The sequence below is a fragment of the Polyodon spathula genome, chromosome 11, assembly GCF_017654505.1.
Source record: "Polyodon spathula isolate WHYD16114869_AA chromosome 11, ASM1765450v1, whole genome shotgun sequence".
Lineage (NCBI taxonomy): Eukaryota > Metazoa > Chordata > Actinopteri > Acipenseriformes > Polyodontidae > Polyodon > Polyodon spathula.
In genome coordinates this window covers 26,455,940-26,521,667 of record NC_054544.1, presented here as the reverse complement: position 1 = coordinate 26,521,667, position 65,728 = coordinate 26,455,940, and the positions used below count along the sequence as shown (strand labels likewise).

Here is a 65,728-nt window from a genome sequence, read left to right as displayed (position 1 = left end):
TAGTCAGTGCCTTGACAAATTGTGTTAGGAAGCAGTCATTTGTCATTTCCACCATTTCTATTTCGTCCTTCGTGCTACCCACCGGGTTTTCCCATTTTATATGGGGGAAGTTGAAATTCCCCATTAGTACGAGGCTTCTCCTTTGCTACACACATTTCTAATGTCATTGTATAACAGATTATTTTGCTCACCGTCTGAATCTGGCGGTCTATAGCATGCTCCTATTATTATGCCCTTTGAATTTTTTGTCTGTTATTCTGACCCATATTGATTCAGTTTTATTTTCTTTGTCCAGGTTTAACACCTGAGCTTCAAGACTGTTTCTTATGTATAGCGCTACCCCTCCTCCTCTTCTGTCCTGCCTGTCTTTCCTATACAGTGTATACCCACAAATATTATATTCGTCCCCATCACTCTCAGACAACCAAGTTTCTGTAACACCTATCACATCATAGTTACCTGTTAGTGCAGTAGCTTCAAGTTCTAGAATTTTGTTTCTGATACTTCTAGCATTTAGATAAATACATTTAATGGTTGTCTTACCTGAGTTGTTGTTCTTGTTTTGATGCGGTCTCCCTTCTGTTTTTTTTGTTGATTTCTCCCCCCTTCCTTTCTAGTTTAAATGCTTCCGAACCTGCTCGAGGATCTTTTCTCCGAGTAGACTAGTTCCCTTGTTATTTAAATGCAGTCCATCCCGTCTATACAGATAGTCCTTGTTGTAGAATGTGGTCCAGTGATCAAGATAGGTGAAGCCTTCCCGTGTGCACCACGTCTTCAACCATTGGTTTTGATTTATTATTTCCAGCTGTCCATATGGTCCTTTGCAAGGTGCGGGTAGTATACCAGAAAATACCACAGTTTTGGTTTTCTCTTTTAATTTCCTTCCTAGCTCTCTGAATTTGTTTTGCAGGGATTTTGGTCTGTCTCTTCCAATGTTGTTTGTACCGATGTGGACGACTACTACCGGGTCGTCTCCTGTTCGTTCTAGGAGCCTGTCCACGTTTTCAGTGATGTGCTTGGAATATCTTCCGGGCTCCGATCCGATGCGTGTATAAGGCACACTGTTGTAGTAAGGGGGTCCAAACTGCGAATTGAACTTGCTGTGTTTCTCAATATGGAGTCCCCAACAAACATCATGACCTCCCTTCTTTTTGTTGCCTGGTCACCACTGTCAATAGGGTCCTGGATGTTGTTCCTTTCGTTCTCGTTGTTGTTGGTTCTGCTCATCACAATTCGGAAGTGATTCAAATCTGTTGGTTGTTTTGATTTCTGGTGGTTGTGTTTGACGAAGTTTCTTTTTTTCCCTGCTTCTGCCTACCTGAACCCTGCTGTTCTGACCTTCTATCTCCCTGGTGGCTTTCAGTCTGTTAGGGGTGATGCAGACTTCCATGAATTGTGGGTGTGCCAGTTCCTCAAGATCTTGTTGCTGTCTCACTTCTTCCAGCTCCATTTCTAGCATGCTTACTAGTTTATGCAAATCCTGGATCGCGCGGCACTTTACGCACACTTGGTTTAGCTCCGCTGGGTTTTCTCGGATTTCCCACATCAAGCAGGTGTCACAGATTACTGGCTTGAAGACCATGTGCGGTACAGAAGATGTCAGTACAACACTAGGCTGTGTACTCGAATATTATTTGTATATATGGCAAGGCCAAAACTTTTGTGTCACCAGTAGAATATTAGGCTGCAGACATATAATAAGAACATAAGAAAGTTTACAAACGAGAGGAGGCCATTCGGCCCATCTTGCTCGTTTGGTTGTTAGTAGCTAATTGATCCCAAAATAGGACGTTATGCCTTTATTATCATGATATATATATATTAAGTATATATATCTATATCTTAGATTATCATATGTGTGTGTGTGTGTGTGTGTTGAACACAATTTTCAAATAAAATAAATTGTAGTCGTTAGAATGGTATACCATACATTATGCGCACTCATTGAAACTAGAGGATGCCATTCGGCCCATCTTTCTCGTTTGTTTGTTAGTAGTTATACTAGGGAAAAATAGTCTATATATATATATATATATATTTCAAAGTTGTTTTTGTGAAATGAGCAATCCGAGTTTGGCAAAGAAACATACAATATGTTGCTGACAGCAAGTAGCCTACTGAAGTGTTCAAAAATATATCGCCTGTATGTCAGGGGCTTTAAGAATATTCTTCAGTATTCTAATAACAAACTATTTAAAACACAAAATAAAAATGATTCAAAAATTCAAAGGAAGTTTGTAAACATTTTAACTATCAGAATGTCTTCATGTAAACTAATTTGGTTTTAACTTATAATAACCCCCGGCGACAGATTTGGATAAAAATCGGCACAAATTTAGTAAAAGCGATTTCATAAAAAAAAAAACTGAAATCTGAGCGGTCAGCTCCTAACAGATCCTGATGTAATGCCAAACAAAATTTCATCGTGGGATCTTTTTCTATTCCTGAGTGTGACAAAGTGGTTGATTGTGTGCAGGTATAGGTGGTTAAAGAACAGGCAGACAATTGTAATCCAGGTGAAATGGTTTGTTTTACTTGTTTTTAAATCCAGTGCCTGACAACAGAACAAACAGTACATAATAATGGAGGTGAGTAATACAGCGGCGTGTATTACTTAATTTATAATCCCTGTGTTGTCCCGCAAATAATAATCCTGTTATTATTATACACCCACACATACAAAAGTCCGTTAGTGCGTGAATTAGTGCTCGTGGTGCAAATAGTTTTATTTGTGAATGTGCAGTGTTGTCTGGTTTTGTGCTGGCCCCTGGAGACAGCTCCGGAACTGTGTTAACTGTCTGGTAACGTACAAGACAAGACGAGAACATTACAAACAACCAAAAACACAACACTCGCGATTTCTGGCAACAGTACACTTTCAATGCCCTTCTGACTTTTAATAACTACAATCCAAATGCGAAGGAACAGATTACGATTCTCCGCCCCCTTTATACGCTGTCACTCATGACCCCTTGGTAAACGAATGCAGTAGCCTTTACAATCTGCGGCTGCTACATTGTTTTTTTTTTTTTCCAGGTCAATAAATTCTTGCAACAGAGTCTCGCCTTTTTCCAGATTGACCGACTTCCCGCCTCGGGGAAAAAAACTGTCAAGCCAGCCTGTCCAAAAAAACTGCCCTCGCTTAGTCCCCTCACAGGTCGGGGGGGATTTACAACCATGTTTCGTTGTAATTCTGTCACAGTTAAAGAAACATCGTTAAAAGTAATGCAGGAAGCAAAGAGAGTATCAGTTAGAATAATTTTAAAAAATAAATAACACAAACCGTGTCGTGGACGTTTGCCTTCAGAAATAAGAGAAATAACAAAAGTGGAGTATTTTTTTGAAAAACAGACGAAGGTATTTAAATGACAGGAAATCTAAAACATTTCTTAAAATATTTCCCTCAAATATGCCACGTAATAATATACCCAAGAGTTAAATACCCAATGATAGATATTTAAAAGTAATTGAAAATATAAACCTTGATATGGTAGCAGAAGATCAGTGCCACAATGATGAGTATAGAAATAACATATTAAAGATAGAGAAAGGTGGGAATTGCTTGTTTGAGTAGTTTTGTATGAAACACAAGACAACCATAGATTAGTAAGGGGGAATATTACTGAACACATGAGCATAAATGAAAATAGATACAAATGTTACCTTAATGAGGATTAGAAATAACTGGCAAAGTGGTTGACTGTGTAAAGGTGCAGAGGTGATGCAGTGCAGGAATAAAACAGACAGAAATTGTAATCCGGTATGGAAAAGTGATTTCTTTATTTTATAATCCAGGTCTGGTGACCAAAACAATGATCTCTGGCAATACACAGCAATGCTTAATGCACAAAGGTAAATAATAATGGGTTTGCAGTCCCAAACAATAAACACAGGTATCTCTCCCACCATATACAAACACGGTCACCAGTCCTGGGTGCGTGCTGTAGTGCTCATGGTGGGTAATACAGTTTAATATGTGACAACAGTGTAGTGCTGTTCCGGGTTTTATGCTGGACCTTAGCGACAGCTCCGGAACCTGTTAGCCGTCTATGAACACACTGTAACTGTAAGTAACAGTTAGACAGGATAAACAAATACTCACGATATTCTCACAATTACTGCATGGGTCCTTTCGGGTTATATTTGGTAACCAAAGCGAAGTAACAGATTACAATTCTTTTTCCCCTTATATGCATTTTGCAAGCATGTATATGGGCAAACAGGAGGACATTTTATTGAGTAAACTAGACAAGAAACCATTAGAATACATAAGATGTGGATGACATACGTATTTGGAATATGGACACATGGAAAACAATCTCTTGTATAGTTTGATAAATTAGTAGAACATTAGTAGAACTAACATTTCGGTGGATTTAAGGTGGACAAACTCTGAAATTGAATTCTTAGACACCTCGGTTAAACTTGATCAAGGATCTATTAAAACAGATCTTTAATCGAAACCTATTGATGTGCATTAGTACTTGCTTATATCATCTTAACCATACTGCCCTATTGGCGTTAATAACAATATTTGTGGATCACAAACTTATTGCCACATTTTCAATTAAAGTCTGTAAGTTAAGGTTAGTCTTAATTGAGATACTTTCACTAACTGTTCATCAATTAGAAACCACTACTTATCAATTTATCAGTAATATAAAACCATCACCTGTAAAACAGCACATCAACTGAAGCAAAGCACTTTGTACAGCAATGTGAGAAAAACACTCGTTACAGTAACTACTACAGCAGGGGAATCGATAAAGTGCGTTGTAGAAAAAAAAAATGTATATGATGCGAAAATCCACAATAATCAAGAAGTATTTGAAGACTAATTCAACTGAAATGATAGAAAGAAGTGGACGTCCCTGGAACATTAGGACTATAGCATGTAGGAGAATTGTTCGAGCAGCTCTTAAAAAATCCACCATCAGCCAAGGATTTAAAGAAACATCTGGCATAGCAGTGCATGAAGTAACTGAACAAAGTCATCTAAACACAAAAGGCTTGTACACACATAGACCTTGATGTTAACCACATTTGACAACAATTCAATAAGAAACGTCTTGAATGATCTGTTTAGTTAAGGGTGTCAATGCTATTGTCAGAAATTAAACCAGCCACATAATAAAAAATACAGTTATACTGTTACATGTATTTAATCCCTTTTTAAATAATTTTAAAATACTATATATTATATAGTACATATACTACAACTTGTGGTAAATACGTTTTTTTTTTCTATGCACAATGTTTATTTGTACCGTTATTAAACTATATTTAATGTATTTTATATAAATAAATATAACAATAATACGATTAAATGGCAATACAAACGCAAATGTAACTTTCCGTAAATTCACTATCCAACTGAGCATTAAAAATGAAATAAATAAATACTAGGAAATAACACTGTCACCCGCAGCGTAAAGGAATATCCGCTAGAAAGTGTCCTGAGGGCATCAGATGATTCGAAGGTATTTGCCATTTACTCCCACCTTTCACTTCCAGAGCTCGGCAGCTCTACGAAACAAAGCCACCCCAACCTTACGCAAACCTTGCCATCAAACCTAACCATTAAGAATCATCTGATGCCCTCCGGTCACTTCTAGGGGATATTCCTGTGTGCTCTGCTGTCACTCTTCAAAAAGGAAATCTGTAATGTTGAGAGGTCAAATGTGAAATAAAGTGTAAAAACATCCTGTTTGTTATTTTATTTTTTAAATTACTAATATTGGTGCATTTATTACTCTTGTAGTATTGTACGTTTGCCACTCCCGACTGTTTTAAGATCAGGTTTAATGGGCTATTTTTTTGTTTTTGTCTCCGCGCGCGGAAGTATTGGGTGAAAGTTCAGAGGTTACTCTTCCGGCGCTCGTCTCGACGCTTATCCTTTCTGTTTAGAAAACAGAGCTTCTGTAATATACAATTCAATTAAACCGAGTTAAAACAGCGACAGAAGAGCCTCCAGGAGACCACATCCAAGTGCTACAGAGAATGTTGGCTACAGGGGCGGTGAGGCTGTGGTTTATATTCATTTGCAACGTTGTGGGCCTTCGAGGAATTTAAATCGAACTGTTGTTTCTCCAAAGCTGAGTCCAACTTGTGAAACTCAACTGCGATTTGTGCAGTGTTTTCATTTTTAACATTGTGTTCTACAGAACCACCCTTTCTAATTTAAGTCAGACTTGGATTTTAGCGAAATTGTGAATCTTAAACAGGCAGTTTTGAAATGTAGTTGTACATTTAGCCAGGGATTAAGTAATAAAAAATAAAAAAAAAGTTTACGGTACACGTTCCTTACAGTAGCTTCTATTTGGGAGTAACAAACAACCCGCAGTCTAATTGAAGGGAAAATATTGGCTGTTTTCCAAATAACCTGTATTTATTTTCAGCGGCTAAAAGTTTGAACTTATTAGAACCGTGGTCCAGATATGATCATAAATAATAAGGACAAATCGATTCAGCAATGATAACAGTGGTATTAAGACCCCTCACGTCATAACTATAACACGTGCACACTGCAACATTATAAAGACTAAGCGGTTGGTTTGCATTTCACAGCACTGGGGAATGACCCTAGATAGCTTCAACCACATATTGGTTACCACAATGAGTAGTGTAAGCAATCCAGGTTGATTCCGCGATGCAGTAAAATGCTCAAAAAAACAATCATAATAATCCAGCTGTCACTTGTAGTTTGATCAGATCTTCCCCTAAGTAGACAAATATGTTGGTTAGTAGTGTCTTCATCAGTGTACTTTTAATTTATCGTTGTTTTTGTTTTACATTATGGACAAAAATTTGATCTAAAATAAAACAAGGGTATCAGTAGATTTGCCATGTCCTGTCAAATTCCTTAATGTTTCTTTTAATCATTCTTAAGTAATGTTAACACAGCCAATAATGTCATTAATAATGATTTTTGATGAAGTGCCCAGGGGACTAACGTGTGGAAGAAGGTAGTGAGTGAACTTGCACCTAAGATGGTAGTCTGAAATTGAACATCACTGTGGGATGCTCTATCATGAATTTGACCTGTTGTGTATAATAATAATAGAGTAGTTATTAATAGTATAGCATAGTTCCATAGTAAATTTTCCTGTTGTGTAGTTTCATAGAAATCGCACTGTGCCTGACTAATGCATTGTCATTTATTTCAGTATGTAAAACATACTACATTCCATTAGGAACCTGTTTGTTAGAATTCCAGATAACTTATGCAATCTGATTTATTTGGAATCAAATGGCAGGCATCTGGAAACAATTTCAATTGCAATGGGAAATGTCTTTAAATGCCCCTTTTAAATTGTGTGCATTTGTATGTATTTTGTTCTGCCACTATCCCTTATTCCACTCTATTACTTTGACTGTGATATTCTTGAAGTTTAACCTCCTTTCAAACTGAAATTTATAGGAAAGCTTTTACAGTCAAAATAAAGTTCTTATAGCAAGCTCTGCAGTGGTCACCTATTTAATAACAGAACTAAATCCTTTTTTTTTTTTTTTTTTTTTTTTACTTAAGCACCATGCTATAATCCTTGTGTTTTCACAGGCTGTAACCACTGCACTGGCGCAGGTGGACCGGGAGAAGATCTACCAGTGGATAAATGAATTGTCAAGCCCAGAGACCCGTGAGAATGCTCTACTGGAGCTCAGCAAGAAGCGGGAATCTGTTCCGGACCTGGCGCCCATGCTGTGGCATTCCTGTGGCACCATTGCTGCTCTTCTACAGGTAGCAACTACATCATAAGAAACTCATTTAGTTCCCCTTTTAGCAGTGTCATATTGTGGTTGGAACAAATGCGTAAAGGCCATATTCACTTAACATTTTAGCTTAGCAGGGCTCTACAGTGCATGTGTGACCAAAAAAGTTGTTGGTAGGACCATCAATTTTGTTTTTAGGTGAACAAAATTATTGCCATTATTTCTATTGCTGTTAGGCTCTAAAAACTACAAATCCCACACACCACTACTTTTACCGGTAAATGCCTGCAACAACATATGTTTTGATTGTTGTTCAGTACTCATGGTTTGCAAGACAGTAAGGTATTAAGAACCAAAAAATATTATGTAAAACAAAGTAAAAATGTAGTGGTTTGTCTTTAGTTTCTCATCCCATATTCAGTTGGGATCAACAAGTTTCTATTTTATGCACAGTAAAAATTATGATTCCTAGGACATGTCATCAGATAAGTGCATTAAATTAATAATAACAATGCAGTAATAATACAAGCACTCTTCATTTATTCATAACAACAGAACTAAAACATAACAAACAAAAAGAAAGTCTACACCTCCTTGAACTTTTTTTCACATTTTGTTGTGTCAGTGCCTCAGAGTTTTGTACATTTAAATGAGGATTTTTTTCCACTTATCTGCACACCATACTCCACACTGTTAAGGGGTAAAACGTTTTTATTGAGAGAAATTATATATTAAAAATACAAAACTGAACGATCATACTTGGATAAGTCTCCACCTCCCCTGAGTTAATACTTGGTGGAAACACCTTTGGCAGCAATTACAGCTGTGAGTCTGTTGGGATAGGTCTCTACCAACTTAGTACACTTGATTTGGCAACATTTGACCATTGTTCTTTGCAAAACTGTTCAAGCTCTATCAAGTTCCTTGGAGAGCGTTGATGGACAGCAATCTTCAAGTCATGCCACAAATTTTCGATTGGATTTAGGTCGGGGCTCTGACTGGGCCTCTCAAGCAGGGTTTCCACGCGTCCTGGAAAAACTGGAAAACCTTCATTAAGAGGCATTTTTAAGGCATGGAAAACAGCTGGAAAATGAGACTACATTTTTGATGACACGTTTGTTAAATTAAATGCAGTTAATTGTCGTGCAATCTCTGTAACTGTAACCACAGCACTGTAGCTGTCTGTCCCATGCTTGAACGATTGATGGCAGAAACCAGTACATGCATGACAGTGTGCATGTAGAGTTCAAGGACTGTGTGAGCTGAGCACGCACACACTCGCTTGCTTTGGTCTGATAACTACATCAAGGATATAAACTCTGGTATGATTTGATAGTAAAATTAATTTACTAACATAGGAAATTGTCATTTTAACATGGTCGATTGAATTTGATGTCTTGCTAGCTAGCTAGTGTTAACTAATTAAAGTGTTGTTACTGCTACTGTATGTTAACGCTAGCTAGCTAACTCACCGTTAATGTTACCGTGATTTGAATAAAATAAGAATGCTCGAGTTATTACCACAACAAACTTATCTGCTTACCTAAATGATTAATCGATTGATTACATTTATAAGGCTGCAGGATTTTATGATCCAAATCTCTTACAGTTGCAAGCTACAACTTGCACCCCTCGTCCTCAGTCTCAGAATTAGCCAACGTTACCCTGGTCCTACTTTGTTCAGTGCATACTCATTTATTCTTTTTTCAGAGCGTACTCATTTATTTTTTGAAAAACTGTATTAGGCCTATATCATCAATATATGTCCAGCTTGTGCAATTTTTGGTATGTGTTTTTTTCCTACATCTATTGCTACTAGACACATCAGGCAAACCTAAAAATGTTATTATATAGGATCTATGATTATGACTAGTACTATGTTGTTGATGTCTATTGTAATGGGGATTCTGCTGTATTTTGATAATTGCTTGCGATTATGCATCAGCTGACCTTGCTACCAACTCTCCCGCTCATGCAGCTACTCGCCTACCTATCAGGCCACACAAACTCTCACATAGTAGGATGGTTGATAAGTGAGAGGGTGGGTAATCCCAACCATGTATCAAAACACAACTGACTCCCATTACGTTACGTTGGACATCAACAACATAATACTATACATATGATTATATATTTATATTTAGTTTTACCTGATGCGTCTGGTAGCAATAGAAGTAGGAAAAAAAACATAGCCTATCCATGTTATAACACAGATTTTTCAAAAACTCCATTCATAATTATTCATTGAAAAAAGTGCACTTTTTATTTTTTCTTACTTAAGAAAAAATTATTTTGAAGATATGGGCATTCACGATTCACACAAACTGTCCTTATAGGGAATAACGTGGTCAGACCCAATTTTTGGCCAACTATAGCAAATGTTGTTATGGATGTTTGCTTTTTATTGCCATCAGTAACTCCATCCACAATAATTCTGAATGTTTTCATTTCAAACAGTGAAGCATGGAACGTGTGTTTTTGTGGTACGCAATTTTGTTTGGCATAATTATTTACATGCCACGGTTTCTCGTCCTGTTCATCAAAATACTTCCAAACCTGGCTTCCTTTGTTCAGAGATGCCATTTAACTATAGAACAAACTCAAAAAAATGCTTGGCTGCTTTTTTTTTTTTTTTTTTTTTTTTTTTTTTTTTTTTTTTATTGATGCCATTTTAAATATAGGACCAACTCAGAAAAAAATGTTGGTCATTAACGTTATTTAACCCCGCTGTGGAATTGATATCATACCATGTCTACTACAGGCATTATCACACACAGTGCACCAATGAAGCGCCAGATCGACCGAGAATAAAACACGCCCCAGTGTTAGTCTTTCTGGTGCACCAGTTAGAAAAGCTACTTGAGGCAATTGCCAAACCCCTTCCTTTTTATAATATCCACCCTTACTGTGGCACTAGTACAGTCTCATACGTGACAGACTACTGATGATCAATGACTAAAATTAATGCATAAAAAAATATGCTTTTGGCAATATACACGTACATGCATACATACAGTGCTGAGGAAAAGTTTGTGAACCCCTAGGATTTTCACATATTTCAAACCTAAAATGTTATTAGATCTTAATCTAAATCCTAATAGACAAACATAGCCTGATTAAACAAATGACACAAGAACATGATACTTTTTCAACATTTATTTATCCACGAATGATTCAACATTCAATATCCATGTGTGAAAAAGTATGTGAACCTTTAGATTCAGTAACTGGTGCCCCCCCGTTGAGCAGCAATGACTTCAACTAAGCATTTCCTGTAACTGTTGGTCAGTCTGTAGCATCGGTTTTGAGGAATTTTGGCCCGTTCCTCCTTACAGAACTGCTTCAGCTCTGTGACATTTGAGGACTTCCTTGCATGGACAGCTCGCCTCAGGTCCTGCCACAACATTTCGATGGGATTTAGGTCAGGACTTTGACTAGGCCATTCTAAAGCGTGGAATTTCTTCTTCTGCAGCCATTCTTTTGTAGATCTGCTTGTATGTTTAGGATCATTGTCTTGCTGCATGACCCACTTTCAGTTCAGCTTCAGCTCTTGAACAGATGGCCTGACGTTCTCCTCTAGAATCTTCTGATACAATGCAGAATTCATGGTTGTGTCTATTATGGCAAGCCGTCCAGGTCCTGAGGCAGCAAAGCAGCCCCAAACCATCACACTCCCACCATCATGCTTGACAGTTGGGCTGAGGTGCTTCTGTTCGAACGCAGTGTTTGGTTTTCGCCAAACATAACGTTTCTCATTGAGGCCAAAAAGTTCTACCTTTTACTTGTCTGTCCAGAGAACGTTGTTCCAGAAGTCTTGTGGTTCATCTATGTGCTCTTTGGCAAACTTCAGATGGGCAGCAATGTTCTTTTTAGAGAGGAGTGGCTATCCTTCCATGAACACCATTCTTGTTCAGTCTTTTTCTGATAGTTGAGTCATGAACACTCACATTAGCCAAGGCAAGAGTGGCCTGCAGATCCTTGGATGTTATTCAGGGGTTCTTTGTGACTTCCTTGATGATTTTCCGGTTTGTTCTTGGGGAGATTTTGGTAGGACAATTTCTCCTGGATAGAGTTACTATGGTCTTGAACTTTCTCCATTGACAGTGGCTTGCCAGTGGATTGGTGGAGCCCAAAATCCTTAGAAATGGTTTTGTAACCCTTTCTAGACTGTTGAGCATTAATAACTGTTTTTCTGAGGTCCTCAGAGATTTCTTTTGATCGTGGCATGATGTGTTTCCACATGGTGAAGACCAAACTCACAAAGTTTCTGATCTTTATATAGGGTGGGGGCTCCCAAACTCACCCCCTGAAGATCTACCTAATTATTTAAACACCTGATTCTAATTATCCCTTTAACTGAACTGTAAAACCAGGGGTTCTTTCACATACCTTGAATCTTAATTACACATTGTTTGTCAAATTCATACATCATTATGATTCAAAAGACATGGAATTGGTTAATATAAACCCTATTGGATATTTAAGAAAAGACTGGTTTTGATTCAAGAAGGCTGTCCTGGTAAAACTATGGAATTTCCACAAACTTTTTCTTGGCACTGATGGTACATACATACATACATACCATAGCCTACCAGCTGAGGTATGTATGTATGTATACTTCTCACCCTTACAACATAGACCCAGACACAGCAGTACCTTATAAGCACTTCCATGCACTTTTAGCCTCCTCCTGGACTACATTTATTCTCCTGCTCCCCCTACTCTGCCACAATTTATATATGTAGTGTCTTTACTTTTCTTTCTGTACAGTTGAAGAAGGGCTTTTGCCTGAAATGTCCTGAAATTATTTATTTATTTATTTTTTTAAATAATTTAAACGCTGTGTACATCAATTTATTTACTCCCACCTGATAGTATAAAGGGGAATGATGCAGAAGTGTCAGATGTCCTGTATTTTTCCTTGTTTCATACAGCTTGGAAGTGTGAGCATAGTAGTAGATGTGTTTATTATTAACATTGTTTTGTTTTATTTGCTTTCTAAATCGAAATTCCTGCTGAAAGTATATCAGCTTGCATTCTGTGCTGGTCCATCTAAGCATTTGGGGTGCAGAAGAGATAATGGGCATTTGTTTGCTGAGCAAATCCTCATATCTGTTGGAGGATCTTTTTTTGCCAGCGGCTTTCTCCATTGCACAGCGCATTATTAACCCAGGGAGTGGCTGTTCTGACTCTTCTGTGGTTTAGGCCACTGGAGCCAGGCGTGGAGACGGGCTGTGTGATCTGGACAAACAGCGTTGGACAATCTGTAACCTTGTTTGGAATTAGTTTATTATTAATTTACTGTTGCAGCACAGCTGCTACAATGGTTTGTAGGAAATGTGGAGCTCCTATATTTTCATCTGGAGTCTTCCCTCAATACGCAAAGTGTTTGTTGACATCTTCCCCCACAACTTCCGTAAGATTTAAGTCAGGGGTGAAACACTCCCCTACAAGACATTCTGGCCAGTCAAGGAAACATAAGGCAAAGAGTGACCCAACAGCGTCTGCACCCCCTCCCCCTCCTCAAATGATGTCCTTGCAGCCTGGTTTCAATATGACAGAAGCATTGACACTCCGATCCCTGGCCAGGAGGGTGAATTTGAGGTAGACTTCTGATGAAAAAGATGCCTCTAAATCCTCTTTAAATTATAAAGATTCAGAGGGCTTAATGAAATATATTACAGTGGCTCTGAATGTCCAGTAGGTGGCAGGAACGTCTACTGGAGTATTCTAGACACCTCTTGCTTCCTTTTAATCCTTTAATCCTGACCAATCTGTGGAGTCAGTTTGGCAAGCCCCTTCAGGGATAGTGCCTACTTTACAAAGGGCTCGTAGGCTTTATAAAAGTACCCACAGGTCATAGGAATGACATTTCTAAAAGTCCTACAGTTTCAATGTCTTTTTAATGATGTCAAACAGGATCCGACATCGGACCAGAAAGGGAAAATCGTAACGTCAGACCTGGTCTGACATAGGACTGCAAAGGGTTGATACATAAAATAGCAACATTGGGACTAAAGGGGATGACTGGTGTATCAGAGATTTTCTGAAGGAAAATGGATTTAAAGTGAAAATCAAGGGGACATTATCTGAAAGGTTTGAGATGCAAAGTCGAACACCTCAAGGAACTGTTATCAGCCCTTTGCTATTTAATATAATTATTGATTTAGCAGATTATATTTAGCTATATTAGTAGCTGTGTGTTTGCTGACGAAGGGGTTAGTTATAAAAGACAAACATTGAAATAGGTGAGAGTTGCAGGTGGCAATGAGGAAAAGTGGTCTAATTAGTGGGGTTGTAAAATATCAATAACAAAGTCAGGTTATCTTGTTTTCATGTAAGAGGAGAGAGAGCAGGTGATTTTAAGTATATTATACCAAGATCAGATATTTAAAGAAGTTGAAGAATTCAGATAGCTGGGAAAGTGGTTTGATTAAAAGTTCAGATGGGAAAAACAGAAGTACCATAATAAAGGAAGGCTTAATATTCTAAGAAATATTTCAGGGACGAGTTGGGGAGCGAATACATCTAGCATCATGATGATGAGGATATACAGAGGATTAATAAGGAGTGTAGTATATTATGGAAGTCAAATACTAGTGGAAAAATGTAAAAGCAAGATGAAAAAATAGATAATATTCAAGAAAAAAGTAATAAGGGCGTGTGTAAGAGCTATGAAATTTGCTCCGATTTAATGCTTGCACTGGAATTAAGGAGGAAATCATTAAGCATTAAATATTGGATTAGGTTAATTCTATTTATGTAGCGTTTCCTCCTAGGAAAAGCATGCAAGGTAGTGGATAAATAATTATATAAAGGAGATTTGGGAGTCAAATGGGGGAACGTTGGGTATTGGATGCAGAAATGGATAACCGAGAGGAATTGAGAACCTGAATTTAGTAAAGAATGTTAATTTGAATGTGTTACCAGAATGGTTGTGGGACAAACCAATTTGCTGTATAGACTTAAGTGAGCAAGTGAAAAAAGGAGGAGAAAAATGGACTTAAAGCTTTTGTAAAGGATAACCGTAAAGAGGCATTGTGTAATAGCTAGGCTGTGTGACTGTCAGTATCAGAAGCAGTATGTAGCAGAAATGGTAGCTATTTTATTTGCAATAATTAAAATAGTGGAATTAAGTCCTAAGAAAGCAGTCATATTTACAGACTTATTAAGTGTGCTTAATGCTTTAAAAGGATAATTTATTAATGGTAAGGAAATCCGTTTTGAGAATTCAAAGATTGTACAATAAATGGGATTGAAGTTAGGTTAATATGGATTCTTGTGCCTTCTGGTATACTAGGCAATGATGGGAGATCTAGCAGCAAAAAAATGGTTAAAGTGAGAAGATTGATGTGGTGATTCCTCTGGGATTTCAGGACATGGGAGTATTTGTAAAACAAGCAATAGTAAAAGAATAGCAAGAGATATGGGATAACAGTGTATTAGGAAGGTTTTATTATAATCAGAAATAGGTTAATATTAGCTGGGTAAATAAGGAATTCGGCAGGAAAGAGGACAGATCTTTGGATAGGCTAAGGATTGGACATGCTACTCTGGTCATTTATTTAGATTAGATAAACAGGTAAGTGTGAGCTTTGCAGGGGTGACGTCAGACCAGAAATAGAGTCCAAACACTGATGAATGGTGGTGAGTTTTATTGTAAATAATAATAATAATTATTAAAAAACGCACGACTGAAAATAAAGGGTGCGTTGGGCAAAGTAAATAGACAAACAAACAAAGTGGACGAACCCAACAAGTATCGTGCGAGTCCTCTCGCACGAGTAGCGTTTGTTTATATTTAAATTACTCTCCTGTCTCTCACCCGTTCTCCACTTCCCGAACACACAACCACTGAGTGTAAATGTGCTGTTTATACGCAGCTGTACCGAGACTTGATTGCTAATCAATCATTCAATTGGAGTCTCGGTACAACTGCACGTGAATTAAGTGTAATTCCCTGTGCTCACATATTACAATTTACCTGCACGTGAAGTGTTGTGCAATCCTCGTGCCTAAATACAAATATACATTTTAAACACTTGTGCTCGTAATCCATATTTATAGCCCATGTATTTTATTCATAAACACCAACATTAACACACTGCAGACAACAAAAGACACTTAATAAACATAAAGGGGCGGGACAGTCCGCCACATATGCCCCCCTTTGTGTGCAGCATACCTGGCCTCAATGGCCACCTCCCCCCTCAGTCCCAAAGTCCTGGTTTATAGTCCCGGCCCAGGAACAGGGGCAGCAACAGACCAAAGGTGGCGACCATGGTGGGAGGTCCTCCTCCCACCACAACAGCTATAGTGGCCAGGCTGGCTCCTCCGGCCAAGGCAATCCTGGCCGCCGCCCGGCTGTCTGTGGGGGTGGTCTCCAGACCTCCCCCAAGATCTCTGGCAGCGAAACTGCTGTGGACAAAGGTGGTCTCCTGACCTCTTTCCCCCCCCTTTTTCATAGCCGGCAGCTCCCTGCGGTCAAGCAAAGCTGACGGTGACCCGTGGCGAAGCAGTTCCAGTGACCCCAGGCGATGCAGACGTGGCATCCTTGGGTGGTGCGAGGCAGGAATTCATCCTCTGCAGGTGGAGGTGGGGGCTGCATGTACTCTCCTGGCGACGGGGTTGGGAGCAGCGTGTAGTCTCCTGGCAACGGGGTTGGGAGCAGCGTGTAGTCTCCCCCTGTTGCAGGGGACTGGTGCGGCTCTCCCTCACTTGCAGGGGGCAAAACCAGCAGGCATTCTTCCACTGCTGGTGAAGGTGGAAACAGCAGGCATTCTTCCTCTGCTGGTGGGGACTTGGGCTGTGGACACTCTGCCTTCCCCTTCTGGAGCTGTGTAGACGCACCGACTCCCCCTTTGTGGGCTGTAGATGCCTGTGCTCCCCCCTTCTAGGCGCTGGGTGCTCAGGCTCCTCCCACTCAGGCTTAGGACATTCGGGCTGCTCATCCTCTGGCTCCTGCTCTGGACAGTCCTCGTTCTCATGCCCATAGGCAGTGCACAGGGTGCACCACCTTGGTGCCTTTGGCTTCCTCCTCACCTTTTCCCCTCTCTGCCTCCTTCTCCTTACCTTCCTCTCCTGGGCCTCCAGGCACTCTGGCTTCAGCCGCTGGCGTGGAGACTGCCCCTCTTCTGTATCTGGGAGAGGGCAGTCAGCCACTCCATGGCCGTAGCGTTTGCACAGGAGGCACCATCCCCCCTGGCTCTCCCAGGCCCATGCAGTCATCTTAAACAGAGCACATGCTCTGGCTGCTGGGGAGGTTGCTGCTTTCTCCGGCCTCTTTTCCCCATTTTTTTTTTTTTTTTTTTTTTTTTTACCCCCCAAAAAAAACACTCCTGGTCTGAAACTAGGAGGCGCTGTGGTCCCGTTTCTGACACCAACAGTGAACAGGATGGCTTTGCACGGGTGATGTCAGACCAGAAATAGAGTCCAAACACTGATGAATGTCTGTGAGTTTTATTGTAAATAATAATAATAATAATAAAAACAAATTTAAACAAAACACACAACTGAAAATAAAGGGTGCGTTGGCCAAAGTAAATAGACAGACAGACAAACAAACAAAGTGGACGAACCCAGCAAGTATCGTGCGGGGGGAAGAGACTAATTATCTGGAATGCGCTCCTAAAAATAATTTAAAAAATTTAAATAAAAGCATGCTTCAGCTCCCTTGCACAGTTAGTGAAGTCTTGATCTGACAGCATGTAACAAATTACAATACAGTAATTGAGCATGTTGTGCTATTTACAATATTAAATACATCACAGCAAGCACATTGTTGTATTAGATAGTTTCATTGGTACAATCTGAGAGCTATATTTAGTAAGTGCTGTCACGGATTGCTCTTGTGGCGACATCAGACCAGGAACTGAATGACACAGAGTGCAGTGAATGTGCTGCTTGCGCCGGTTTATTAAGTGAACAAATAAAACGTTTAAACAAAACACTGAACAAAACAAACGGCATGTTGGCCAAACTAGATAAAACAAACAGTGGACGAATCCCAAACAAGTATCAATTAACAAGTATAACAAGCAATTGTTGTTTTAATTCTTTGTTGTTATTTTTCCTTTCTCTCACTCTCCCGTTCTCCACTGCGAACACACCAGCCTCGTGTGCGTGAAACACTCTTTTATGCAGCTGTGCCGAGACTCAATATTATCATTATTGAGCTTTTTGCTGCATTACGGCCCTTCATTAAAATTGTTTTCTTTCTTACGTTTCCAGTGCATTTTGTTAATGGCACGTGTGCAACACACAAACCTTATGTGAATTTGTATTTTAGTTTTTTTCTCTAATTGTTCTAAATGCAACTGTTAATTTTAGAAACATTTTTACACATCAGTACACACATTTGGTCACCATCACAACCGCTGCATAAAATTGGTGATTTCATATTCTGCTGTGTTAATACAGCACCTCTCTGCACTTACAAGCATTTGTATTCCATAAAATTGTCACTGTCCTTCTCGCACTTCAGTTTGTTATATGCGTTTTTTTTTTTTTATGCAGACGCATAAAAAGCATGTCGCATTCAGAAATAGTGACACATGCTTTTAAAGGTGGACGCCGCATTTTTCTGTTGCATTTGGCGCCAATGGTACCTAACACTGAAAAAACAGTTTCCAGAAAATGTTGTTCACGCATTTGCAACCATTTTAGTCGCAGGCTGGAGCCCTGCATCATAATTCCTCATTTCTGTGTGATTTCAGTGGTACAAATAGATTGATACATTACGATGGTGCAATTGAATGTGTATTGTGGTTGAGGAATCATATACTCATACAGAGCAACTGCCGTCGTGTACCACAGATTGAAAACCACTGCTCCTCTAAAAAAATAAATTAAAAAACACAACAAAAATCTCTACACTATTGGTGCACTAGAGCGGACATTTTGAAAAGAGCTTTGAAACGAACTATAAAATAAGTGTAAAAAGTTGTCAGGATGTTAACACTGAAAATTACAGGTACGTTGTTTAAACAGTTGTAGTAACATGCAGGGATGTGTAATGCTATTCTTTTCTCCTCTTCCAAATCCTGCTTCTCAAAACGACATGAGAATCCACACAGCACTCATCTTCCAAATCCTGCTTCTTTCTAAAATGCAATGAACCCCCGTGTTTAAACACCCTGCCTGTTGTTGCTGTAGGCATGCTGGGTGGATTCCCCAGCTTCCTAGGTTCCCACCCTATGTTAATAAAAAGACTAAGTTTAAACATTAAAATAAATTATATGTGCTACAGAGCTCAATGTTTTTCCGTTCCCTTTGTCATGTCTATAATTACAAGGAGGAGAAATATTAAGAATCTTATGCTTGAGCTGACAAAACAGCAGCAGTGGAGAAGCAAGTGTGACAAAACAGGTGGAGGAACCCCACCCTGGTACACACTTGTATCAGAGGAGAGGGTCACTGGAATAGTGGAAACATCTGTCATTTCTTGATCAGGAACCTTGTCAAAGATGCTGCGTGCACATCTTCTATTCATATTTTTATGAGACAATAACCTCTGCCGTTGTAGTTGTCTCTACCTATGTCTTAAATACACAGCAGGAATTAGAGCAGCTATGTTTCTCAAAGTTCAATGACTGTGGGGCACCTGTTGTATTTATAGAGCAAGTAAATAGGTGTCTGTGGAATAGGACAGGTAATACGATCAAGTTATGTGAGCAACATTATGTAGAAACACTATTCCACTCCTGACGTCATTCTAGCCTGATACGACACTGTATTGCTACATGCAGAGAAGAGTAGCTCGTCTTTCATTCCTCCACACGGCAACTTTTATTCCTGACCATCTATTATGTTAAAGAAAGAAAAAAATATATATATTTTTTATATTGTGTTGAATTGTACATTGCTATTGAAAAGATGCACCAAGGGGCAGAGTTGAGACGGCTCAGAGTTATCTGTTGAGCAGAACAGACGGGAGATAAAAAAATTAATTAATTTTATGTGGCGTTTACAAACTGCTAAAGAGACATTATTTGAAGTGACAGAGTCGGGGTGAGCAAGTATGAAGACAGCTTTTATTCTGTTTTGCTGTCTTCCAGTTAATTTAATTGTTCTTCATCCAAATTGGCATGTTTACTTACTACTTCTGGGATTATTTTTGCTGGTAATTGGTCACTCAGTTTTAGTTATTGTACATCTGTGACTATAATCAAGATGGCTACCGATACTTCAAACTATGTTATGCATCGCAATGATTTCAAATATGTGACAAGGCTACAACTGTCCGAATATTACATCCAATATACGGACAGCTGGAACCTTGCTTGACCAATCACATTGCTTGTTTCACATTCCATTGCCAGCCCTGGATTATAAGCCATGCAACATACATATATACATACATGCATATCGAACTGACCTCATGATGGTCATTGCAGCAAGGTAACCTACACACATGCATATCACACTGAACTCATGATGAGCATTGCAGCAATGTAACCTACCTACATACATGCATGCGTATCACACTGACGTTGTGATGGGCATTGCAGCAATGTACATACATACATAGCGGTTCTTCAGGGAATTTTCCACAAGTGTTGATGCAGGCCCTGCATAGCAAAAGGACATCAGTACTGTATCTCTAGCCAAGCCCCACCCCTTGTTCGCTGTATTTTTCACATACCTCTTTATAGATGTGCACACTGATAAATCCTCTTCCGATCACTCGTTTTATCACCAAACTCCACAATAATGCGATCCAAGTCATTATTACTGTAACATCTCAAAAAGCTCTGCAAATGTCTGTGATATTCTTTGAACTCTGGATGCGGAAGCAGCTATCTCCTTTGTTTGTGTCCATGTCCTCTCTGTGGTGCAGGGGCTATCTGTATTGCTCAGATATGCCTTTTTTTCGGCTTCATTCGCCTCCTATCAGTCTAACTCGGCCGTTGAAAGGTTTTCTCTGCTTTTTCCGGAAAAAAAACAAAACAATTAGGGCAGAGTTCGACATTAACCTGGCCCTGGGCCGGTAGAGAGCACAATTTGGGCGGTAGTTATGAAGCACCACAGGCCCGACTGGGCCGGTTACATTTAACTAGTGTGCGTGTGTCTATATAAAAATTAGTGCATATGGCTTCCGTTTCGTGAATCCAGGAAAACGGGCCAGTGTGTCAAAAAGCTGACAATTAATTTACAAACCATTTTTTAAAACATAACTACAAACTAATTCTAACTTTCCAGCCGCACGTCATGTTTGTTGTGCAGTCAGAATCTGAGACTGCGTACTGAAGTGCTGTATATGTACTCGTTCCCACAGCAAATCTTTTACAGATCGGGTTTTCTACAACTAAGCAACCAATAAGCCAAAGGTTTATTAAATTAAAGTCAAACGCGTGTGCACAAGCAGACAGCATAACAGTGTAAGCCGCTAAAGTTTATCCGAGTTCAAACAATATCCAAGACAAGATTTCTTCGCTCTGTACCCTATTTCCTTAGGCACAAGTTTTTTCTTTTGTTTACTGAATTAAAATACAGAACTCACTGAGCAGAAACGTCACAGCGCTTATCTCTTCCAATTAAAGCAACAGTAGCATAATATTGCACAAACCACCAAATAATAATTTTTGCTGTAGTGTATCAGAATAAAATAACACCCATCATATAGCAGCCTAAATATTCCACATCTGTGTAATTCTAACTAATAATATTTATAACGTAGTTTTAATATAAATATTGTAACCTGGCCAAAATAGAAAATACATTACAATAGTATAACATTACTAATTACAACTAGCCATCAAATACTGATGTCAGATGAATCTAAGTGAAGTTACTTTGTTTATTCAATAACCTGTAAATAATTCAAAACAAGGATCCCTGGTTGTACTGTTAATGGTCAGTGCAAATGTTGCCGTTACTCCATTCATTCACAGAAAGTCAACAGTAGATGTTTGTGCTTGTTGTGCACATTAAACATGTAAATAGCAAATGCTAAAAGAAGTACGGTAATCCAAACTTGAGTAACACTGAAATTAGAAAGGTATTTTAACGTTATTAATATAAAGACATACTAAATGTTTAGTATGTCTTTATATTCATAATGTTAAAATACCTTTCTAATTTCAGTGTTACCCAAGTTTGGATTACCGTACTTCTTTTAGCACTTGCTATATACATGTTTAACGGCTGAAGTAACATATATTGAAAGGCTTTAGCCACTTTCTTTTGAGATGTGGGCTGTCTTTGGTTACTATACACACACAGTTAGAAACATACTGAAAATAAAAACCATCATGAAAAAATATATAAATATATTGAGCTGGATAAAATTGCATCTGGGCCAGTAGTTAAAAATCTAAATGTAGAGCCCTGGACTAGAGACCTGTACTTTACAGGGTCTGACATCAGACTAGAAAGGGAAAATTGTGATGTTGGACCTGGTCCAACATAGGACCGCAAAGTGTTAATACAAAAAAAAATGTATAATACAATTCCTGCAGCTACCGCTAAGCAGAAACATTTTCCATGGAAGCCACTGTTTGACCGGATCGACTACATCCCTGTCGCCAGACATTCCATATCCTGGGGGGTTAATAATCCTTTTTTTGCAGATAACCCCCTTTTTTTTTCTCAATCTTACCTAAAACTTTGCATAATGCTAATCATGCGTGGATCTATATGTGTTTGTAAAGTATCATGCAGATTGTGTTTACTAAGTTTCTGTTTAAAACTATGACCAGAGAGCGAATGAATCCTAGTCAACAATTTCCCTCCCAACCTGTGAGGGTGCTGTGTAAAAGGAACAATGTGCCCTGTACTGGATGGTTTGGCAGTTCATTCCAGGGTTAGTCGGAAGCCGGCCATCCAGGAAGGGTGCGGAGTCACAATACCAGAAGTCGTTGCCTTAATGCAGTAGGCGATGTGTCAGTCATGGATTGGAGGATACGTGATTGCACTAGCTATCGCAGGGGGTGTGACTGAGGGTATTTCAGGGGATGTGACGAAGCATTCTGTTCCTTTTGTTATGGTTACTGCAAATAGCTTTCCAAACAACTCAAAACGACTTTATTGTAAAGTACTACTAAGTACTGTGTCTAAATGTGTATAACTATACTCCAATGCAATTTCTCCTAGTTATGTCTAAGCAAAACCTGTGTCCACTCTCCACTTGTGTTCGTTGGAGCGATGAGACTGAGCTGTTGATATCCACAGTAAGGGAAGAGGATATGATGAGGCAGCTTGATACAATGCACAACATGAACATTGATTAACCGACTCTGAAAATAAAATATGGTGTGGAATTTTAGCGACTTATTTCTTGGGAATCAACAATACTACTCAATACTTTATTTAGCGAATGCAGTCATACAAATACAGCACAAGTGAGGATGCTGTATTTGGTATAAAGTGATACAAAATAAACTAATGGAACAAAAATGTGATGGAAAATAAAAGTACACCTTCAAGTTACAAAAATAAAGATAGCAATGGATCTCTATTTGTATGTCAGACAACATTTTTACGTATATCTAGAGAAATACCTGTTAACAGTATCTGAACTGGGGAATATATGAAGGCATGCATGTCATTGTGTACATGTCTAGTACGGTCCCAAAACTAATGAGACATACATCTTATGTTAACAGAAGTGTTATCTTTTACATGGATGAGGATCAACTAACAAACTGGCAAATAAAACAATTTTTCATATGGACAATAACATTTGTGGTATAAAATGTTAGTTAACACAATGCCTGATTTCACCCCAAGTGTTCCCAGGAGGACGCACTGGTATACAGAATCACTTTTAAAATGCAAGGTGCAAGTACATTTTACCACAGGGCCACAATTCTTTCCCTAAAAATATTGTTTGAACAGTTTCTATAGATATGTAATGGTTTCTGTTTCTTTTTCTTTTCAGGAAATTGTAAATATATATCCTTCCATAAACCCACCAACGTTAACGGCACACCAGTCTAACAGAGTTTGCAATGCCCTGGCACTTCTGCAGTGTGTAGCGTCACATCCAGAAACAAGGTAACTTGTACTATTTCAACTGTTAACATTGATATCCTATAAGGAGCTCCTCAAACTCCTCCCTTACTTTGTCATTTCTGTGTTTCAGGTCTGCATTTCTCGCTGCTCATATCCCACTCTTTCTCTACCCCTTTCTGCACACCGTCAGTAAAACACGCCCTTTCGAGTACCTGCGCCTCACCAGTCTTGGAGTCATAGGTAAGGAAATCTATGTTGCACTTATCACAATATGGGGTTGTTTTAATACAAGATGTACTAAGAAACCTAGTGTGTAAACTAGATTGCAACCAGGGTGCTTCTCATTATCTAACAAATGATCCCATATGATATATCTTTAAATTATCAGTGTGAACCATCTGCTGTTCAAATATTTACTGATATTTAAAAAATAATAATAAAATGAGAGGGAGAAAGAGAGAGTCATTTTTTTCAGCATGTTCACATAATTTTGAATTGATGGAAAGCCTGTCCAGATCAGTTTAAAAAAATAAAATAAAAATAAAAAAATGGAGCATTGAAGTAAAAAGGAAAAAGCCGTCAAAATCAACAAATACAAAATTAAAAAGTAAAAACAGTAAAACTTTTGTTATCCAGTCGAACTAGTTACAGGGGGGTGTTTGCAAAATCAGTTTGTTTACATAATCTAATTACTTTCGCACTTTTTGTTTATTTTGGTAAACTTTCAGCTGCTTTTGATAGTTCGTTCGGTGGATATTCAGACATTTTATTTGCTGATCAACATCTGCTCAATATAGGATTCGGTATACAGGTGCACTCCGCTTATAATGGATCCTGTTAGAAGGGAGTTCCTTGTACAGCGTGTTGAGGAAGCATGTCCCTGCAAACAGCATGGATTTTAATGAGGAATTACTCAGGTTAAAACAGACTCATTTATAAAGAATATACTTTAATACGTGCAGTTTTCCTGTTCCACAGGCAGATATTTTGCGCAAAAAAGGTCCATCCGGGACAGTAAATGACAGTCACGGCGGCATTCTATGTTTGTGTTGGTACAGCTGTTGTACAGTTTTTAAATGTATAACCTGTTTAGAGCTTTAGTTTCAGGTTTTATTTTTGATCGTGTGATGTCCCTTTAAACATATTTAGAGACTATTTCACTTTTTTAATCAAACACTAATTACCAAAGGAAGTTGTTTATTTTTACCCTCTTATCTTGTTCTATTTGAATCTGGATTTCAATCTGGCTCTGATCACCAAATTCTTATTCAAATCTTATTAATTTCCACTGCGTTAGTTTATAGTAGTGCGTCGCTAAATTAAACAATCTGGTATTTAGTTAAGGCTTAACTATTAATTAAGGTTTGGGAGAGAGATGGAAAATAAAAACTGAATACTAGAAGCCCTAAACGTATTGTAATTACTAGAGGTCGGCACGGGAAACGCGCGTTTTAAATTACCCGATGCTACCCGGGTCTCTCTTTACTATGTGGGTTTTGATTTATTGATTTTGAGAATTTAAAGAAAATGTAGAAAATATGACAATACAGTTGTAAGCGCGGGTCTCTGGCCGGCCTAATAAAGACAACATTAAAACAAGTTTTACATTAAGCCTTTTTTTTTTTTTTTTTTTTTTTTTTTTGGTTTTACTGAAAACAATAACACAGCGAGTGGCAGGTACACCTCAGTAATAATTGTGGCGACTAGTCTCAGAAATCGGAAACAAAACAACATAACAGGGCTCTACCGTGCGACTAATGTGGTCGCATATGTGACTGAAAATGTGCTTGTGCAAACGTAAATTAATTAATTTAGGCTCACATGTGCCACTAGAAATTCCTAAAGTTTGACTATAAAAAATAACGTTTTTTTTTTAGCTGATAGTCTAAAACAAAAAAAAACAAAAAAAAAAAAAAAAAAAAAACCACTGGTTAAATTCTCATAGCTCAATCGTGGTGTATGCTGGGAATGTAGTTTTATTGGTGTCCACTGCCCACTGTCAATCACACATTAAAAACTACAAATCCCATACCCCACCAATTTCACTGATTTATCAGTGCAATGGGTACTTGTTTCCAGGCAGTTTGAAAACTTGTCAAACCAAGATGAGGAAAATAACAAATTATTTTCATGTGATTGGAGACGTTTCAAAAGAAAATCAGATATGTCGGCGTCTTTACAAGAAATGAGCAATAAAGGTGGTGGTGTTATTTTGATGTTTCGGTACTGAAAGGTTACAGAAGTCTACAGATCTGAAGTGATGAATTGTACGTGTACCCTGTTCTGGATTTTCTATCCTTGCCAACCTTTAGCTAAACTATTAATTCATAAAATGGTACTATTTATTACATGGTATGGCCCATAGGAGCGTGTTCTGTACAATTAATAAACTCCCGTTCTTTGGCAGTTAAGCTTTTTTGTATTGTTTGTATTTAAGGTGCTTCTATTCGCAGTTACATACAGCATTTCAAATTGTCTTTACTACATACTTCCTTTATAAAGTACTGATTTCCACTGCTCCTTGGAGTCTGTTATAAGGGGAGAGCACCTGCATACCCAATGTCTTGCTTTCTATACTTGTTTTAGACTCAGAAAAGACAAATTGCATGTCCCAGTGCTGGATTGCAGTCAGACCTACATAGATTTTAGACAGAAGAGACTTAAAAATCCTGCTGAATTCCAGAATAGACAGTAGATTCATTTCAATAGGGGTGTGGCCAGGAACCAAAACTCATGCCAAATCTTTTCTGTATCACTTTCCATGGTGCATTTTCCCAGAACAAGAAGTTATTTAACACACTGTACTTTCCCATTATACTAACCCATCATTTGCTTACCACAAGTTTTCATTAAAACTATTAATTCCCATTTCTTCTTTGCTTTGCTACGCACTTCCTTTGTGATCCCTGATTCTGAGACTCTGTCTATTTTTAAAACTAGCCTCAAAACTCGTTTGTTTAGATTGGCATTCTTATGACTTTTACTGTCATTGCATTTTTAATTCCAACTGTTTTAATATATTTTGTATGTTTTATTTATTTTTTTCTGTTTTCACTTTTAAGCACTGCGCAATATTTTTTTTACAAAAGACGCTGTATATAATGTTTATTATTATTATTATTTTTTTATTTTTATTACTGTTTTTTGTCTGATGTTAATTCAGTATACACATTTTTAAACAACTAAACAAATAAACAACTGCACTACACCATGCTAAATGTAAATGCATTCAATGATGGTGTATTGAAGATTTAAAATGAAGTGGTTGTGAATTGTTAATTAGCATGATGCATCTTCAGAACAGTGGGATTGCAGTATATCTGGAAAAATAAAATCTTGATGAAATTTGAACTGAAAGCAAAAACAAACTTGCAGGCAGTTTAAATAGCAGATCTGCTCATTGACTTGTATCTTCCCCTCCAGGAGCTCTAGTGAAGACAGATGAGCAAGAAGTGATAAACTTTTTGCTAACCACAGAGATCATTCCCCTCTGCCTGCGTATCATGGAGTCTGGCAGTGAGCTTTCCAAAACGGTAGGTCCTACTTGTTGCACTGGTAGAAATAGGTCTTTTTAAGGTACATTTTATTGTGTTGGTTTCAGTGGGGGAGGGGCATGCGTGTGTTTATTTATATTGAAAAATACATATTTGTCAAACAGGATTGTAATTTTGCAGGCCTAGTTAGATTAAGAAAAACTACAAATATTGCAAGAAATATGCATCAGATTTTGATAGGCAGGATTCCGAAATGTTTTTTTGTTTTAAGAAGCTTTTTTGTATGAGATTCCATTGACTTTTTTTAAGGCGCTGTGTTATTTGTATACAGTGTTTTGTTATTTTTTTTTTTCCATGTTATTGTATGTCTTTGAATTGTGCTGTATTTTCAAACTTGGAGTATATTAACAGACAAAAATTTGTTTAATTGGCTACAGGTTGCTACTTTCATACTTCAAAAAATTCTCTTGGATGACACAGGGCTGGCATATATCTGTCAAACCTATGAGCGCTTTTCCCATGTTGCTATGATACTGGTAAGTAAATAGTGTGCCCCATGCATTACCAGTGATGCAGACTCTTCCTATTTGCATACAATATTTCGGTTATGAGGCAGTGGTTCAGTAGGTCTACGTGTACAGAGGAACACATTCATGCCTAAACTTTGAACACCTTGCAAATGATGCAGTTTACATAATTAAGTAGCATTTCAAACCATGCCTTTTGTCAGAAACGTTCTTCATTGCAGTATGTTGCTGTCAGACTTAATTAGCTGTTCCTCTTCCTTCCACACAACACAGTTATTTTAGAATGATGCACACTACTTTCAGACAAGCTTGGTCACTGCTACAGTGCCTATAGAAAGTTTACACCCCCTTGAACTTTTTCACATTTTGTTGTGTCAGTGCCTCAGAGCTTCATGCATTTAAGTGATGATGATTTCCCCCCCCCCCCCCCCCCCCCCCACTTATCTACACACCATACTCCACACTGTTAAGGGGAAAAAAGTTTTTATTGAGAAAAAAATTGTTTTACAAATACAAACACACTTTGACCAGTCTTGGCCATAAAAGCCTGTAGCTCTTGCCAAGTTTTCATTGGCCTCTTGTTAGCCTCTCTGATCAGTCTCTTTCTTGCTCGGTCATCCAGTTTGGATGAATAGTCTGATCTAGGCAGGGTTTGGTGGTGCCATAAACCTTCCACTTCTTTTGAAAGCGCTTTGGTGCTCATGGTTGAGTCTTTGCTTTGAAATGCATTACCCAGCAGAGGGAACCTACAGGAACTGCTGAATTTGTCCTGAAATCATGTGAATCACTACAATTTAACACAGGTGGAGGCCACTTAACTTGGTGTGTGAAGGCGACTGGTTACACCTGAGCTAATTTAGGATTGCTATTACAAGGGTGGTGGACACTTATCCAACCAAGCTATTTCAGTTTTTATTTAATTAATTTTCTACAAATTTCTCGAATATTTTTTTCACTTGAAGAAAAAAAAAAAAATTAATGCATTTTAATTCCAGACTATAAGGCAACAAAAAGTGAACATTTTGAAAGAGGGGGTAGACTTTCTGTAGGCATTGTGTATTCTGTGGCTGTCAAAATAAAGAAATATTTTCTAAACAAAACTGAACCAGGTAACTACAGACCAGTAAGCCTGATTTCTATTATATGCAAACTTATGGAAACTATAATAAGATCCAAAAGAATTACCTTTATGGTAGCAGGGTCCTGGGAGACAGTCAACATGGTTTTAGGAAAGGGAGATCTTGTCTAACTAACTTGCTTGATTTTTTTGAGGATGCAACATTGATAATGGATAATTGCAAAGCATATGACATGGTTTATTTAGAGTTCCAAAAAGATTTTGACAAAGTCCCGCACAAAAGATTAATTCTCAAACTGAACGCAGTAAGGATTCAAGGAAATGCATGCACATGGATTAGACAGTGGTTAACATGTAGAAAACAGAAAGTACTGATTAGAGGAAAAACCTCAGAATGGAGTGTGGTAACCAGTGGTGTACCACAGGGTTCAGTATTAGGTCCTTTGCTATTCCTAATCTACATTAATGATTTAGATTCTGGTATAGTAAGCAAACTTGTTAAATTTGCAGATGACACAAAAGTAGGAGGAGTGGCAAACACTGTTGTAGCAGCAAAGGTCATTCAAAATGATCTAGACAAGATTCAGAACTGGGCAGACACATGGCAAATGACATTTAATAGAGAAAAGTGTAAGGTACTGCATGCAGGAAATAAAAATATGCATTATAAATATCATATGGGAGATACTGAAATTGGAGAAGGAATCTATGAAAAAGACCTAGGAGTTTTTGTTGACTCAGAAATGTCTTCATCTAGACAATGTGGGGAAGCTATAAAAAAGGCTAACAAGATGCTCGGATACATTGTGAAAAGTGTTGAATTTAAATCAAGGGAAGTAATGTTAAAACTGTACAGTGCACTAGTAAGACCTCATCTTGAATATTGTGTGCAGTTCTGGTCACCTCGCTATAAAAAAGATATTGTTGCTCTAGAAAGAGTGCAAAGAAGAGCGACCAGAATTATTCCGAGCTTAAAAGGAATGTCATATGCAGACAGGCTAAAATAATTGAATCTGTTCAGTCTTGAACAAAGAAGACTATGTGGCGACCTAATTCAAGCATTCAAAATTCTAAAAGGTATTGACAGTGTCGACCCAAGGGACTTTTTCAGCCTGAAAAAAGAAACAAGGACCAGGGGTCACAAATGGAGATTAGACAAAGGGGCATTCAGAACAGAAAATAGTAGAGACTTTTTTACACAGAGAATTGTGAGGGTCTGGAATCAACTCCCCAGTAATGTTGTTGAAGCTGACACCCTGGGATCCTTCAAGAAGCTGCTTGATGAGATTCTGGGATCAATAAGCTACTAACAACCAAACGAGCAAGATGGGCCGAATGGCCTCCTCTCGTTTGTAAACTTTCTTATGTTCTTATATAGAAATGAACTATTGCACAGCCACATCGTTTTAACATGTCAATGATAAAGATCCTTTTCATCTTTACAAAGCAAGTCTCCTTCAATAGTTGCTCTTTGTTCCTTGTTTGTTTGTGAAACTGATCACGTTTTAGAGGGAAGCTTTGTTTTTGTCCACAAGTACAGTCTAGTTTAGTATCCTTTCCATGAATCTTTTAAAGCCTCTCTTTTTTTTTTTTGTTTTAATAACATGGTTTTTCTCATTTTGTCAAGGGGAAGATGGTCCTACAACTGTCAAAAGAACCCTCTGCTCGCCTCCTGAAACATGTTGTCCGCTGTTATCTCCGCCTCTCTGACAATCCTAGGTATTAACCTTTTTTATTGTATACATACGTTGTATCACATTTTTGGGGAGTAGTGGGTGCAGAGACTGTTGTTGCTTGTACTTTCACAGAATACACACTAGGAAGAGTTTTTCGCTACCATTCCTATCTATCTATCTATCTATCTATCTATCTATCTATCTATCTATCTATCTATCTATCTATCTATCTATCTATCTATCTATCTATATCTATCTATCTATCTATCTATCTATCTATCTATCTATCTAAATAAAATACACTGCACTGCGGATGGTAATTGACCAGTTTCCTTTCAGAAATAAAACCTGGGCCTAAATATATCCAATAGATTTAGCGGAACACGTTTCATCAGAGTTGATCAAAGACAAACAGACAGATTTGTATAATTTGTACCCCTACAATTTTTCTATTAAACCAAATGACAAAATATCCAGTAGACAGGTTTATCACTTGTAGTATGTGGCATGCATCCTGAAGGGAGACAGTAAATTTGTTTGTACCCTCTGCAGGGCACGTGAAGCCCTCAGGCAGTGCCTGCCTGACCAACTCAAGGACACAACCTTTGCTCAGGTCCTGAAGGATGACACCACCACCAAACGCTGGCTGGCGCAGCTGGTGAAGAATCTGCAGGAGGGGCAGGTGACAGACCCCCGGGGGATCCCTCTTCCTACCCAGTAAATCCAGATCAGGCGGACAACTGGAGGTGGTGGGGGTGGGGGGAGTTCAATACATTGCTCATAGGAAGCTCAACAGTAGCCAGTTTGTTTAAGGTGATCCAGTTGGTTCTTTGGGATTAGTCGACCTGTGTGAGTGGTCGTGCTACATGCGCAGCAGGGGTGCTCTGCAGCTTACAAGTCTCAACAGTTTCACAGACTTTTGCACTCGCAGGGCAACTACATTTAAACGTTCTAGAACCTTTCCTTTGGAGATAACCTAATAGGTGTTCAGAGCTGGTTCAACTTTTGACTAAGATGTGGATGGCACAGACCAACAAACTTACCACTGATCTTCAATGAACCCTCTGTGCTCCAGGCCAGCATCCCAAATACTGAGCTACTTCCCGTAGCTGTGCTAACTCTTGTATATCGCAACATCTGCTTGAATACCTACACAATGTCATGTAAAGGAGATGGATACTGTACTATAATCTACTTTATGTACTATACACCTAGAAAATGCAATAATCCAGTAATCCTAGTGAACACAGAGGATTTCAATAACAACCAGTGATCGCCTTAAATACAAATGTAACCCATATGTTTAACTGTTCAAGCATTTGTATATTTACCAGCAGTTCTGGCTATTCGACTACTACTCGATAACTAGATTTATGTGTCCATTTAGGTTATGCAGGTTAACATTTGTTTCAGTAAATATACATGCATATGAGACCCCCACTTTACCAATACATCCATGCTTGATTTCTATTTAATTTTTCTCGTGTTCATTTTGAGCTAAGTTTAGATAAACTAGAACTATACAGAGCATCCAGATTCATCTGTTCTAGACAGAACTATGTGCTCTAAATGAAATGCATCAAACCCTTATTCTTTGAAACCTATTTTTGATGTAGTAGGTACAAAAAGGCACATTTGCAATGTAAATAATTTGTACTGGTATGAAATACAAAATCCTTTTACGCGCTTGTGTAATTTTATATTTGTGCCGTTTGTGAACGAGCCAAATTTTCCCAAAACCAGGAACATTGCATATAGACTGATGTCGAATGTTTGTGTACATGTGCTTTTTGGGGGTGTTTTTGCACACACAATCATTGAGAGTTATTGTCCCTTTTGCAGGGTAGAGTTTAAACAATGCTGTTGTCTGCAGTGTTATTTCAGGATGTCGAAACAAGAAGCGGCTCTTCAGATATTAACCCTACAGCAAGGTTGTCGTCCATTTTCACAAAAAACTGTTGTGTTGAAAATAAAGATATATACTTGGTATTATTCTTGCATTCAAAGAGCAGCATTTCCTGTACTGTAAATCTGCCGTGATCACGTCTTTGGATGATATTTTGAACTATTAAAACTGGTAGCTCTTCATTGTGCCTGTTCTCATGTTTTGGTTGACATGTACTTCGATGCTGTTGGCAACATCTGCCTCTATTACAATGGTTACAATATTGCACTTCTCCACACCTTGGCAGACATTTTACTGTCTTGAGAGAAGGACATGACCTCTGTATTAGGTGTGTATAAAGATAGATTTGGGAACATTAAGAATATGTTCTGCTTGAAAACTGCAGTTTTAGTTTTGAAAAAGTTTGTTTGCTTTTTCAGTGTAAAACTTTCCCTAATTTGGGGGACGGGGGAGGCTGTTGAGGGAACTGTTAACACAATCTGGGGGTGGAGGGAACAAAAACATGTATATCCCATATAGAAATTCATCCAAGCTTGGCTGAATTCAGTAAAACATTTAAAGACCCCTTTCTGTGAGACAGGCATATCTAATAACCGATTCTCCACTGTCTTAAACGCCAATACATGTACATTGTACTGCAGCTGTTGAGAAGGGTTGATCACTGATTGTGTACAGTCTTTGTTAATGTTATTGTTGTGTCAAAGAATGGTTGTTTTGTTGTATTTGGTCTGTCAGTTCATTAGAACAGACTTGTAAGGACAACCTTTCTTTTGAATTCACTTGCTTTCCCTCTTGTCTGCAAGAAAGAAACAGCATCTTTGCTATTTCTTTGCTCATATTTGTAATCGAGAATTGGGAGGAGGGTCATATGTTGCTGTAGCCGTGAATGTGGAAAATACATATTTCTGTATTCAAAATAAATCAATTAAAAGGGATTTCCTAGAACGTATTCCAAAGTCTTTTCTGTAAGAACAAAACTATGTATAACACAGCTATATCACTGATTAGGATCTTTGCAGCCATATGAAAATCCAGGGACTGATAGCACTGTGTAACAATTTATTTATTTTTTTTTGTTCCTGGGTAGTAAGTATAGAACATGGCTATTATTCCCCACAAACTTTGCTTTTGTGACCAGGACAGTGATATTTCAAAATATCACTATTTCCAATGGGAAAACGGGCAAATGTGTGTCTTTTTGTTCACATAAAGTCAGAAAAAAACAACATATGAATCCAAATTAACATGTATTTATACTAAAGTAATACAAAAATGACTACAAAAGATTTAGAAGTGAGTAGTTTTTCGAGATTTACGATTATACTGTAAATACTGACTTTATGTGAACGAAAAGACACACATTTGCCCGTTTTTCCATTGGAAATAGTGATATTTTGAAATATCACTGTCCTGGTCACAAAAGCAAAGTTTGTGGGGAATAATAGCCATTTTCTATACTTTTGAGGCATAAGCAATTAGGAAATAACACTTACTACCCAGGAACAAAAATTGTGTTACATAGTGTAGTCTGTTTAGTATTTTATGGTACTGTTTTTAGTGTGTCTCAGTCTATTTACATTGCACAATATACAATGTGTAACACACATATTTTTAGTTTAATGATGAACCCTTGCACAGTTGCTTCGTACCTGTTGGTTTACTAGTGGTGACTTATTTCTCAACCATTCTTGTTCACCAAGGTTACATAAGAGCCTCTTGTGGTATAATAAAACATAGACGGTTGGATGAGGATTTAAGTGCCAACTAATTTGGAAATTGTTTGAATGGTGAAATGTTCTTTGTTTACAAACCAATCATACAATACTTTATATGTTTTAACATTTTGCTTGAATACATTTTTGGTGTAAAATTGTCAACATGTCTATTTATAATTTTAGGGCTGTTTTAAATGTTCTGCTACTTCTGTGTACCAAACCTGAAAGGTTACATAAACCTGTGGTTACTTGGGCTACCATTCCTTTCCAAGTATTGGGCTCTTAGACAAAGTTGGCACTTTGACCAGCTGTATTTGAAGACAAAAATCCAAACTTTTTCTCCGGCATTATGATTTCATGAAAAGGGTGCTATACAGTTGTTGGACTTTTTATTCCTGGATCACCTTTTAATAGTCTGATGTCCTTATTTTGCACCTTGTTACATCTCTAACGTGGTCAAAACCACACTGCCGTGGACCTCATGGCAATTGTGTTCTAGCCAATGTGAGTTGCCAAAGAGTTCTCATTTAAAGAAAGTTTTTTTTTTTTTTTTTTTTTTTTTTTTTTTTCTGGCACTGATACCACCTTCTTTCAGTTAAAACGCATATTAAAAGTTGAGAATTGCATATACTAAATATTAGTCTATCTGTACTATTGAAAATACATTACATAACTATATAATAACAGAACTTTCCCCTGGGGTTATTGCCCTAAAAATGTAGTGTGTATATATGGCAATGTAGACCGGTGAAAGGGGGTGTGGGTATTTGCAGACAGAAGGAAGAAACTGGAGATTGAGATGGAGGGTGTAGTTTGCACATCACTCTGGCTCATAAGTTTTATTCAAATATGACAATCACTTGATGCTTCCAGCAATAGTAGCTTATGGAGGACTGCGACGAAGCGTACAAAAAGGCAAAAATAAAACATTGTTGAACACAAAACTAGATACAGAAGTTTCCATCAATACGATGACTGCTACTCCCCTATACAGGAGGCCCAGCTTTTACACTTCATCCCTGTTCCTATCAACATTCACCAAACCCCAACCCTACACACGTTGTTACTGGCTTTGGCTTCCTTTTCACAGACCAAATCCCGAACCCGGATATACACACGGTCGTCTGACTTTCAATTCCACAGCTCCGATCCTAGTTAAAACACAGGGTGACAGAGAAATTGAGCTTTTCTAGTTCTCAATGAGTTGCACAGACTGAATCCTATGGACTTGCGGATGCCCTGAGGTGCATATCTAGGACTGTTTCCGCCAGCTGATGTCCTAAACAGAGCGGCAGGTTCTCTACTAAATATTTATACAAATAAAAAACACTTTATTGCAGGGCTTCAGCACAGGCACCAATCCTTAAAGGCCAATTACATGCCATTAAGGCATGATTAGGTGGAGAATTTGTCATCCAGGGATGTTCAAATTCAAACAGTTAAGTGTAACCTTTGTCATTTAATATACAGTAGACTCTGCATATAGGAACAACTCCTAAGAGGAGAACCTTGTGATGAAACAAATTGTTCCGATTGTAAATGCTCCTAAAGGAACAGGAACTTTTCTTAAAAGAACACCTTTTTGCCACAGATAGAAAAAACCTGAGTCAGACACAAGTCACCAAGCAATTTGGTGTTTCCCGTTCTGGTGAGTTGCTTCATTCTGTGAAATAATTTTGTGCTTGTCTTGAACATTTCTCCTGTACAGGTATTCATAATTAACGTTAGTTTGTCTGTTACTTTATTATTATAGTTTATTAACACACACTTGCATTGTTTTTTCTTATTCTGTTCATTTCATTTGTTGATGCGCATCATGACAAGTAACAAATATTTATGTATTGCATATGCATTGTGTCTGATGGTCAGCTTTGTCTTGGAGAACACTTTGGCTAAGAGAGCACTTGGCTTGCTTCCTGAGCAGTATTCTCTTAGCCAGAGACTACTTTATTGTCAGTTTGTTGGTATTTACCTCCTAAAAACCCGAAACCTGAATATTGTATACTAAAGCTGCTCTCTGAGCCAATGATGCAGTCGTTGCCCCACACCCGAGGGATCAAAAGGACTGTGCTTGCAGATCCAGACTGACCTGACTGGAGAGCCTTGTTCAGATAATTAAATTGTTGCTTCTATCTGTATATATTCCGCATATATTGTGTTATTATTTATTTTATTTTTTTACACAATTTATTTGATATTTTAACTAATCACTGTAATAGTTTTACTAGTTATGTGTATTGTGTGCACTACAGCCTGTTGCTTGTTACGTCCCGCTGTGACCTTGTGCCCTGCGTGAAGCCAGCGGCTCGAGTTGCTCCTTCCCAGGGATCCAGCAACATAAGTCAGCTGGCTTTATGCTTTCCCCCAGGCTGCTTATCTCTGGCTGGAGCTTATTTTAATACTTGTTTTTGCTTTTTAGCACCATACAAGATGTTTAATATATTATTTATGTAATCGTTTAATTATTTTGTTTTGTTGAGAAAGTGTTTTCTCTTTTGTGTGTTTTGTTTTTTTTCTCCCAGATACTGCTTGCAGGCCCGTCTCCAACGTGCAGTAAGAGCAACTGCTGGGCTCAGCAGCACTGCGCAGGACCGAGATTCTTGCTTCGGTTGTATTTGCAAGCAATTGCAAGCAGAATATCTTGATGCCATTTTGGTGACAGCTTTTAGCATTACAAAGGCTGTTAATCCATTCCAACAAGCAGGCTTTTCTCACTCTCGTGTGTGGTACCGACTGAGTTGTTTTGCCAGTGGCTTTTACAGGTAGGCTTGTACGTTTTATAGGTACATTGCCTCTCCGCTCCTGACCCGGGACTGAGGTTACCGAGCAGGTGCTAAAGTCACTGAACAACCCGGTTTCCAACCCAGTGCTAAAGGCACCGAACTGACCCATTACTGACCTGGTGCTACAGTCTCTTACTCCTGATCAGCTCGTAGAGAGGTGACTGTGTCATCACCCCATGGCTCATGTGCCGCAACCTGCTCAGTCAGGCATGAGGGATCTTATGGCATCCGGACCCATGAGCAGGTCATTTGAGCCGTCAGGGTCATAGACTGCCAGCAGTTATACAGCAATTTCTGCAGGACCTTTTTGGTGAGGGGAAATTCCCATCCTCATTAAGTCTATCTGGCAGCCATTACGGCTTGCTATGTCAAAATTAGCTCATTCAATTTTTGAAAGGGGCTCTGCGGCTTTGGCCGCCTGTGAAAGACATTGTCGCTCGCTGGAGGCTAAACGTGGTGCTTCAGGCACTCGCGAAGCCTCCATTTGAGCCCCTGCATTCATCTGAGCTGAAATATTTATCATTTTAAAGTGGTTTTCTTGCTCACTATCACCTCTGCAAAGCGGGTGAGTGAGATATAGGCATTATTCATTGCAAAAGCCTGCTTAATTTTTACATGGCCGGGACAAAGGTTAAGAGCTAGGGTATTGAATTGAATGCAAGCAGAGATAATTAGCCAGTGATGGGTGGGGTAGCATGAGATTTGTCATAATTTGTCCAAAAATTATTATTATTATTTTTTTTTAGATAGTTTAACACTGGAATATACACATGTATGATAATAGTTTGGAGATTGCAGTATCTATCTCCGATGGGAAAACTGTAGATATTTGTGTCTAGTACTTTTCTGTAGTACGACTCTGGCCCAATATCAATGCAAGAATAACAGTAAACTAGGGTACTCATTTAAAAGACGGAATGCGATTAAGATGAAAAAGGAGATCCTGACAGAACATGGTAGGTCCACCAGGACACTTGCTCTTACAGGAGGGACAAAGGTGCACAGGGCGCCTGGCCAGTAGGTCCCTGTACGATGAGGAGAAACAGTATCCCTAGTGAAGACCGGCGACTTTGCCCAGCCATGTTTTACCTGATGAGCTACTCGGGGATCCCTTCCTACCCTAAATTCTGAGATGCAATTATCAGTGTTTTAGTTGAGGGGGGTATATATATATATATATATATATATCTAATATATTATATATAGATATATATATTATATGCGTATAATAATTTTATTAATAATTATTGAAAAACTTAAAGATTTAATCAAACTCAGATTTACGAAGCTGGAGGCCCGGTATATCTTACGCTTGTAACGTTTCACTCATTTTTCATTTTACCGTTTAGTTTAGGAATGCAACAAAGCATACCTAAATACCCGGAAGTGTTGCGACAATAGTGGCGTTTTTGTTGAGTCAACGCTCAACAGTACCGTTGAATTTAGGTACGGACACAATGTATGACTCTGAGACAGGGAAGGCTGAGGTGGTGACAGCAGGCCAGAAGCAGGAACTGCAGAGACACAGGTAATGTGGTTTGTTTTAAAGAATAAAAATAAATAAAATATTTTAATAAAAAAAACACTGCTCACAGAGCAAAACAAAGTTTTAAACAAAAACAAATCACGAACACTAATACGACAAGGTCAGGCTGGTCAATCGCCTTCACTGATCCTATGGTCTTATTTCCTTTCAGTTTTGTTTCTCCAACTCTCCCTCCAGTTTTCTGTACTCTGTGTGGGTGTTTGGAAGAGTGCACGAGAGAGGGAGAGTTGGAGAAACAAAACTGACAAATCTCATGCTACCCCACCCACCACTGGCTACTTATCTCTGCTCGCATTCAATTCAATACCCTAGCTCTTAATCTTTGTCCTGACCTTGTAAAAATTAAGCAGGCTTTTGCAATGAATGAATTGATGGGACTAAAACGAGATGTTATGCAGAAATGTTGGAGAAAAGCATAAGGATTTAGCAGACACTAAATCCTATGTGGTACATGTGTGTTATGAAGTTCAGTATGAAATTGCTGGAAAAGGAAAATGAAAGGTCTATGCAAGAATGTTGTATTAAACGACAGGAATTATCAGGTGTAGTAAATGATCTGAAAGAACAAATGGAGTATGTTGTTAATATTGGAAGCCAGATTTTTCCAGACTTGAAATCTGCTGCTGTTGATGTAACTGAGCCTGAATCAGACCCTTGAGCAAAGGTACCTGATGCAGTAGGAAAGTCAAACGACCACCAATCAAATTGTCGTTTAGTAAAGCACAGGATGAGCAGGATCCTAAACAATACATGGTTAAATGTAAAGATGTTCTTGCATTTCAGCCTTTAACTGATGTTGAGATTGTGGCTACATTGATAAATGTTCTATATGTTACTGCACAAGACTGGAGGGAGACTGCTCAGCATCAGATAAAAAACTTGGAGGATTTTGAGAAACAGTTTCTGGGAGCATTTCTTTCTGAGGATTACGAGGATGAGTTGGCAGCGAGAGTGCAAACAAGGAAGCAAAAACCTAATAAAGCCATTAGAGACTTTGTATTTTCTTTTCAAGCTCTGTGTAAGAACATAAGAAAGAACATAAGAAAGTTTACAAACGAGAGGAGGACATTTGGCCCATCTTGTTCTTTTGTTTGTTAGTAGCTTATTGATCCCAGAATCTCATCACGCAACTTCTTGAAGGATCCCAGGGTGTCAGCTTCAACAACATTCTGTGAGGCTTCCCCATCCACGCTGTCAAACAAAATACAAAACTAAACATATTCAAAACAAAAAACATGGCTACACCATCATATTTATACATTAATAATAACAATAATAATAATATTAATAGTAATAATAATACAAAACATATATACAAGCAAGGCTTTGCCCTGCCCCCTTATATAATGTCAAGGCTCTCTCCTGCTATACAGACTCATAAATTTATTCTGTAGTGTAATTGCCAGTTCAAAAGATCTTGATTGCTGCAATTATTGTATGTGTATATAGCAGCTGTGTAAATATAGTACATGTAATCTATAAATATGTGTTATCTCTCGCTGCATATATTATGTCACTGACAAGTGCTATTGTGGGCAATAATAAGCAACAGTAAAGCTAATAGGATTTGGGATTTGTGCTTTTATTTAAAATGTAACATGTGGGACTTTGTTTTGAAGTGTTTGTTTCAGATATGTCATTAAAACACATGTGGTCTGACATAGTGTTTTGTCAATGTAACTGGCTACTGATATTAACATTTTTTACAGTCTGCAGGCTTGCACTACAATGCATGGCAAATCTTATTAATCATTATTCCAGGAATGTTGCAAAAATGTAAGAATATGTGTCAGAAGTGGTGCCTCAATACACCGTGACTGATTTCAAGAGTCACTTTTGACTTACTCCAAGACAAGCTGAGTTAGCAATACATCACTGTGAACATATAATACACATACAGTAAATACATAATTCATATAATACACATATAGTAATGATTTCCATTACATGAGAGTAGAAGTTAAAACTTCATGCTGATTTGAACTTGGCTCTCGCCAACATAAGCATCAACTAAGCTTTACAGTAAACTAATGTGATCCATGTGCATCTCCATCCATTTGCGTTTCTTTCCATCTGATGATGTAGATATCCTTCTGCCTGGTGTTGATGGCTGAAGTGTACGGACAATATGCCCCATATGTCAACCTGTGCCTGTCCAGTTTTATATAACTTTAGCATAACCGAGGCAGAAGTGTTAAAGGGACTAGGAGCCCCTAAAATAAACAAATCCCCTGGGCTGGATGAGATCCTCCGAATAGTACTCAAAGAAATTAAAAGTTGTTTACAAACCACTAACCAAGATCATGCAACAGTCTCTTGACACGGGTTGTACCGACAGACTGGAGAATTGCAAACGTAATACCGATCCACAAAAATGGAAACAAAACCGAAACAGGTAACTACAGACCAATAAACCTGACTTCTGTTATATGTAAACTATAATAAGATCTAAAATGGAAAATTACCTACAGGTCTATGGTAATAGTATCCTGAGAGAAAGACAGGTTTTAGGAAAGGGAGATCGTGTTTAACTAACCTGCTTGATTTAAATGGTTTATTTAGATTTCCAGAAAGCTTTGGACAAAGTATTGCATAAAAGATTAATTCTCAAACTGAACGCAGTAGGGATTCAAGGAAATGCATGTACATGGAATAGGTAGTGGTTAACATGTAGAAAACAGAAAGTACTGATTAGAGGAGAAACCTCAAAATGGAGCAGGTAACCAGAGGAGTACCGCAGGGATCAGTATTAGGTCCTCTGCTCTTCCTAATCTACATTAATGATTTAGATTCTGGTATAGTAAGCAAAATTGTTAAATTTGCAGACGACTCAAAAGTAGGAGGAGTGGCAAACACTGATGCATCAGCATAGGTCATCCAAAATGAACCGGACAGACACATGGCAAATTACATTTAATAGGGAAAAGTGTAAGGTAATGCATGCAGGAAATAAAAATGTGCATTATAAATATCATTTGGGAGATACTGAAATTGAAGAAGGAATCTATGAAAAAAACATAGGAGTTTATGCTGATTCAGAAATGTCTTCATCTAGAAAATGTGGGAAGCTGTAAAAAAGACCAACAGGATGCTTGGATATATTGTGAAAAGTGTTGAATTTAAATCAAGGTAAGTAATGTTAAAACTGTACAATGCATTAGTTCAGCTTTGGTCACCTCGCTACAAAAAGGATATTGCTGCTCTAGAAAGAGTGCAAAGAAGAGCGACCAGAATTATTCCAGGTTTAAAAGGCAGGTCATATGCAAACAGGCTAAAAGAATTGAATCTATTCAGTCTTGAGCAAAGAAGACTATGCGGTGATCTGATTCAAGCATTCAAAATTCTAAAAGGTATTGACAATGTCAACCCAAAGGACTTTTTCAATGTGAAAAAAGAAACAAGGACCAGGGGTCACAAGAGGAAATTAGATAAAGGGGCATTCAGGACAGAAAATAGGGGGCATTTTTTTACACAGAGAATTGTGGGAATCTGAAACCAACTCCCCAGTAATGTTGTTGAAGCTGACACCCTGGGATCCTTCAAGAAGCTGCGTGATGAGATTCTGGGATCAATAAGCTACTAACAAACAAAAGAACAAGATGGGCCAAATGTCCTCCTCTCGTTTGTAAACTTTCTTATGTTCTTTCTTATGTTCTTACACAGAGCTTGAAAAGAAAATGCAAAGTCTCTAATGGCTTTATTAGGTTTTTGCTTCCTTGTTTGCACTCTCGCTGCCAACTCATCCTTGTAATCCTCAGAAAGAAATGCTACCAGAAACTGTTTCTCAAAATCCTCCAAGTTTTTTATCTGATGCTGAGCAGTCTCCCTCCAGTCTTGTGCAGTAACATATAGAACATTTATCAATGTAGCCACAATCTCAACATCAGTTAAAGGCTGAAATGCAAGAACATCTTTACATTTAACCATGTATTGTATGGGATCCTGCTCATCCTGTGCTTTACTAAACGACAATTTGATTGGTGGTCGTTTGACTTTCCTACTGCATCAGGTACCTTTGCTCAAGGGTCTGATTCAGGCTCAGTTACATCAACAGCAGCAGATTTCAAGTCTGGAAAAATCTGGCTTCCAATATTAACAACATGCTCCATTTGTTCTTTCAGACCATTTACTACACCTGATAATTCCTGTTGTTTAATACAACATTCTTGCATAGACCTTTCATTTTCCTTTTCCAGCAATTTCATACTGAACTTCATCACACACATGTATCACGTAGGATTTAGTGTCTGCTAAATCCTTATGCTTTTCTCCAACATTTCTGCATAACATCTCGTTTTAGTCCCATCAATTCTGACATTGTCTGTTGGTGAATTTCAGCTTTAAAAAACTGCAATTGTTTTTTTTTTTATTTCACCAGCAATTTCCACTTGAAAACAAGTTAATGCTTTTTTTCCCCCTTCCTGTGTTTTCACTGTTGCTGAATAGATTAAGACTTTGTTGCCTGCTTAGCTTTAAATGACTGTTTAGTCAAAACCAACACTGTAGTAATCTTTTATTATCAATTTTTATCACTAATTATCAGTTTCATTTAATCATTTAGCAAAATCCTCCTGCACCTATTTTTTACAACAATTAATAGCATTCAACACAACTTGCACATCACTGCTACTTATGCCGGTTGCAGGCAATTGTACTGTTTTGGACGGTTTATTTACAGCAACAACATCAGCATTTGATTGTTCTGGTACCTTAACATTCGCACCCACAGCAGCCTCTTCTGCTCTAATGCGCACACTATCACCAGCAACAACTTGCATTCTGGTATCAGATAATGTAGCAACATCCAAGTCAGCATTACTGCTAGTAACACTTGATTCACCTTCCAAACGTAAATCCTGCACTTGTTTTACTGTCGTTGGAGCTTTATAGAGTTTTACACCCCGAGGGGATTTACTACTAATAGTTTTACTTCTCATAACAACAGGTGTTCTCATTAAACGATTCCTGTTTAACACAAACAATATAATAATAATAATAATAATAAGAATAATAATAATAATAATAAGAATAATAATAATAATTAAAGTTTTCAAATCCCTTCATGGTCGCCAATATGTGACAGGTCGACTGACTGACCAGTTTGGGAAGGAAAGGGAGTGGAGTCTGTGCAGGGTGCTGGAGGTGGTGGTGGTGGTGGTGATGCTAAGTGCACAGGTTACTGGAGTTGTGTTGAATGTGTAGCTTTGGATATGGGAAATAATGGTGTAAAAAGATACCAGTTGGTGATGTTACTCCCACAGTCTTTGAAAACATACTGTCAATAGCCTGAAAACCAAAGGAAGAAAATCACATTCAAGATTTATACCTAGACAGTTAGGCACATTGTATGTAGTAAGATAAAGATACACTAAAATCTTAGTCCATTCATGAATGATCTGTTGTAAAAACAAACAATGCCAAATATATTCTAAAACCAGAACTTAAATTGTTTGCGTCTTCAGCAGAGGCATCAATTCACACACAGGGTTCCTGGGTTCAGCAGAGGCATTGATTCACACACAGGGTTCCTGGTTTCAGCAGAGGCATCGATTCACACACAGGGTTCCTGGGTTCAGCAGAGGCATTGATTCACACACAGGGTTCCTGGGTTCAGCAGAGGCATCGATTCACACACAGGGTTCCTGGGTTCAGCAGAGGCATTGATTCACACACAGGGTTCCTGGGTTCAGCAGAGGCATTGATTCACACACAGGGTTCCTGGGTTCAGCAGAGGCATTGATTCACACACAGGGTTCCTGGGTTCAGCAGAGGCATTGATTCACACACAGGGTTCCTGGGTTCAGCAGAGGCATTGATTCACACACAGGGTTCCTGGGTTCAGCAGAGGCATTGATTCACACACAGGGTTCCTGGGTTCAGCAGAGGCATTGATTCACACACAGGGTTCCTGGGTTCAGCAGAGGCATTGATTCACACACAGGGTTCCTGGGTTCAGCAGAGGCATTGATTCACACACAGGGTTCCTGGGTTCAGCAGAGGCATTGATTCACACACAGGGTTCCTGGGTTCAGCAGAGGCATTGATTCACACACAGGGTTCCTGGGTTCAGCAGAGGCATTGATTCACACACAGGGTTCCTGGGTTCAGCAGAGGCATTGATTCACACACAGGGTTCCTGGGTTCAGCAGAGGCATTGATTCACACACAGGGTTCCTGGGTTCAGCAGAGGCATTGATTCACACACAGGGTTCCTGGGTTCAGCAGAGGCATTGATTCACACACAGGGTTCCTGGGTTCAGCAGAGGCATTGATTCACACACAGGGTTCCTGGGTTCAGGCATTGATTCACACACAGGGTTCCTGGGTTCAGCAGAGGCATTGATTCACACACAGGGTTCCTGGGTTCAACAGAGGCATTGATTCACACACAGGGTTCCTGGGTTCAGCAGAGGCATTGATTCACACACAGGGTTCCTGGATTTAGCAGAGGCATCGATTCACACAGGGTTCCTGGGTTCAGCAGAAGCATCGATTCACATAGGGTTCTTGGGTTTAGCAGAAGCATTGATTCACACAGGATTCCTGGGTTTAGCAGAGGCAACGATTCACACAGGATTCCTGGGTTTAGCAGAGGCAACGATTCACACAGGATTCCTGGGTTTAGCAGAGGTATTGATTCACACAGGATTCCTGGGTTTAGCAGAGGTGTTGATTCACACAGGGTTTGTGGGTTTAGCAGAGGTGTTGATTCACACAAGATTCCTGGGTTTAGCAGAGGCAACGATTCACACAGGGTTCCTGGGTTCAGCAGAAGCATTGATTCACACAGGATTCCTGGATTTAGCAGAGGCAACGATTCACACAGGATTCCTGGGTTTAGCAGAGGCAACGATTCACACAGGATTCCTGGGTTTAGCAGAGGCAACAATTCACACAGGATTCCTGGGTTTAGCAGAGGCAACGATTCACACAGGATTCCTGGGTTTAGCAGAGGTGTTGATTCACACAGGATTCCTGGGTTTAGCAGAGGAGTCAATTCACACAGGGTTCCTGGGTTCAGCAGAGGCATCTCCAGGATGAAAATTGACCCCACAAGCTGAGACCATGCCTGCATTATTAACACAGAGAAACCCAAGCCAAGATGGAGGGGAAACTCCAAAACGAAAAGAAATAACATGGATGCAACCATCTGTCATTAATCCCACTTCCCTTAGTAACCCTTGAATGTAACCAGGCTTGCTTTAGCTGAATGCATCGCACGCAGCTCAGCTAAGGGGCTTGTTTAATCAGCCTAATGCGTTCAGTTTTCCTTATTATTGTACCACCTGGCTGACTGCCGTTCTAAATGTTTTATTGCAGCTGCTTAGTAATTGGAGAAGGGTCTGTCACTAAGTGCAGAGATGCGTAGAGCACTGTTAGCAAGATGCTTATACATGGTATCATTTGGAGGAGGGCCAGAAAAAAAGTAGCAGTTGAGCCAACAATGGATTTTTTTTTTTCTTGACTCACCCAAATGGTGGACAAAACTCAGAAGAACATAAACATTGTAACTCCAGTATTTAGGAAAATAAGCTAGTTGGACAACCAATTAAAAACACCTTTGTTGTTTAAAGGGTTTAATTCACTGATATTAGAAGCTGCATTGCAGGATTAAGCTGTGCGAACTAGGTCCTTGTGATTACTTTGGTCTATTAGTTAAAGTTGTGTTTCAAGGAAGGCATAGCTGATGCAGTACAAATACAGTTCAATGCAATGTATTGGGGTGCAATACACTGCCTCATTTTGACTTTGCTGACAATAGATTATACAATGCTAAGCTGAGAATTCCACACATAAGTACATCCAGGGAAGGTGTGCTCAGATTACCCAATGCTCAGCTGAGAACTCCACACATAGTGTGTCGGAAATACAATGATTCTTGGTAGTAAATCTCCCTCCTGACCTCTGAGGGCACTAAGCAGTGAGAACAGACTTCCCTGTTTGTCTGTAATTGTCTTGTTTCTGAATAATAGACGGCTAACACATTCCAGAGCTGTTGTCAAGGGCCAGCACAAAAGCCGGAACAGCACTGCACTACTGTCACTGATAAACTTGCATCACCCACCGCGAGCACTACTGCATGTATGCAGGACTGGTGACCATGTTGGTATATTGTAAGGCAGACATATTTGTGTTTATCATTTGGGAATGCATCCCCATTGTTATTTACTCCGTGCAATACACATTGGTCACCAGACCTGGATAAAACAATAAAACCTTTCCAAACTGGATTATAAATCTCTCTGTCTGCTTCATTAAGAACTGCATCACTCCTGCACCTGTATCCACTCAACCACTTTGGCACACATGGTGTCAGCTATGGGATTATGGATTGTCACGCACTGGCGGAGCTGCTGGAGGCGCTGGATAGCAGACAGGTGACAGAGGAGAGAAGCAGAGAGGAGAGCTACACTGCGCTCATTGAACTGGTAGGGCTGGCACTTTCCACAGCACCAGCACCTGCCGCAGCACCAGCAATATCAGCACTGAAGGCTCGGGCAATGAAAAATGACGGCGGAGGATGACCCCGAGGTGTACCTGGTCACATTTGAGCGGATGGCCACCACTGCGTCATGGCCACAGGAGTTCTGGGAGGCTCAGGCAGCATGCCAGGCAATGAGCGACGCCAAAGCTACCAACTATGACCTGGTGAAGATAGCCATCCTCCGTCGCCTCAACATCACCACAGAGACTCATCAGGTAAGATTTGGTAAGGGGGTGGTAAGGGGGTGGTGGTAGTGGAGCAATTCTGCCATGTGTTCAGCACCGATAACCAAGCTTGAATACAGTGGCACAACCCCAACACCCTGGATGATGTCCTGAAGCTGCCTGAGGATTTTGATGATTCCCTGGTCTCTGCCTGGGCAGGAATACTGTCGGTACCCGCTGTTCAGAGCAGCCGAGCACCTCCTCTCTCTCCTCCACCACCACCAACATCAGCCGGGGGATCCAGACCTCTGAGACAGAGTAGAACACCCGATTCTGTATCTACCTTGGGAGCGGAACTACTCTGTGGTCAAAAAGGAGTGTTTTGCCATTAAATGGGCTACTCACTCCTTACGATATTACCTGCTGGGACATTCATTTGATCTTGTCACAGACCACGCCCCAATCAAGTGGTTAAGCACAATGAAGGACAGCAATGCTCGAATAACTTGATGGTATCTGGCGTTGCAACCCTTCATGTACCACATGGTACACCATGCAGGGAAAGATCACCAAAATGCGGATAATTTTTTCCTGGGAGGGGGTAGTTATAGGAAAGATAGATTCAGCTGATGAGTGTTCCTTCGGCTCCACTCTGAGTGGTAGGATATGTGACAGAAATACAATGATTCTTGGCAGTAAATCTCCCTCCTGACCTGTGAGGACACTAAGCAGCGAGAACAGAGTTCCTGAAAGGGGGCGAGACTCCGTTGCAATAATGCATTGACCTGGAAGGGAAACGAGGTGGCAGACATAGATTGAAGAGACAGTTGCACTTATCAAAATAGATCATAATCATTATCGTTTAGCATAAAAGGGAAAGGAGAATCGTAATCTGTTCCTTTGCTTTGGTTTATGTTTATGAACCGAGAAGGCCTGTGAGAGACCCTGTATCCACTGTTTCAGTATCGTTAGTGTTTAGTTTGTTTGTCTTTGTGTAATTCGTCTTATTTGTAAATCACTAGACGGCTAACATGATTCTGGAGCTGTCACCGAAGGCCAGCACTAGCTGAAACAACAAAGCACTACTGTCACAAAATAGAGTGTATCACCCACCACGAGCCCTACTGCACACATCCAGGACTGGTGACTGGGTTGGTATTATTGTGGGACAGTGTGACAGAAATATAATTAATATTGGTTGTCTCCCTCTTGACCTGTGAGGGCTCAAAACAGTGAAAGTAGGGTCCTTGGGAAATGCTGACCCGACAGTTGTTTCCAGGGTTGGGAAGTCGGTCAGCCTGGAAGAAGGCGAGACTCCATTGCAAGAACGTATTGACCTGTAGAGACAACTGCGCTTGTTTACCAAGGGGTCATACGTGACGGCAGAAAAGGGTCTGGAGAATCACAATCTACTCCTTTGCTTGGTTTTGTGTTATAGACTAGAAGGATCATGAGAGAACCAGAGAAACCTGTGTTTTAAGAATATTCATGAGTGTTTTGTTTGTTTGTGTCAGTTAGTAATTGTCTGTGTTTGTAATCCACCAGATGGCTAACATGTATCCGGAGCTGTTGCCTTGGGCCAGCACAAAACCAGAACAACACTACACCACAGTCACTGAAATAAATAGTTATCATCCACCACAAGCTCTACTGCACGCACCCGGACAGTTAACATTATTGTTTACAGATATTTGTTTATATCTTTATTTTATATACAGTACACACACAAGATTGGTATTGGCAATGAGAAATACAGGGGATACCAAATTAGGCAGCTAACAATATCTTAGTCTATGGCTGTATTATTTGGTATCCCCTGTGCATTTCAGGCAGTGGGGCTCCTAGAAATGTCAAACTTGCACAGTGTGTCTACCTGTGCCCCATTATCACTCTAAGGGTTTGATTGATATTGGGTGTATTTACAGTGAGAAACACAAGGGATACCAAATTAGACAGCTGGCAATATCTTAGTCAATTAACAAGACCTGTTCTGAAAGCACTGCTTCCTGATGAGACACTTCACAGGGGCACTGGAGCCCTGTTCTCAGAGTGAACTCTTACTTAACAATACCTGTTCTGAAAGCATTGCTTCCTGATGAGACAGGGCTGCTCAAGCATATACATGTGTTGGTCTTTATTTAAATGGCAAACTATGGAATCTTTTTAAAGATTATTGTAATTTGTTAAAGTAATTGTAGCTAACAAAACAGTTCATGCAATGTCTCTGCTGTGCACATGCATTCATGATTTAGCTCTCAGATGTGAAGTTTTAAAAGAAGCTCATGCTATAGCACACATGTATCTACATTTGAAAACCACACAGGTTCATAGGTTGAAGAAGTTTGCAAGCCATGCTCAGCCTGTCTTGTGCTTCCTAAGTCATTTCACCTGGAGAGAGAAATTGTCTCCAGTCCTTCACTGGCTTCTTTCCTGTCAGTCAGCCATGACTCCGCCCCTATTAGCTGCCCTGCTTTCAGACAGTGACATGCTTGAACCCAGAGGACACTGCGGAGGTGAAATCACCCAGGAATGCAAGTGCACACAGCTAGCCGGAGAATAAGCCAGAGAGAGATTCCTTTAACCTGAAATCATTCCAGATAGAATTTTTTAAAATAGAAATACATGTGCTCTGTGATGTGTTTCTTTTAAAACTGCTCATTGAGACCTCTAGAGTCAATGGAAGTGCACAATGGGGAGGATTTATGGAATTATTTTATTAGCTACAATTATTTTACAGTCATTTTCTTAAGCATAACTTGTTTGCTAATGCTGCACTGTGAAGAATGAGGACCACAGGCTGAGCCAGGTGTTCACTGTGTTCCCGGTACAATCGGATAATACTTTTTAGTTGAGTATGGGTAATTATTATAAATATTATGATATTTTATGTTGTTAAATCCTGAAAAACTCAAAGAGCTGCTTTTCTGGTAAAATGTGCCTGTATCTGTGCTTTGCTTGTTGTCCTAATCTGTTTCAGGCTCCTCTATTACAATGTTAATTGAATGACTAGATTACCTTTAGTGATAGGTTTCCTGTTGATAAAATATTTCTAAGTACAAGATCCAGGAATGTGGGCACGTGGGCCAAATGCAAATTAAGAAGCATAAAAGAGCAGAACATGAAAGATAAGAGAAAACAGAACTGAGGGCTTTTCATTAGAGAAGCTGGCAGTCACTTTAAATTAAAAGGCCACATTTGAATAATGTTAAACTGTTGTTTTGCAGCTTCAGTGACACATTGGTTCCAATAGACCTGAGTTTGGGTTAGGGTTATGGTTAGTTAGAGTTAGGGTTAGGGTTTGTCCACAAAGTATGGCTCAGAAAGTGTTAGGAAAGTGACCCCTACCCCTCAGAGCAGGCTTTAGGAAGCTAACTTACATTAGGAAAGCTTATTAATCCCTTTTGATAGAGAAAACTACCTTGTATCCAGTTCTGCCAATTTACTGTAGATCAGTAATCCATCACAAAACTGTCCACCCTCTTTCTCCTCCTCCCTGTTTCTTCCTTCATGTAAGTCCCACCCACTTTCTGAGTCTGTGCTGGATAGCGCTCTGCTCTTGAGAGAGAGTGACATGAGCCCTGCCCTGTCAATTGTGTTGAGTCAGATCACTTTTCTCTGCAGTTCATTTTCTCTGGTCATGCAGAGCAGCATGATGACTGCTATTGAGGGCCAGGGAAAGGTGCCCCCCACCTGCGATGTGGCCGCGTTATAGAGAACAAGCAACTGACCCACCCAGAGGGAGGCTCTTCTTCAGGCTGGTAAGAGAGCTGGAGCTTCCCCTGTTTTCTTTGTTATCATGCGTGGGATTAAGTCCTCTGAAGCATTGGGAGAAAATAAATTGTACTTTATCCTTAAGTTTTTTACTCCTTGTTTGAGTTTAAATTATTCAGTTTTGGCATCAGTTTGGAGTAGGTAAGATGATCCTGTGTATTCTATATTATTAACTAATTGGAGTTTAATAACTCATCAATGGCTAACATCAATTATTGATAATAATATAACTGCTGGCAAATTGTTATCTGTTCCAGTGCTTTATTTCACGTGTTTAGTGTGCATAAATAGTTTAGAACTTTTTAATTTGAATTCAGCACCACTAATAATTTCACAGACAAACAGTTAAGATAAAATAAAGATTTTCTAATTAATTTTACATAACAAATTTTCCCATTCTCATTGTATTTTAATACATTTTAAAAGCTTCCTGAGTCATTGTGATTCATTTGATGAACTGTTAATTGTGACCAAATAAATCGTTTTTCTTTGTCTCACAAATGTCAAGATTGGATGGACATGGGGACGGCTGCTCCCTCATATAAACATTAGAAATTCGAGAACGAGAAAAAAGCCGTTTGGCCCACCTATGCTTGCTCCCTTTGGTACCAGTGTGGTCCATTAGCACTTAAGAGAGGAAAAAACAAACAAACAAACAAAAAAAAACAGGTTAGTAGAGGAAATGAAACCTCTGGGAATCCGTGGCTAGATGGACCGCCCTTCCCCCAGACAGCTAGCTAAAGGTCTTATTGTGATCACAGAGGGGGTTATACAATATTGTGCATGACAGCATCCAACTGATACTTAAAGGATCTGATAGTCTCTGCTTCAGCTCTTGCAGCCTGTTCCAGTGGTTTACCACCCTTTCTGTGAAAAAGCGCCTTTACAGTAAAAAGGTTGATAATTTCTTTTAGCTGCTTGCTTTTACTCACACATAAAATACTGTTCTCATTCACTATTAACATCGTTGATGCACCATAACATTAGTTCAAAATAGTCAAGAGATGTACTGTATATACCATAAAATTGCTACTGTGTGCATTGAAAAAATATATATTAATAAGAAACATCTGCTACAAAATGATTACTGAATATCCTGGTAGCTCTTCCATTCTGAGTGCAGGCTATTGTTCCATAAAAAAGCAAAGCAATTCAGTCACATATGTGAATGTGCAAAGGTGCCTTAAGTGGGGTTGCAGACCTAAATATAAAGTGATATAGCAGGTATGGCTGTGTGTATAATGAAGTGATATAGCAGGTATAGCTGTGTGTATAATGAAGTGATATAGCAGGTATAGCTGTGTGCATAATGAAGTGATATAGCAGGTATAGCTGTGTGTATAATGAAGTGATATAGCAGGTATGGCTGTGTGTATAATGAAGTGATAGAGCAGGTATAGCTGTGTGTATAATGAAGTGATAGAGCAGGTATAGCTGTGTGTATAATGAAGTGATATAGCAGGTATAGCTGTGTGTATAATAAAGTGATATAGCAGGTATGGCTGTGTGTATAATGAAGTGATAGAGCAGGTATAGCTGTGTGTATAATGAAGTGATAGAGCAGGTATAGCTGTGTGTATAATGAAGTGATATAGCAGGTATAGCTGTGTGTATAATGAAGTGATATAGCAGGTATAGCTGTGTGTATAATGAAGTGATAGAGCAGGTATAGCTGTGTGTATAATGAAGTGATAGAGCAGGTATAGCTGTGTGTATAATGAAGTGATAGAGCAGGTATAGCTGTGTGTATAATGAAGTGATATAGCAGGTATAGCTGTGTGTATAATGAAGTGATATAGCAGGTATAGCTGTGTGTATAATGAAGTGATAGAGCAGGTATAGCTGTGTGTATAATGAAGTGATAGAGCAGGTATAGCTGTGTGTATAATGAAGTGATATAGCAGGTATAGCTGTGTGTATAATTAAGTGATATAGCAGGTATAGCTGTGTGTATAATGAAGTGATATAGCAGGTATAGCTGTGTGTATAATGAAGTGATAGAGCATGTATGGCTGTGTGCAGAATGCTTTTTAAGAGGACAGCTTAGCCAGCTGGTATTATCTGTCTAATACAGTAATTATATGTCTGATATGACACCTGCAAGGGGTGCTTCAGAACCACACGATAAACAGCCTCTATAATACCCATCATGTAAAACAATAGCCTGCTACTTGAATACAACATTTTTAGTGTGTCCTTTCGCAATCTTTCAGAAAATAACACCCATATGAGCACCACATGGTTGTGTGCCGCTGAGACAGAACCCAACCGAAGTATGGGTCAAGGTTCAAGTACGCAGGTTAATGGACGGTTTAAGATTCATTATAGTATTTTGTATTGACACTAAGAAACTAAGAATTTTATTGGTCATTAAACAGCTTGGGCGAAAAAAAAGCTGAGAAAATTAACCACACAATAAATTAAACTTTAAAAGATAATCATAAATAATGTTGCACTGTACACAAGCAAAACCATTAGCAGACCCATACTTTACCAATAAAGACAACATAATGGATTTGGTACAAATATTGGGCAGTGCTCCTGGTATTATGCTGATATGGCACTGCAATATTATTGCCCCATGAGGCTCACAGAGCCCACTCCTACATACCATTCTTTATCCACAAAGCAAATCTGACAAAAAGGGTGCTGACTCACACAGGGGAATAAATGTGCTGTGGAACAAAACTGCCTCGTCTCTTAGTACAATTCTGTTGATTACAGTCTACTCTGAAAGTGCGGTCTGAAACAACAGATCAGACTGGATTAATTCCTTTTTCTAAAGCATTCATCTGAAATGACCACAAAATCCATCTTCTATTAGCTTTAGTTACAATATTGCTGGTCCATATTTTATTGTGGCCAGAATATTTTAATCTTCACTTGTTTTTTACTAAGGTGTTTTAAACAACTGCATTTCTTACTAAGTTGCTTTATTTCTTTAGAAAATTTTCTTTTACAAAAAATGTTTCATGTAATTCTTTTTGTTTAGATGTCAGCAGCATGACAAGTAAAGAAATGGCTTCATCCTTCAACCTGCGTAAGTAGATGAATTGAAATGATGGCTTCATGTAATTGCAGGGCTGGTGGTGAACATCAGTCCCCTTGAACGGCTTTCATGTTGATAGCCATACACTTGCTGCTCAGATCACTACTCTAAGTGTTTCTCTGCTACCTCCCAGGTATCCAGGGGGATGAGAACTTGCAGTCCATGTTGCTGGGGACGGTGATGAGGAAGATTAAATCCCGAACCTGGAAGAAGCAGCGCTATTTCAAACTGCAAGAGGACTGCATGACCATCTGGTACAAGTCAAAAAAGACAGGCAACAGCCACTCCACCTGTGAGTATTGTTGGAAGTGGTTTCATGAGTGAAAGCACTACTCTGCTCGACGAAAGCAAAAGAACCTCTTTGCTTTATTATACTCCTCACGATCTATTGTAAATTAAAAGCTCATGATAGCATATCACTCAGTTGCAAGCAAACCAGAAGTTTGTGTATCACCTGTTGTTTCTGCTTTTATCTATTTCTTCACTATTTCCAAGTTACTGTGCTCTGTGACATTGTGTGAAGCCTTACATTCGATTTCCCATAAGGCACCGCGTGGTGCCCAGGTTATGACATAGAGGTGCTGACCCTCTTGATCCTTATAATCCTCTTCATTTTGCATATTTCCAGTTCATTACGTGTTTCATTTGTAAAAATCTTAAAACAACTTACTATTTGAATTTAGGCCGAAGTTACATGCTCAATTTGAAAGCAATCTTTTCTTGACAACTGAAAGTGACTCACATTGTTCTATGTCTTTTCAAACTTATTCCAATTACTAAAGCAGCTGCTGAGACACGTCTACTGTACACAAGCGCCATCTTAAAATTGCTTAAAGTAATTATCAATTTCCCAGTGTGCCTGTGGCACATTTAGCAACAGAAATTCAGTTGTCAATTTTTTGTTGTCAACTAGAATTGACAATACAAATTGCTTGTGTATCTATGGCCTAGATTTCAAAAATATTATAAGCAGCTGCAAGGAAACTGAAGTTCCCTAGTGTGAACTTTGTTCTCTGGCTGGTATGTTCTGTAAACATTTCATGCATGTTTGGTAGAGAGGAAGCAGTTTGGTAGAGAGGAAGCAGTTTGGAAGAGAGAAAGCAGTTCAGTATAATGTGCTGGTTAGTACTTTCAAATCTAAACACAAACAAGAGCTATACTTAGAACAAAATCTATTTCGACCTGATGAAATGACTGAGATCTGACCTACACGTGCTCCACAGCAACATGTGGATGAAGTGGCCTCTGCTGGCTGGTTTGTAAAAGTGGGAGCTCACCCTGTCACACTTTCAACCAAGTCCCACTTGAATTATTGTCCTTTGTGGAGGTGAATGTGACATATATTGATAAACAAAGCTGGCGCTGTGGTCATGATCATTCTTAATGAGAGTGCGTCAATGATTAAATTCAAATGAAGCCCCTGCCTAAAATATTGAGAAACAGACTACCCACCAGCACCTCTATGTCATGTGAGAACTTAATCTCATGGACAGAACCGCAAACAAAGCCTGACATGGTGAAATACATAGAAGTCAAGAGAGAGCAGGAAGCAGCTAGAAAAGCTACAGAAATACCTGTCTTACGGGTTTAGAAGCTCGTGATTTGCTTTGAATTGAGTGATACTTGTATACCAGCTTGTCCTTTAATGATCTACAGTGACAGGTCTTGAAATCACCACAATGCCATTTGTTAAATTGTCTTTATTTACAATAAATCACCACTGAAGGAAAATGAATGCAGTGTTAAATATTTCTCTGCTTCTAACAATCAAATCACCTCGTCTTCCAAACTTTTTCAGTGGTTACAGTTCTGGTAAAGCATATCAATAAAACCCTGTAGTTACTAGTAGCTGTAAATCTTTCAAATGAAGAAAGTACACAGAGCATGCAGCTCATTGTATTGGCTGTCGAATATATGGGATAGAAATGTAATAAAAGGACTATATACTGGAATCAATACCTGTGTATTTAAATGACAATAATGCTCTGAATATAAGCTGACAGGGAAGGTGTGGAATGGAAGGTACAGTTAGTTCATTTCTGTTACAAGAGATGAAGGAACGTTCAGATTGATTTGTGTGTGATGTTCAGTGGATTAATAATTTATTAGTATAATTATTAACTGATATTTTGACATGACATTCTCAAAAGCCGGACAGGAGAGAGTAGGTTCTTTGCATATTAAATTTTATTAAATTGTTATCAGGTTAAGGCCAAGATACAGTGCTGAGAAAAAGTTTGTGAAACCCAATGATAATTATGGAAATTCCATAGTTTTAGCATGATAGCCTTCTTGAATCAAAACCAGTATTTTCTTAAATATCCAATAGGGTTTATATTAACCAATTCCATGTCTTTTGAAACATAATGATGTATGAATCTGACAAACAATGAGTAATTAATATTCAAGATATGTGAAAAAGTGAACCCCTGGTTTTATCAGCTCAATTAAGGGGATAATTAGAATCAGGTGTTTAAATAATTAGGTAGCTCTTCAGGGGGGAGTTTGGGAGCCCCCACCCTATATAAAGATCAGAAACTTAGTGAGTTTGGTCTTCACCATACAGGTGTGTAGAAACACATCGTGCCACGATCAAAAGAAATAACTAAGGACCTCAGAAAAACAGTTATTGATGCTCATCAGACTAGAAAGGGTTACAAAACCATTTCTAAGGATTTGGGGCTCCCCAATCCACTGATAGTCTACAAATGGAGAAAGTTCAAGACCACAGTCACTCTACCCAGGAGCGGTCGTCCTACCAAAATCTCTCCAAGAACAAACGGGAAAATCATCACGGAAGTCTCAAAGAACCCCTGAATAACATCCAAGGATCTACAGATCACTCTTGCCTTGGCTAATGTGAGTGTTCATGATTCAACTATAAGAAAAAGACTGAACAAGAATGGTGTTCATGGAAGGATAGCCAGGAAAAAAACACTGCTCTCTAAAAAGAACATTGCTGCCTGCCTGAAGTTCGCCAGAGAGCACATAGATGATCCAAAAGACTTCTGGAACAATGTTCTCTGGACAGACGAGTCAAAGGTAGAACTTTTTGGTCTCAATGAGAAACGTTATGTTTGGTGAAAACCAAACACTGCGTTCGAACAGAAGAACCTCATCCCAACCGTCACGCATGGTGGTGGGAGAGTGATGGTTTGGGGCTGCTTTGCTGCCTCAGGACCTGGACAGCTTGCCATCGTTGACACAACCATGAATTCTGCATTGTATCAGAAGATTCTAGAGGAGAATGTCAAGTCATCCGTCCATGAGCTGTAGCTGAACCGAAAGTGGATCATGCAGCAAGACAACGATCGTAAACATACAAGCAGATCTACAAAAGAATGGCTGCAGAAGAAGAAATTCTGCGTTTTAGAATGGCCTAGTCAAAATCTGGACCTAAACTCCATCAAAATGTTGTGGCAGGACCTGAAGCGAATTGTCCATGAAAGGAAGCCCTCAAATGTCACCAAGTTGAGCAGTTCTGTAAGGAGGAATGGGCCAAAATTCCTCAAAACTAATGGGAGAGACTGGCCAACAGTTACAGGAAATGCTTAGTTGAAGTCATTGCCACCAGTTACTGAATCTAAATGTTCACATACTTTTTCAAAAATGGATATTGAATGTTGAATCATTTGTGGATAAATAAATTGTTGAAAAAGTATCATGTTTGTGTCATTTGTTTAATCAGGTTATCTGTATATATTATTAGGACTTAGATTAAGATCTAATAACATTTTAGGTTTGAAATATGTGAAAATCCTAAGGGTTTCACAAACTTTTTCTCGGGACTGTAACTGGTGGGTGGGAGGTGGTCAATTGTGTCTTGTTATATCAAACACTGTATTAGATGGCAGCTCCAATTTCCCTGGAATGCATTATTTTGTGGAGGCAATGACTGCCATACCATTTTAGTCACAGTTTTTGTACTCCTTCTCTACTCATTCTGTACTCTACACACAGTCTCAGTATGTGTACTCATTATCTACTCATTCTGTACTATACATAGTCTCGATATTTGTACTCAGTATCTACTCATTCTGTACCATACACAGTTTCAATATTTGTACTCATTCTCTACTGTTAATTTTTGTACTCTACATGCAGTCTCAGTATTTGTACTCATTCTCTACCCTACACAGAGTCTCAGTATTTGTACTCATTCTCTACTCATTATCTACTCATTCTGTACTCTACACACAGTCTCAATATTTGTATTCATTCTCTACTCATTCTGTACTCTATACACAGTCTCAATATTCATACTCATTCTCTACTCATTCTGTATTCTACACACAGTCTCAGTGGGTGATGTGGAGGCAGTGAGGGAAGGTCACCAGTCAGAGGTGCTGCAGAGCATTGCCGAGGAGTTTCCTCCTGACCGCTGCTTCACTCTAGTCTTCCGAGGTCGTCGCGGCAACCTGGATCTGGTGGCTGACTCTGCAGAGGAGGCCAAGACGTGGATTCGGGGAATGCGTAAGCTAATTGAGAACCTGGAGAACATGGGCCAGCGCGAGAAACTCGACCAGTATCCTTCTCACAAATAAAAAGACTTTACAAAGCTGCCATTACTAGTAATAAATGTGTTATTTCATATTGTTCTTTTACACTCTAAACCGAGTCTCAGCCCTCCCTTCATTCTCATTATTAACAGTTACAACTGTTCAGCTGAGGAAACTACATGGAATTGATTCATTATTAATCATTACTGTAAAATGTGATCTAAATCACTCTCAAGGAGGGTCCTTATAACAAGTGCAGTACAGAAGAGTGAATGCATAATAAAGCTTGACATACACATGTTTTTTTTTTTTCCCCCAACACAATACATAACATCATGCTTATTGGTAGATATTAATTTACAGCTATATCCAGGAATGCACTTATTATCATAATGATAAAATGGTATTATCACCACACAAAAAATAATCTGATATGATGTTTAAATCAGTAAACGATAATACTGTACATATAAATGACTTGCCAGTCAAATGAAAGCTAAGGACATGGAAGATACAAGAAAATTCCTCCTAAACAATGATCACTCTGTTATGCTGTATGGTGATCTCATCTGTATTGAGAAAGGTTGCAAAAGATAAAATGTTTCTTCCAACTACTTGGTGTTTCCTTAACCTGCTTGTAGGTGGATCTGTGACTGGTTTAAAAAAGCAGATAAGAACAATGATGGGTGCATGAACTTTAAAGAGGTGCGGGACCTGCTGAAGATGATGAATGTGGACATGAATGAGCACCATGCCCTACGCCTCTTTCAGGTGGGTTAGAAAAAAAGACAGTCACAGACAGACACCCTACACTTAATATAAGATCATTCAAGACAAAATATTTAATACAAGCCACTAATTAATATGACAAAGACCAAAATACACAATTTCTGGTAGCTCAACAAACTTTATAAAAAAAAAAAAGCACTTAAGCAATATCAAATATTTGTTCATGACAAAAGTATTGGCACTTTTACATTAAATGTCTACAAAATGTAATATAAGTAATTCAAAATATATATTAATTGATTGAAAACCATTGCACAGTAACTACTCTGTATTATAAAGTCAATAGCCAAAATAATAGATCATTATTTCCAACATCTATTGAAGAATGTTTCGGCAACACAGCAGATGATGGTCAAGACAAAGGAGTTGGATTCCCATTTGAAAAAAGCTTGTAAAACAAACAACAAAGGAAATGGTTACAGAACAGTATCAAAAAAATATGGAATACTGTCCCACACCCTCTGTGAACTCAACTGCCTCGGGAAGAGGAGCAGGAGGACCACCGCCTTTTTTTTGTTTTCAGTGTTTTTTAAGCTTTCCTGAACTCAACTGCAACGGTTACAAACTAACCGGGAGGAGCAGGTGGGAGCCTTCCTGTACTCAATTTCAGTGATATTAACTAATCATGAAACAGCAGGACTTGCAGTACCCTTCTTGAACTCAACAGCAGTGAGCAAGAGTTTTTTTTTATTATTAATATATTATTATTATTGCACCTTTCCTGAACTCAACCTCAGCGACCAGCTAACCGAGAAGGAGCATGAGGACGATCCCCTGTGCTCTAGCTTAGTGATTAGTTATACTTAACAAGATGGAGCAGGTAGGGCTTGTGCAGTATCCTAACCCTCCCTGAACTCAGACCCAGCGACCAGAACTAATCAAGCAGGAGCAGAGAGAGGGTAGCGAACCACAGCTAAAGCGTGCAAGCATAGCTAAAGCCTAATATACACACTGTACTTAGAAGTGCAGCACCCACTCTACCTGAACTCAACCACCCTGATCAGAACTAATCTAGAGGGAGCAGAGGGAAAAGGATACTTACCTTGGAACACAGGCAAGATTGCGCCTGAGAACTGTAAACAACTGAAACTCGAACTGCCAAACCTGTCATGTTTATTTTATTGTATTATTAATTTTTTAATCGCCTTGTAAACACAAGCAAAATGTACTGGGAATTCTTGGAAGGGGTGCTACAAGAACACCAGCTTCCTAGCACTTAAAACAGTCTGGACTAGCAACAGTACACACAGCTCAGGTCCGGTATGAAAAGCAAAAAGAGGAATAGCTCCCTGAGGCGTCACTACTTATAGGGGAAGTACGTCGTCGCGGGAGCATAGCCTTTGGCAGCTTTGATAATGAAAGCTCAGTGATTCGGCATGTGACTAGCGCATATCCCAACAGTGAAAGGAGAGGGAGCTGCGACTACAAAATAGAACTCCACGGTCTCTGGTATTTATTTTCACTAGTCCCGATGCTAATCGACGCGCAGCTGGCAGCCTTCAAAAAGGCTGATTGAGAACAATAGACTGTCAATCATTCACTAAGACAGAGAGTAGAGACTAATTTGATTACAGCTAAACACTTTGCGGACTGGTAAATAAAAATATGAATGTAGAATACCATTCTGTAAAATCAAAATACAATTGTTTTCTGTGTTTTTGTCAATGTGACTGCTCCTGGGGCTTTTAGGTATAGTGTAATACATCTCATTTATTTATGTACTCCCACATTTCATGCTTTGTGAGAATATTTAATAGATACGGACAGAAAGGTACATGAATGTGCAGCCCCATATGTGTTACATGACTGGAGAAAATTTAAAACCAAAAACCGCCCAAATGACCGCCGCAGGGCTTCTAGTGTTAATCTAGACACCGTTATTAAGCTTAATGTGACATATTCTAAGATTGTCTGCATCGTTTCAGTCTGAGGCTGTGATTGTATGTGGGCGTGTGTGTGTGAGCGAGCTACTACATCACAGCTTACTGGAGAGCTGAAGTTTTTGTGTGTGAGGAGACAGGATGTGTCATATGAGTGCTAGTCAGCAAGCTAGTCAGCATGAGTGCAGTGAGATTTTTTTAATTGTGTTTTGTGCTTACTAAGATATTTACTTTCTGACTTTTCTGATTTCTGTTTATTATTTGTGCGCTTAATAAAATACTGCTATTGATTAAACATTACTTGTGTCTGTGCGTGAATGTGTGTTCATAGTAAATCCTCGATTTTTGTAAGACGTCAATTAAATATTGTTAGTACGAGATCTAATCAATCCAGATAAACATTACATTATCAATTATTGAATTGTTCCTACAGTACCTCGTTTAGCATTCGATACAGAGCGCAAAATGTTTAGTTTTGCTTGGATATTTATAGTCTTTTTCACTCTGCTAAATAGCCACTTTCGTGACATTATTTGTGTATCTTGTCTTTTTTTAAACTCACAGTCCTTTGATGTTTTAATGTCCTTTTCCACTGGGACATCAATAGTTTATATCTTTGTTGTTGCACGTGTGAATTATCTGTACATAATTCAATTGTCTGCTCAGCCTAATCCAGTCCAGGTGCCGGTCACCTAATCAATAGGTCACAATTCAGTACGTCTGCAAGCCAGAGGCCCCTTCTCTAGACACAGCAGTTTGCCCTGCTTCTCAAGACACACAGTTAAATTAATTAATCTAGTTACATTTTTTATATACATTCATGTATTTATCATATTCAAGGAATATGTCCCACAGAGAAAAAAAGGAAAGTATGAAGAAATACTTGTACTTACAGTTAAACATAGAGATGGTTCAATCATGATATGGGGGTGTTTTAGAAGTTCAGGGACTGGAGACATTCATGTCATTGAAGATCGACTGAATGCAGACTATAAGAACATTCTACACAGTACAATGATGCCATCTGCTTGTAGGCTGATTGGAAGACAGTTTATCTTCCAACATGACAACGGCCCAAAGCATATGACTAAGCCTACTCTGGAATTCTTGAAGAAAACAAAGATAAAAATTCAGAAATGGCCATCGCAATCACCAGATTGCAATTCAATAGTAGCGATTTAGCCTTATCTGAAAAAAGCTGTAGCCAAGCATTGTGTATCCAGTCTGCCTGAGCTCAAGGAACGACACAATGGGACCAGATTTCCCCAAAATCTGTAGCATGAGCAGAGTCGGCAGCACGCAGTACTGCTCATTGACCGATACGAGCCCTCAGACACTGGTACTGGACTGTGGGAGAGGTGGGATGAACTGGCTGAGGTGTGAGCAGAGCTAACAGCACGCATTGCTGCTCATTGACTAATGTGTGCCCTCAGACACTACAAAACTCTTCAAAATAAGCAAATACCAAAACCACCCAAGCTACAGCTATCCCGATGTTTTCTTTAAATGTAAAGTGTATTGGCTGGCTTCACAGACAATGAGCAGTGCTAGTCTTGGACTACCTTAGCTAAGGTAACATTAGGTAGTCCAAAATTAGTGTTAATCAGGGTCTGTGAATCCAGCTATATATGTTGATTCTGCTCAAGTCGCGGGTGTTTTTCACTGGAGGAATCGAATACCTGCTACATTATAGAGTGGCCAATGCCCTTTTGAAGGTGGACACCCTCACTATTGTATTTTTTTAAATTGTGTGTAATGCAGCACTGCTACTGCTTTAAAAGGATGTTTTTGTACAAGTTCTGGAAAGTATCAGGATCTGGGGGTATAGGGAGCATTCTGTCGGTCTGTGTCGAACATTTTGAAACGTGCATGCAGTGGATGTGGGTTATGTGAGCTACTTTTTCATGTTATGTATTTTATATTTACATCTGGGTTAAGGGTGCATGTTACTGTCATAGTGTACTTGTTAATTCACCAAATACAATAAAATTACAAAGAAAAGATTGCCTTGAAAGAGCAGGTGTATGAGTCTTAGTTAAAGGTTGGAAATCAAAGCGTTTGGAATTAAAAAAAAACATGAGGAGAGAAAAAGCACATACATGAAGATACACCAGTACTATTCCATTGAAGTTCAAATAGGCTTTTTACTCCTTGTGGTCTTAATTTGTGCATTGGAAGTGAGTCCATCAAGCAGGCTGTTTAAGCATAACATCACAATTGTCCATTTTTCTACCCCAGATGGCTGACAAGTCTCAGTCGGGCACGTTGGAGGATGACGAGTTTGTGCTGTTCTACAAGATGCTGACGCAACGGGAGGACGTGCTGCGGCTCTTCCAGGAGTTCTCTGGGGACGGACAGAAGCTGAGCCTGCTGGAGCTGGTGGAGTTCGTGCGGGAGGAGCAGCTGCAGTGCGAGCAGAGCCGGCAGCACGCATTGCTGCTCATTGACCGATATGAGCCCTCAGACACCGGTACTGCACGGTGGGAGGGGTGGGATAAACTGGCTGCAGTGTGAGCAGAGCTGGCAGCCAGCTATACCCCTACATCCATTGATAATACTCCTTAAGAATTCTCGGTGTTAGTGTCCCAGCAATTTAATAGTTTCCAAAATCAGTACGGCGATGATGCATACATAGAGCAGGACCTCCCACTATCACTGCACCTCCACAGAGCAGGACCTCCCACTATCACTGCACCTCCACAGAGCAGGACCTCCCACTATCACTGCACCTCCACAGAGCAGGACCTCCCACTATCACTGCACCTCCACAGAGCAGGACCTCCCACTATCACTGCACCTCCACAGAGCAGGACCTCCCACTATCACTGCACCTCCACAGAGCAGGACCTCCCACTATCACTGCACCTCCACAGAGCAGGACCTCCCACTATCACTGCACCTCCACAGAGCAGGACCTCCCACTATCACTGCACCTCCACAGAGCAGGACCTCCCACTATCACTGCACCTCCACAGAGCAGGACCTCCCACTATCACTGCACCTCCACAGAGCAGGACCTCCCACTATCACTGCACCTCCACAGAGCAGGACCTCCCACTATCACTGCACCTCCACAGAGCAGGACCTCCCACTATCACTGCACCTCCACAGAGCAGGACCTCCCACTATCACTGCACCTCCACAGAGCAGGACCTCCCACTATCACTGCACCTCCACAGAGCAGGACCTCCCACTATCACTGCACCTCCACAGAGCAGGACCTCCCACTATCACTGCACCTCCACAGAGCAGGACCTCCCACTATCACTGCACCTCCACAGAGCAGGACCTCCCACTATCACTGCACCTCCACAGAGCAGGACCTCCCACTATCACTGCACCTCCACAGAGCAGGACCTCCCACTATCACTGCACCTCCACAGAGCAGGACCTCCCACTATCACTGCACCTCCACAGAGCAGGACCTCCCACTATCACTGCACCTCCACAGAGCAGGACCTCCCACTATCACTGCACCTCCACAGAGCAGGACCTCCCACTATCACTGCACCTCCACAGAGCAGGACCTCCCACTATCACTGCACCTCCACAGAGCAGGACCTCCCACTATCACTGCACCTCCACAGAGCAGGACCTCCCACTATCACTGCACCTCCACAGAGCAGGACCTCCCACTATCACTGCACCTCCACAGAGCAGGACCTCCCACTATCACTGCACCTCCACAGAGCAGGACCTCCCACTATCACTGCACCTCCACAGAGCAGGACCTCCCACTATCACTGCACCTCCACAGAGCAGGACCTCCCACTATCACTGCACCTCCACAGAGCAGGACCTCCCACTATCACTGCACCTCCACAGAGCAGGACCTCCCACTATCACTGCACCTCCACAGAGCAGGACCTCCCACTATCACTGCACCTCCACAGAGCAGCACCTTCCACTATCACTGCACCTCCACAGAGCAGGACCTCCCACTATCACTGCACCTCCACAGAGCAGGACCTCCCACTATCACTGCACCTCCACAGAGCAGGACCTCCCACAATCACTGCACCTCCACAGAGCAGGACCTCCCACTATCACTGCACCTCCACAGAGCAGGACCTCCCACTATCACTGCACCTCCACAGAGCAGGACCTCCCACTATCACTGCACCTCCACAGAGCAGGACCTCCCACTATCACTGCACCTCCTGTAAAATAACAGAGATCTGAAGCAGCTAACCTTGGCCTAGACCTTCTTGACAACGCTTGTAAGGGCATGAAATGAAAATGCTCTAGCAAAAAACTATTGGTGTATACAATGGTTATTTTGTTCTGTTGTAAAATAAATGTATTCCATGTATTTACAATAGCCTTAGTTATCCTGTGAATTACTCAGCACATAGTTAACACATCAACACGAAAAAAGTCACTGATTACTTTTTGAAATGACTTGAGGCATAAAATCTCAATTATAGTAGGCTTTGAATGAAGAGGAAGATAATCTTTGTAAAAAAAAGTTATCATTAAACGACATGATATCTACTCAATTTTACCAAATTTGTCAAACAAGTTCAAAATAACAGCAACCATGACTTCAGAACTGTCCAGACCCAATCCACCCTTACCAAGATTGGAATGTAATCCAGAATCAAACAGGAATCTTCATATAAGCATGTCAATCCAGGATTCAATCCTAGAATGAATCTTAATGTTCACAGTTGTGTGTTTATGCCTACATGTTAATTACATG

The 65,728-nt window shown here is 39.5% G+C and overlaps 2 protein-coding genes across 2 annotated transcripts in view; both read left to right on the top strand.

The window, feature by feature from the left end:
- Window positions 1–5,868: 5,868 nt before the first annotated feature.
- cnot9 (CCR4-NOT transcription complex subunit 9) lies at window positions 5,869–32,527 on the top strand. The gene is made up of 8 exons (XM_041264325.1): window positions 5,869–6,018; window positions 7,559–7,738; window positions 23,591–23,706; window positions 23,795–23,904; window positions 27,088–27,197; window positions 27,596–27,694; window positions 30,391–30,482; window positions 30,992–32,527. The coding sequence occupies exons 1-8, from the start codon at window positions 6,001–6,003 to the stop codon at window positions 31,158–31,160; spliced, it is 894 nt and encodes a 297-aa protein (XP_041120259.1). The 5' UTR covers window positions 5,869–6,000; the 3' UTR covers window positions 31,161–32,527.
- Window positions 32,528–50,583: 18,056 nt separating this feature from the next.
- The window catches only part of plcd4b (phospholipase C, delta 4b), a 39,658-nt gene continuing 24,513 nt past the window's right edge, over window positions 50,584–65,728 (top strand). Inside the window, exons 1-6 of the mRNA XM_041264321.1 lie at window positions 50,584–50,796; window positions 53,802–53,849; window positions 53,992–54,150; window positions 58,155–58,383; window positions 58,999–59,128; window positions 63,265–63,496. Of these exons, the coding sequence (XP_041120255.1) occupies window positions 53,813–53,849; window positions 53,992–54,150; window positions 58,155–58,383; window positions 58,999–59,128; window positions 63,265–63,496 (787 nt within the window). The 5' untranslated portion in view covers window positions 50,584–50,796; window positions 53,802–53,812. The remainder of the gene's footprint in view (window positions 50,797–53,801; window positions 53,850–53,991; window positions 54,151–58,154; window positions 58,384–58,998; window positions 59,129–63,264; window positions 63,497–65,728) is intronic.

Excerpts from the sequence above, each read along its gene's own strand:
- cnot9 (XM_041264325.1), top strand. Across the intron at positions 7,739-23,590 it reads CCATTGCTGCTCTTCTACAG|GAAATTGTAAATATATATCC; the intron begins GTAGCAACTACA and ends TTTTCTTTTCAG. Across the intron at positions 27,198-27,595 it reads GCAGTGAGCTTTCCAAAACG|GTTGCTACTTTCATACTTCA; the intron begins GTAGGTCCTACT and ends AATTGGCTACAG.